General features: G+C 34.1%; 1 protein-coding gene and 1 non-coding gene across 2 annotated transcripts; both read right to left on the reverse strand.

The window, feature by feature from the left end:
- Window positions 1–9074: 9074 nt before the first annotated feature.
- LOC112753629 (small nucleolar RNA R71) lies at window positions 9075–9182 on the reverse strand. The gene has a single exon (XR_003178005.1). It is a non-coding gene; the product is annotated as a small nucleolar RNA R71 (small nucleolar RNA).
- A 32247-nt stretch (window positions 9183–41429) lies between these two features.
- On the reverse strand, window positions 41430–49842 carry LOC112751019 (uncharacterized). Its single transcript, XM_025799996.3, has 4 exons — window positions 49102–49842; window positions 48035–49015; window positions 42324–42392; window positions 41430–42115 (listed from the first exon to the last, which is right to left on the reverse strand). Exons 1-4 carry the CDS (start codon window positions 49267–49269, stop codon window positions 41744–41746), a joined length of 1590 nt encoding a protein of 529 aa, XP_025655781.1. The 5' UTR covers window positions 49270–49842; the 3' UTR covers window positions 41430–41743.
- Window positions 49843–72089: the final 22247 nt, after the last annotated feature.

Consider the following 72089-nt stretch of genomic DNA (forward strand, 5'->3'; position numbering starts at 1 on the left):
CCTTGCCGATTTCTTGTTGGTACTGGCTTTCTTTTTTGAGTTGCTTTAGGCGATCTTGAAGTGCTTCTATTACTCCCGGATGTGATGAGTTTTTGTCTCCGTTAGATTCTGGAGTGTCTTTTGGTGTGGCACCCGTGTTTTTGTGTGGCATTCTGTCCTCTAAATCTGAGTTGTGGTCGTTATCCTGTTCGTTCGCCATGGTGATGGGATGACTTCCAGGTTCCCCGGCAACGGCGCCAATGTTCTGAAGATTACCTGAAACTGTAGGTCGATCTCGGATGAGATCTTCTGTACTGGTCGGAGATGATGTGTCCGGCTGGCTGGTGGCGGCCGGAGCTGTTGTGCCCGACTTGTTAGATTGGCTGCACTTCCGATCCTTGGTCACCGGAAGGTGGGGGGTACCTGCAAGAGACTCTGATGCTTAAGTTAGCACGGGTATTAAGTAGGTTTATTGTAGAATCAGAGTATGAGTTATACCTAGGTGCTCCAGTGTATTTATAATAGTGTGGGCTGACCTTTCTGATAAGATAAGTTAGTTATCTTATCTTATCTTATCTTATTTTGAGTGAAGTCAGCTTATCTTCAAGGGAACCGCCTTTATCTCTATAAGCTTGGACTGCCTTTGGATTTGGGTCGTATTCCTCTATTTGGACCCTTTATTGGGCTTTCCTGTCGATTTGGCTGACCTCTTTGAGAAGAGGTCGGGTAGCCTGACCTGAAGAGGTCGGTCGTTTTGTCGCCAATCATCCCAGGTCGGATAGCTCGACCCAGGACGTGAACATGTACCGACTTCCAATACAAAAGAAGATTTAGAAGTACACAGTGGCATCTGTGGCAACCACCTCGGAGCACAGGCACTCACCAAGAAAGTACTCCGAGCTGGATTTTATTGGCCGACCTTACAAAAAGAAGCAACAGAATTCGTGAAGACATGTCCACCATGTCAGAAACATGCCAACTTTCATATCGCCCCGCCAGAGGAGCTCATCAGCGTAACCTCACCCTGGCCATTCGCAAAATGGGGACTCGATCTTCTCGGACCCTTCCCTCAAGGATCAGGACAAGTCAAATTCCTCATAGTGGGGGTAGACTATTTCACAAAATGGATCGAGGCAGAACCCCTAGCTAACGCCACGGCTCAAAGAAGTCAAAAATTCTCATATAGAAATATTGTCACAAGGTTTGGGGTTCCATACTCTATAACCACAGACAATGGCACTCAATTTACAGATGTAGGCTTCAGAAAGTTGGTGGCCGATCTAAACATAAAATACCAATTCACATCCGTAGAACACCCCCAAGCCAATGGACAAGCGAAAGCTACTAACAAAGTCATATTAGCTGGACTAAAATGGAGATTACAGGATGCAAAGGGAGCCTGGGCCGAAGAGCTCCCACAAGTCCTATGGGCATATCGGACGACGCCACACTCCACCACAAATGAATCATCCTTCCAATTAGCTTACAGAATGGAGGCAATGATCCCAGTAAAGGTCGAAGAAGGGTCGCTTAGAGTGATCCACTACAATGAAGAGGCCAACTCCCAACTTCAAAGGGAAGACCTCGACCTACTTCCAGAAATCCGAGAAAGAGCTCGGATCAGAGAAGAGGCATTAAAACGACGAATGGCTTCAAGATACAATCAAAAGGTAGTGCCACGAGGTTTTGCCGAGAACAACCTCATCCTAATCCGAAATGATATCGGAACAACTCGACCTGGAGAAGGAAAGCTGGCAGCAAACTGGAAAGGACCCTACCGAGTCATAGAAGTACTTGGAAAGAGCTACTACAGACTGTCCGAACTAGAAGGGCGAGAGCTTCCCAGGTCATGGCACGCTTGCAACCTACGAAGGTATTATAGTTAGAGGTAATAAGAATCTTACGATAAGGTGCACTCTTTTTCCTGAAAAGGTTTTTTAATAAGGCACCGAGCCAAGATTCGTAAGATACCTAACTTAGAGGAGTAAAACTCCCACACGTAAATATTTTCATATTTTCTATTTTGAATAAAGTTTTTCAAATTTTCTATAAATCCTTTATCAAGACGCATTAATCTAAAACGCAAAAAATTCATCGCCCGATTATAAAGCTACAGATCGGCAGAAAGTGAAAATCAAATTCACTGCACGATCACAATGAAGACCAACAAAGATGAAAACAAAATTCATCAAAAGGTCGACCAACGGGGATCAAACCTAATTTCTACAAAATCAGCAAAGATGAAAAGGCGACAAAAACAGAATAATGCAAGAAGTTATCGAAAGTGATCCATAGAAAGGACCTGACGAGGTCTTAATAAAAATGGGTTGCTAAAAACAACTTAAAGACCGGCTGACATAGAAGAAGTCGGACCAGTCGACCACAAAAACCAAAAGTTATAAAAAGTAAATCCCTGGAAAGAGTCCTTGCCAGCCCTAAAAAAGAGGATTGCTAGAAATAACTTAGAAGGGCCCGACATGATGAAGTTGGCCCAGAACAAAAAGTTATAAGAAGTAATCCCTAAAAGAGACCTGACAAAGGTCCCAAAAAAAAAGATTACTAAAATAACTTAGAAGGGCCCGACATGATGAAGTCGGCCAAGAACATAAAGTTATAAAAGTAATCCCTAAAAGAGACCTGACAAAGGTACAAAAAGAGAATTGCTAGAAATAACTTAGAAGGGACCGACATGATGAAGTCACCCCAACAAAGCCATAAAGTTATAAAATTAATCCATAAAAAGAGATCTGACAAAAGATCCAAAAATGGATTGCTAGAAATAACTCAGAAGAGGCCGACGCAACAAAGTTGACTCGATAAGCTACCAAAAGTTATAATCCATAAGAAAAGACCTACCGAGGTCCAAGCAGAAGCAAAAACACGACCAAGTCTAAGAAGTCAGACAACTGAAAGCAGGCACTATAAGGGACCCAAGTCGGACCCAGAAAGCCATGACTTCACAAAAATCAAATTACTGGCATTATACCAGAGAGCGCAAAGAAGACTAGTTGCACAAAGCTAGCTTCAACCCAGATGGAAAACAAAACACAAAGGCAATCAAAAGAGATTGGAACAACAAGACTCCAACACTCCATGAAATTAGAGAATTATATTACAATGGTTCGGGGGAAATACTTAGATTTTAGTCCGAAAAATGTGACGTTGGCGTTCAACTTGCCTATGATGCAAGAAGATGCACGCCCCTACACTAGAAGGGTCAACTTTGATCAAAGGTTGGACCAAGTCCTCATGGACATATGTGTAGAAGGAGCTCAATGGAAGATTGACTCAAAAGGCAAACCGGTTCAACTGAGAAGACTGGACCTTAAGCCTGTAGCTAGAGGATGGTTGGAGTTCATCCAACGCTCCATCATCCCCACTAGCAACCGATCTGAACTTACTGTGGATCGGGCCATCATGATCCATAGCATCATGATTGGTGAGGAAGTAGAAGTTCATGAAGTCATCTCCCTTGAACTCTACAAAATAGCCGAAAAGTCCTCACCCTTGGCAAGGCTAGCTTTCCCTCATCTTATTTGCCATCTATGTTACTCAGCTGGAGCTTTCATAGAAGGAGACATTCCCATTGAGGAAGAGAAGCCCATCACTAAGAAAAGGATTGAGCAAATAAGAGAGCCCACTCATGGAGCTCAAGAAACACGTGAGGAAGCTCATCATCAAGAAATCCCTGAGATACCTCAAGGGATGCACTTTCCTCCACAGAATTTTTGGGAGCAAATCAACACCTCCCTAGGAGAATTAAGTTCCAACATGGGATAACTAAGGGTAGAACATCAAGAGCACTCCATCATACTCTATGAAATTAGAGAAGATCAAAGAGCTATGAGGGAGGAGCAACAAAGACAAGGAAGGGACATAGAAGAGCTCAAGGACATCATTGGTTCCTCAAGAAGGAAACATCACCATCACTAAGGTGGACTCACTCCTTGTTCTTAAATTTTCTGTTTTTCGTTTTCTTATGTTAAATGTTTATCTATGTTTGTGTCTTTATTACATGATCATTAGTGTCTAAGTGTCTATGCCTTAAAGTAGTGAATATGAATCCATCACCTCTCTTAAATGAAAAATGTTTTTAATTCAAAAGAACAAGAAGTACATGAGTTTTGAATTTATCCTTGAACTTAGTTTAATTATATTGATGTGGTGACAATACTTTTTGTTTTCTGAATGAATGCTTGAACAGTGCATATGTCTTTTGAAGTTGTTGTTTAAGAATGTTAAATATGTTGGCTCTTGAAAGAATGATGACAAGGAGACATGTTATTTGATAATCTGAAAAATTATAAAAATGATTCTTGAAGCAAGAAAAAGCAGTGAATACAAAAAGCTTGCAGAAAAAAAATGGCGAAAAAAAAAATAGAAAGAAAAAGAAAAAGCAAGCAGAAAAAGCCAAAAGCTCTTAAAACAAAAAGGCAAGAGCAAAAAGCCAATAACCCTTAAAACCAAAAGGCAAGGGTAAATAAAAAGGATCCCAAGGCTTTGAGCATCAGTGGATAGGAGGGCCTAAAGGAATAAAATCCTGGCCTAAGCGGCTAAACCAAGCTGTCCCTAACCATGTGCTTGTGGCGTGAATGTGTCAAGTGAAAACTTGAGACTGGGCGGTTAAAGTCAAGGTCCAAAGCAAAAGAAGAGTGTGCTTAAGAACCCTGGACACCTCTAATTGGGGACTTTAGCAAAGCTGAGTCACAATCTGAAAAGGTTCACCCAATTATGTGTCTGTGGCATTTATGTATCCGGTGGTAATACTGGAAAACAAAGTGCTTAGGGCCACGGCCAAGACTCATAAAGTAGCTGTGTTCAAGAATTAACATACTGAACTAGGAGAATCAATAACACTATCTGAACTCTGAGTTCCTATAGATGCCAATCATTCTGAACTTCAATGGATAAAGTGAGATGCCAAAACTATTCAAGAGGCAAAAAGCTACAAGTCCCGCTCATCTGATTGGAGCAATGTTTCATTGATAGTTTGGAATTTATAGTATATTCTCTTTTTTTATCCTATTTGATTTTCAGTTGCTTGGGGACAAGCAATAATTTAAGTTTGGTGTTGTGATGAGCGGATAATTTATACGCTTTTTGGCATTGTTTTTAGTAGGATCTAGTTACTTTTAGAGATGTTTTTATTAGTTTTTATGTTAAATTCACATTTCTGGACTTTACTATGAGTTTGTGTGTTTTTCTATGATTTCAGGTATTTTCTGGCTTAAATTAAGGGACTTGAGCAAAAATCAGATTCAGAGGTTGAAGAAGGACTGCTGATGTTGTTGGATTCTGACCTCTCTGCACTCAAAGTAGATTTTCTGGAGCTATAGAACTCAAAATGGCGCGCTTCCAATTGCGTTGGAAAGTAGACATCCAGGGCTTTTCAGCAATATATAATAGTTCATACTTTGGCCGAGTTTAGATGACGTAAAAGGGCGTTGAACGCCAGTTCAATGCTGCAGTCTGGAGTTAAACGCCAGAAACACGTCACGAACCAGAGTTGAACGCCAAAAACACGTTACAACTTGGCGTTCAACTCCAAAAGAAGCCTCTGCACGTGTAAACTTCAAGCTCAGCCCAAGCACACACCAAGTGGGCCCCGAAAGTGGATTTATGCATCAATTACTTACTTCTGTAAACCCTAGTAGCTAGTTTAGTATAAATAGGACTTTTTACTATTGTATTAGACATCTTATGATCTTCGGATCATCTTATGATCTTTGGAACATCTTTTGATCTATTGATCACGTTTGGGGGCTGGCCATTCAGCCATGCCTGAACCTTTCACTTATGTATTTTTCAACGGTAGAGTTTCTGCACTCCATAGATTAAGGTGTGGAGCTCTGCTGTTCCTCATTATTTAATGCAAAGTACTACTATTTTTCTATTCAATTCAACTTATTCCGCTTCTAAGATATCCATTCACACCCAAGAACATGATGAAGGTGATGATTATGTGACGCTCATCATCATTCTCACTTGTGAACGCGTGCCTGACAAACACTTCCGTTCTACATGCAAACAAGCTAGAATGAGTATCTCTTAGATATCTAATACAGGGGACCGAGTCCGAGTTATTAGTATCTTTGTGGTATAAGTTAGAACCCATGGATGGCCATTCCTGAGATCCGGAAAGTCTAAACCTTGTCTGTGGTATTCCGAGTAGGATCTGGGAAGGGATGGCTGTGACGAACTTCAAGCTCGCGAGTGCTGGGCGTAGTGACAGACGCAAAAGGATAGTAAATCCTATTCCAGTATGATCGAGAACCTCCAGATGATTAGCCATGCCGTGACAGAGCATTTGGACCATTTTCACAGAGAGGATGGGATGTAGCCATCGACAACGGTGATGCCCTTACAGAAAGCTTGTCATGGAAAGGAGTAAGACTGATTGGATGAAGACAGTGGAAAAGCAGAGATTCAGAGGAACGAAAGCATCTCTATACGCTTATCTGAAATTCTCACCAATGAATTACATAAGTATTTCTATCTTTATTTTCTATTTATTTATTATTATTATTCGAAAACTCCATAACCATTTGATATCCGCCTGACTGAGATTTACAAGGTGACCATAGATTGCTTCATACCAACAATCTCCGTGGGATCGACCCTTACTCACGTAAGGTTTTATTACTTGGACGACCCAGTACACTTGCTGGTTAGTTGTGCGAAGTTGTGAAGTTATGTTTGGACCATGGTATTGTGCACCAGTTATTGGCGCCATTGCCAGGGAGAGAATGAACAACAAATTTTACAATCTCAGAGTAACAATTTCGCATACCAAGTTTTTGGCGCCGTTATCGGGGATTGTTCGAGTTTGGACAACTGACGGTTCATCTTGTTGCTCAGATTAGGTAATTTTCTTTTTGTTTTATTTTCAAAAAATTTTCAAAAATCTTTCAAAAATTTCTCATCTGTTTTCGAAAATTATTCTAAATTTTTAAGAATGAATTCTAGTGTTTCATGAAGCATGTTGAAGCCTGGCTGGCTGTAAAGCCATGTCTAATTCTTTTGGACTGTGGCTTCCAACCATCAGCATAGAGGCAAGTTAATTGGAATATCAGTTGTTGCATGCCTGATTTATATCCTAAAGCTGGCTGGCTATTAAGCCATGCCCAACCCTTGGATTGGAGCTTTAGGCCAACATTGAAAGATTCCTGGGATTCTTATTAAAAATTTTGAATTTCTTATTTTCTTTTTCTATATGTTTTTCAAAAAAAAAGTTAAAAGAAAATACAAAAAAATCATAAAATCATGAAATCAAAAAATATTTTGTGTTTCTTGTTTGAGTCTTGAGTCAATTTCAAGTTTGGTGTCAATTGCATTTTTTCTAAAAATTTATGCATTTTTCGAAAATTCATGCATTCATAATGTTCTTCATGATCTTCAAGTTGTTCTTGGTAAGTCTTCTTGTTTGATCTTTAAATCTTCTTGTTTTGTGTCTTTTCTTGTTTTTCATATGCATTTTTCGTTTGTTAGAGTCCAAGCATTAAAGATTTCTAAGTTTGGTGTCTTGCATGTTTTCTTTGCGTAAAAAATTTTTCAAAAATATGTTCTTGATGTTCATCATGATCTTCAAAGTGTTCTTGGTGTTCATCTTGACATTCATAGTGTTCTTGCATGCATCATGTGTTTTGATTCATAATTTTCATGTTCTGAGTCATTTTTTTTGTTTTTCTCTTTCATCATTAAAAATTCAAAAATAAAAAAAATATCTTTCCTTTTTTCTCTCATAAATTTCGGAAATTTGGATTGACTTTTTCAAACATTTTTAAAATCTAGTTGTTTCTTATTAGTCAAATCAAATTTTCAATTTAAAAATCTTATCTTTTTCAAAATCTTTTTCAAAAATCATATCTTTTTCATTTTTCTTATTTATTTTTGAAAATTTTAAAAATATTTTTCAAAAATCTTTTTCTTAACCTTATCTCATAATTTTTGAAAATATCATCAAAAATTAATGTTTTGATTCAAAAATTTCAAGTTTGTTACTTGCTTGTTAAGAAAGATTCAAACTTTAAGTTCTAGAATCATATCTTGTGATTTCTTGTGAGTCAAGTCATTAATTATGATTTAAAAATAAAATCTTTTTCAAAACTAATTCTAATCATATCTTCCTATCATATCTTTTTTTTTAAATCTTATCTTTTTCAAAAATTTGATTTTCAAATATCTTTTCTAACTTCTTATCTTCTTATCTTTTAAAAATTGATTTTTAAAATTTGTTTCAACTAACTAATTAACTTTTTCTTTGTTTCTTATCTTTTTCAAAACTACCTAACTAACTATCCCTCTCTAATTTTCGAAAATCATTAACTCCTTTTCAAAAATTATTTTCGAAAATCTCTCTCTCATCTCCTTCTATTTATTTATTCATCTACTAACACTTCATCTCACCCAAATTCGAACCCCCTCTTCCATCTGTGTTCGAATTTTCTCTTCTTCTCTTCTTTACATTACATTCTTTTCTTCTTCTACTCACACAGGGGAACCTCTATACCTGGGTAAAAAGGATCCCTATTATTATTATTTTTCTGTTCCCTCTTTTTCATATGAGCAGGAGCAAGGACAAGAACATTCTTGTTGAAGCAGACCCTGAACCTGAAAGGACTCTGAAGAGGAAACTAAGAGAAGCTAAAATACAACAATCCAGAGATAACCTTACAGAAATTTTTGAACAGGAAGAGGAGATGGCAGCCGAAAATAATAATAATACAAGGAGGATTCTTGGTGACTTTACTGCACCTAATTCCAATTTACATGGAAGAAGCATCTCCATCCCTACCATTGGAGCAAACAATTTTGAGCTGAAACCTCAATTAGTTTCTCTGATGCAACAAAACTGCAAGTTTTATGGACTTCCATCTGAAGATCCTTTTCAGTTCTTAACTGAATTCTTGCAGATCTGTGATACTGTTAAGACTAATGGAGTAGATCCTGAAGTCTACAGGCTCAGGCTTTTCCCTTTTGCTGTGAGAGACAGAGCTAGAATATGGTTGGATTCTCAACCTAAAGATAGCCTGAACTCTTGGGATAAGCTGGTCAAGGCTTTCTTAGCCAAGTTCTTTCCTCCTCAAAAGCTGAGTAAGCTTAGAGTGGATGTTCAAACCTTCAGACAGAAAGAAGGTGAATCCCTCTATGAAGCTTGGGAGAGATACAAGGAACTGACCAAAAAGTGTCCTTCTGACATGCTTTCAGAATGGACCATCCTGGACATATTCTATGATGGTCTGTCTGAATTAGCTAAGATGTCATTGGATACTTCTGCAGGTGGATCTATTCACCTAAAGAAAACGCCTGCAGAAGCTCAAGAACTCATTGACATGGTTGCTAATAACCAGTTCATGTACACTTCTGAGAGGAACCCTGTGAGTAATGGGACGCCTCAGAAGAAGGGAGTTCTTGAAATTGATACTCTGAATGCTATATTGGCTCAGAATAAAATATTGACTCAGCAAGTCAATATGATTTCTCAGAGTCTGAATGGAATGCAAGCTGCATCCAACAGTACTCAAGAGGCATCTTCTGAAGAAGAAGCTTATGATCCTGAGAACCCTGCAATTGCAGAGGTAAATTACATGGGTGAACCATATGGAAACACCTATAATCCCTCATGGAGAAATCACCCAAATCTCTCATGGAAGGATCAACAAAAGCATCAACAAGGCTTTAATAATGGTGGAAGAAACAGGTTTAGCAATAGCAAGCCTTTTCCATCATCCACTCAGCAACAGACAGAGCACTCTGAATAAAATACCTCTAATTTAGCAAACTTAGTATCTGATCTATCTAAGGCCACTGTGAGTTTCATGAATGAAACAAGGTCCTCCATTAGAAATTTGGAAGCACAAGTGGGCCAGCTGAGTAAAAGGATCACTGAAATCCCTCCTAGTACTCTCCCAAGCAATACAGAAGAAAATCCAAAAGGAGAGTGCAAGGCCATTGAATTGACCATCATGGCCGAACCCACAAGAGAAGAGAAGGACGTGAATCCCAAGGAGGAAGACCTCCTGGGACGTCCAGTGATCAATAAGGAGTTTCTCTTTGAGGAACCAAAGGACTCTGAGGCTCATTTAGAGACCATAGAGATTCCATTAAACCTCCTTACGCCCTTCATGAGCTCTGATGAGTATTCTTCTTCTGAAGAGAATGAGGATGTTACTGAAGAGCAAGTTGCCAAGTTCCTTGGTGCAATCATGAAGCTGAATGCCAATTTATTTGGTAAAGAGACTTGGGGAGATGAACCTCCCCTGTTCACCAATGAACTAAATGCATTGGATCAACTGAGATTGCCTCAGAAGAAACAGGATCCTGGAAAGTTTCTAATACCTTGTACCATAGGCACCATGACCTTTGAGAAGGCTCTATGTGACCTTGGGTCAGGAATAAACCTCATGCCACTCTCTGTAATGGAGAAACTGGAAATCTTTGAGGTGCAAGCTGCTAGAATCTCATTAGAGATGGCAGACAATTCCAGAAAACAGGCTTATGGACAAGTAGAGGACATGTTAGTAAAGGTTGAAAGCCTTTACATCCCTGCTGATTTCATAATCCTAGATACTGGGAAGGATGAGGATGAATCCATCATCCTTGGAAGACCCTTCCTAGCCACAGCAAGAGCTGTGATAGATGTTAATAGAGGTGAATTAGTCCTTCAATTGAATGGGGACTCCCTTGTGTTTACAACTCAAGGTTATCCTTCTGTAAACATGGAAAAGAGGCACAGTAAGCTTCTCCCACTGCAGAGTCAACCAGAGCCCCACAGTCAAACTCTAAGTTTGGTGTTGGGAGGCCACAACCAAACTCTAAGTTTGGTGTTGAACTCCCATATCCAAACTCTAAGTTTGGTGTTGGAAAGTCTCAACAATGCTCTGAACATCTGTGAGGCTCCATGAGAGCCCACTGTCAAGCTATTGACATTAAAGAAGCGCTTGTTGGGAGGCAACCCAATTTTTATTTATCTAATTTTATTTTTATTTTTATTGTTCTTTCATGTTTTATTAGGTTCATGATCATGTGGAGTCACAAAATAAATATAAAAATTGAAAACGAAATCAAAAACAGCAAAAGAAAAATCACACCCTGGAGGAGGATCTTACTGGCGTTTAAACGCTAGTAAGGAGCATCTGGCTGGCGTTCAACGCCAGAACAGAGCATGGATCTGGCGTCGAACGCCAGAAACAAGCAGCATCCTGGCGTTTAGACGCCAGAAATGCACACTGAGGAAGAGCTGGCGCTGAACGCCAGAAACAAGCATCTGGCTGGCGTTCAACGTCAGAAATATGTTGCATCTAGGCGCTGAACGCCCAGAACAAGCATCAATTTGGCGTTTAAATGCCATAATTGCATGCAAAGGCATTTTACATGCCTAATTGGTGCAGGGATGTAAATCCTTGACACCTCAGGATCTGTGGACCCCACAGGATCCCCACCTACCACCACTCACTCTCTTCCCTCTTCTCAATGTTCATCCTTTCTTCCCAATAAACACTATTTCCCAAAACTCTTCACCAATCACCTCAATCTTTCTTCCCTATCACCACTTCACCACTCACATCCATCCACTCTTACCCATAAACTCCACCTACCTTCAAAATTCAAAATCAATTTCCCACCCAAACCCACCCTATATGGCCGAAACTAACCCCCCCTCCCCTCCCTATATAAAGCCTTCCATTCTTCCTCATTTTCACACAACACAACCTTCTTTTCCCCTTCTTGGCCGAATACACCTCTCCCTCCTCTCCTCCATATTTTCTTCTTCTTCTTCATCTATTCTTTCTTCTCTTGCTCGAAGGCGAGCAATATTCTAAGTTTGGTGTGGTAAAAGCATAAGCTTTTTGTTTTTCCATTACCATTGATGGCACCCAAGACCGGAGTATCCTCTAGAAAAGGGAAGACAAAAGCTTCCACCTCCGAGTCATGGGAGATGGAAAGATTCATCTAGAAAGCCCATCAAGACCACTTCTATGATGTTGTGGCCAAGAAGAAGGTGATCCCCGAGGTCCCTTTCAAGCTCAAGAGAAATGAGTATCCAGAGATTCGACATGAAATCTAAAGAAGAGGTTGGAAAGTTCTAACAAACCCCATCCAACAAGTCGGCATCCTAATGGTCCAAGAGTTCTATGCCAATGCATGGATCACTAGGAACCATGATCAAAGTAAGAACCCGAATCCAAAGAATTATATTACAATGGTTCGGGGGAAATACTTAGATTTTAGTCCGAAAAATGTGAGGTTGGCGTTCAACTTGCCTATGATGCAAGAAGATGCACGCCCCTACACTAGAAGGGTCAACTTTGATCAAAGGTTGGACCAAGTCCTCATGGATATATGTGTGGAAGGAGCTCAAAGGAAGATTGACTCAAAAGACAAACCGGTTCAACTGAGAAGACTGGACCTTAAGCCTGTAGCTAGAGGATGGGATGTAGCCATTGACAACGGTGATGCCCTTACAGAAAGCTTGCCATGGAAAGGAGTAAGACTGATTGGATGAAGACAGCGGGAAAGCAGAGATTCAGAGGAACGAAAGCATCTCTATACGCTTATCTGAAATTCTCACCAATGAATTACATAAGTATTTCTATCTTTATTTTCTATTTATTTATTATTATTATTCGAAAAATCCATAACCATTTGATATCCGCCTGACTGAGATTTACAAGGTGACCATAGCTTGCTTCATACCAACAATCTCCGTGGGATCGACCCTTACTCACGTAAGGTTTTATTACTTGGACGACCCAGTGCACTTGCTGGTTAGTTGTGCGAAGTTGTGAAGTTATGTTTGGATCATGGTATTGTGCACCAGTTATTGGCGCCATTGCCAGGGAGAGAATGAACAACAAATTTTACAACCTCAGAGTAACAATTTCGCATACCAGTGCCATCTTGATGTTGCTTCGGGTAATGAAATCCAAATTACGAAGAAGGAAAACATCGTCAGTAGGAACAACACCATAGGGACCAATCTGCTGGTCGACAAACCCAACAGCGTCAAAGTCAAGAGCATCTAGATTGAAGGGTTCAACATTTCGAGGTCTTTTTGAAGGGGGAACAGCTATAGGAAAGGAGGCAGCGGCAGAAGCCTAGGGTGGATCAAGCACATGGACCCGAGGGGTAGGGATCATCCTTCTCGGGCCAGGAGAGCTCAGTATGGGCTGTTTGGGAGGAACACGAGAAGACCCTTCCCCAGCCACTTTGGCCGAGATATTTTGGGCCGCAGTAGCCTTCTTTGCCTTTTTAAAGGCTTTCATAGAGTCATTATTTTTTGCCATATCTAAAAAACAAAATCAACCATAGAAGCAAGTTACAAGCTGCTAAAAGAAGGAAGCAAAGTAAAAAAGCAAAACATATCAATCAATACCCAACGCAGTTCGGACAAGGGATGGGTCCCCCAAAAATTTCTTAGTGTCAAGATGGGGAGGTTCTCCCCAAATATCCTCCAACACATTTACAAAGGCCTACTTGACTTTGTCAAGAATCTCCCACGTGTATCGAGACACCACTACATTCTGTTGCCAACACAAGGGGAAGGCATGTTCATCATTCGCTTCTAGAAAAAACGGTCGAGCTCCCTCAACCGCTCAGATCTTAAAAAAGTAATTCTTAAAGTCCCTAAAGGACTCATCATACATGGCAAAAACTTTATGTCCCTGGGCAGATCTAAAGAAAATCAAAGAGGCTTTCTTTTTGGAAGAAATCCCGGGCTTAGTTAAAACAAAAAGGTAAAGGAAGAGAGTCTGAGAAGGTGTGACGTCCAACTCTTGACAAAGCAGCTGAAAGATCTTGATAAAAACCCCAGGAGTTCGGATGGAGCTGGGATGGAGCTACGTTACACGACCACAACAAATCGGTCTCTAAGGAAGTGAAAGAAAAAGTAATATTCACCTGGCTGAAAAAATAGTCATAAGCGTAAAAGAAAGGGCGCTCCCCCCGGGTCAGAGCAGGAAAGTAAACCCTCTCCTCAGAATCAGGCGCTACCAATTCATAGTTCTTTTCCTAATCTCTACTCTTACAGAGATGGTGATGTTTCCTAAGCTCCACACAAAACTCAGCATTCACCACGAAAACACACATTAACACAAGGGAGTCCAACCAGTCAGACATCCCCTCAGGAACCTTTGAAGATATCCCAACAATATTTTTGCGAGAAGACATGGCCAACTAGTCCTACAAACAAGAAAAGAAAATGGATTACTAATCAAACACAGCTCGGGCAAAATCAGAATAACTCGGACAAATATGACGCAAGAGCAATACAAACAGCAAAAGGAAAATCCCAAGACACACACCAAGGTCCAGGGGCATCCTTTGGAGGCAGAGACAAAGTAAGAAAGACTCAGGAAAGGGCTATGAAGCTATGAAGCTACACCCCAAAACCTTCAGCGAAGAAAATCCCCTTCCAGACAAACAACTCGAGAAGAAAATCAAAGCTATCCCAACAAGATGAACCTTCTTTCAATCAACACTCTGAAAAGAAAGCTACAAGCCAAATAAGCTACCACTTGAACTACAGTTTCAGTCTATCAGCAAAAGAACTACTAAGCAACAAAACATGCCAAGTGGAAATCATCAAAGACGCAAACCTTTTCTCAGAATCAAAATAAGCCATTATCCCAAAAGCTACAAAATCAATAAATACAGAAGTAAACAACAAACATGCAAATCCCTAAAAAGCTTCAACCATCGGGAGAAATGCCAAGAGTATACATAAGGTCGAAAAGGAAGCCAGGAAAAACACATCACAGAGACAAACAAGCACAAAGAATACAAAAAGGTTCAAGCTTTCCAACATACACTCAAGCAAAATCAAAACTTTACCAAAGAAATAAGAACGACGGAAAGAAGAACCTACCTGAAAAAAGGAGAGAGCTTCGAAGAAATTGAAGACGGAGAATCGCCTTTCGAGCAAAGAAAAGCACCAACAATCACCGAACGGCGTCGCAGAGAGAAATGCAAAAATACAAGTCTTAGGCAAAAACAGAAAGTGAGAAAGAAAAGGGGGAAGTTACAGCAAAGAAATAGAGAAGAGAAACCGTTTTTTTTTTTGTGAAAAGTTCAAAACAAACTAGGGAGGCAAAGAAACGGAGCATTAAAAAAATTAATGAGGTTATTAAACCCTCGCGCATTCCCAAAGCAAGGAGACGCATGTTTTCAAAAGAATGAAAATTCAAAGAAAACGTTCCGCATTCAAAGGAGAACTCTACAAAGAAGAAGTCGACAAAATGCTCGAGTTCGGCTTCACCATAAAAGGATCGAAGTCCTAAAACTGAAGGCTCGACCTCAAAAGAAAGACCGAGCTCGAGCAGGGGCACTGTTCATACCCTGGGTCGAGCTGTCCGACCCGGGATGTTTTAACGACAAGTCGACCGACCTCTTCAGGTAAGACTATTCGACCTCTTCAAGAGCTCAGCCAAATCACTACAAAGGCCCAAGAAGGCCCAAACGAAGGAACACAGCCCAAATCTAAAGGCAGCTAAAGCCTAGAAAGATAAGGGCAGTTCCCTTGAAGATAAGATGACCTCACCTAAAGATAAGATAAGATAAGATAACTATCTTATCCCCAGAAAGGTCACTCCTCACCATTATAAATACACTGGAGTACCCAGGTATAACTCATACTCTGATTCTACAAAAAACCTGCTTAATACCCTTGCTAACTTAAGCATCAGAGTCCCTTGCAGGTACCACCACCCATCGGTGACAAAGGATCAGCAGCATAGCCAGCCCAACAAGTCGGACGCGATAACTCCGGCCGCCACCCACCAGCCGGACACGTCATCTCCGACCGGTACAGAAGATCTCGCCCGAGATCGACCTACAGTTTCAGGTAACCCTCGGAACAGCACCCATTCTGAAAACATTCCAGAGGGGCATTTCCTTAGCATCTCTCTGTACCTCTCCCAGGCATTATAAAGAGATTCATTATCCTCTTGTTTAAAGCCTTGGATGTTCAGCCTTAGCTGTGTCATCCTTTTTGGAAGGAAATATTGATTCAGGAATTTGTCTGATAACTGTTTCCATGTTCTTATGCTTGCTGTGGGTTGTTATTTAACCACCTCTTAGCTTGATCTTTTACAGTAAATAGAAATAGTAATAATCTGTAGAACTGTGCCAGAAACTCAGTAGGTTCTTCTTGTAGAAGACCGAAATACTGACAATTTTGCTGCACCATGATAATGAGCTGAGGGTTTAGCTCAAAATTGCTGGCTCTGATGGGGGGTATACAGATACTAATTCCATATGAAGTAGTAGTGAGGTTAGCATATGACCCCAGAGTCCTTCTGGACTGTTCATTTCCACTTAGATCCATTATGGAGAAAGGGAGATGATGTGGATTGTAAATAAAAAAATCCCCCCCTATTTTTTTTGAAATTAAAGAAATTAAAATAAAGTAAATAAAAAATTGATGCAAGTTTCGAAAATTAAGAAAAAGAAAAAGAAATAAAAGAAATTAGAAAACTACACTAATTAATTAATTAAAAAGATTTGAAAATTTGTGGGTGAGGATTTTCGAAAAATGGAGAGAGAGAAAGTGGTTAGGAAGTTTTGAAAAAGATATGTCTTAAAATTAAAGATACTTGTAAGAAAATATATAAAAGAAAAGATAAGATAAGTTAGGTAAGAGAAGATAAGTTTTTAAATTAAAAAGTTTTGAAATTTAAATTTTGAATTTTGAATTTTGAAAAAGTCAACAATATAAAGATAAAAATTTGAAAAAGATTTAAATTTTGAAAAGGTTTGATTTTTAAAATTTTAAATTTAAATTTTGAAATTTGAATTTTGAATTTTGGAATTTAATTGAAATTTGAAATTTGAAAAAGATATGATTTTTGAAAAAGATTTGACTTTTGAAATTTAAAACTAAGATAAGATAAGATAAAAATTTTAAAATAAAAATCTGAATTTTTTTTAATGTAAATTTTGAAAATTTAATTAAAATAAAGAGAAAAGATAATTTTTTGAATTTAATGAGGAAAGAGAAAAATAATAAAATGACACCAAACTTAGAATTTTTAGATCAAAACAAAAAAAACAAACAAGAAAACCTTGAATGTCAAGATGAATACCAAGAACACTTTGAAGATCAAGATGAACACCAAGAACAAATTTTGAAAATTTTAAGGAAATAAGGACACAAAAAAAATACCAAACTTAAAAGTTTTTATACTTTGGACAATAATAATTCGAAAATGCACAAGAAAAACAAGGAAAGACACAAAACAAGAAAAACTAAAGATCAAATAAGAAAAATTATCAAGAACAATTTGAAGATCAAGAAAGAACTAAGAACATGTAATTAAAAATATGAAGAAATAAAAATATGCAATTGACACCAAACTTAAAACATGAAACTAAACTCAAACAGAAGACTCAAAGGAAAATTAAAGATTAATAAAGAAAAATAAGATTTTTGAAAAGAAAATAAAAGACTCAAATTTAGTGACTCTAAACCAAAAAGATAAAATTTTCCTAATCTAAGCAACAAGATGAATCGTCAGTTGTCCAAACTCGAACAATCCCCGGCAACAGCGCCAAAAACTTGGTGCACGGAATTGCAATCACACCTTTGCAACTCCGCACAACTAACCAGTAAGTGCACTGGGTCGTCCAAGTAATACCTTACGTGAGTAAGGGTCGATCCCACAGAGATTGTCGGCTTGAAGCAAGCTATGGTTATCTTGTAAATCTTAGTCAGGAGATTAGTGATCAAAATGATTTTTGTTTATGAAAAATAAATAACATGAATTGAGTGTTACTTGTGATTCAGTAATGAGGAACAGGATGAGGTTCCGGAGATGCTCTGTCGTCTGAATCTCTGCTTTCTTACTGTCTTTTTCTCCAAACACGCATGGCTTCCTTCAATGGCAAGCTGTATGTTGGTGGATCACCGTTGTCAATGGCTACCATCCGTCCTCTCGGATGAAAAATACCAGGCACGGTTTCTGTACGGCTAATCAACTGTCGGATCTCTCGTCTCGGATGAAAAATACCAGGTACAGCTACCGCACGGCTAATCATCTGTCGGTTCCTACTTGTGTCGGATAGGATTTCTCTATCCTTTTGCACATTGTCACTGCGCCCAACATTCGTGAGTTTGAAGCTCGTCACAGTCATCCCGTCCCAGATCCTACTCGGAATACCACAGACAAGGTTTAGACTTTTCGGATCTCAGGAATGCTGCCAATTGGTTCTAGCCTCTACCACGAAGGTTCTAATCTCATGGATTCAAATGCTCTGTTGTCAGGAGAGGAAAGTCAATTCCGTGGATCAGAGACCCAAGAGATACGCACTCAAGCTGTCACTCAATGACTACGTTGAGCTCAGATAGAACGGGAGTGGTTGTCAAGCACGCGTTCATAAAGTTGAGAATGATGATGAGTGTCACAGATCATCATATTCTTTATATTGAAGTACGAGTGAGTATCTTAGAACAGAATCAAGCGTGATCGAAAAGAAAATAATAGTAATTGCATTAATCCATTGAGACACAGCAGAGCTCCTCACCCCCACCTATGGGGTTTAGAGACTCATGTTGTAGAAGATACAATATGAGATGTAAAAGGTGTCATAGGTTACAAAATAAATCTCTAAAAGTAGTTTTTATACTAAACTAGTAACTTAAGTTTACAGAAAATGAGTAACTAACTGCAGATAGTGCAGAAATCCACTTCCGGGGCCCACTTGGTGAGTGTTTGGACTGAGCTTTGAAAATTTCACGTGCATAGACCATTCTTGGAGTTAAACTCTAGCTTGGGTGCCAATTTGGGCGTTTAACTCCAGTTCTGGTGCCAGTTCTGGCGTTTTACGCCAGAAAATGGTCTCTAGCTGGCGTTAAATGCCAATTTGGGCCATCAAATCTCGAGCAAAGTATGAACTATTATATATTTCTAGAAAGCCCAAGATTTCTATTTTCCAACGCAATTGAGAGCATGCCAATTGGGCTTCTGTAGCTCCGGAAAATCCACTTCGAGTGCAGGAGGTTCAAAATCCAACAGTATCTGCAGTCCTTTCTTAGCCTCTGAATCAGATTTTTGCTCAGGTCCCTTAATTTCAGCCAGAAAATACCTGAAATTACAGAAAAAATACACAAGCTCATAGTAAAGTCCAGAAATATGGTTTTTGCATAAAACTAATAAAAATATAATAAATTAGGTCCCACTTAGCCATGGAAGAGTTATCAGAATAAAAGCTCTCAAAAGAACCAACTCCTCATGCTATCAAAAGGCTATCTGCCCTTCATAGCTCCTAACGCATACCATCGATGAGTGGGTAAACCGAGATGACTTGAATGCAATTTTTCAGATATTTTGTGTGCTACTCTTGAATATTAGGTCCCACTCAACTTCTCCAAAGTAGTGAAGAAATTCGAGAAAAGTGCTAATAACCTCTTCATCTCCCATAACAAAATGTATAAAGTAAAGAAAGAGATGGCAGTCATCGAAACAGAATCCGCAAAGCTTGACACTTTCAATAAGTCAACATAAAAGACTTACAAAGAATATGAAGTTAGTGTTGCTCACGCTGCCCGTACTCGAGCTCGATTAGCTTAGCGCAGAGAAGAACTCAAAAAAGAACTTGCCAATTTCGTGAGAATGAAGCTCAATTAAATTGCCCTTACTTAAAAGTTAAATAGAGAAAACAATATCTTTTTCGAACCCTTGGTGAAATAGAAAACAATCTGGCTTACATCAGGAGAAAGTATGAGAAACTACAACTCGAATATCACAATGAAATCAATATTTACACTTCTTATGACGAAGAAAGAGTGCGTCTTCGATTCGAAATAGAAGAGTTATTAGAACATTATCTTTGAAGACTTGGGATGCCAAGTATTTGTTGTTTTTTTAGACATAGTACTTCTGAAACACTCCTCTTGTTGTTTATATTTCTTTATGTATATTAAATATTATTCTCCCAACATCGATAGAGCTTTAAATACTTCCCATTAACTGATTTGACCTCGACGCCAAAATTGATATTCTTAATTCGATATGCTTTTCCAAAATATAAATCAATTATTTGGAAAGGGCCTTCCCAATTATGGGGCCATTTATCATAGAATCTAGACTTTTTCTCTATTAGTAAAATAACCTTAAGAACTAATTCACCCACTTGGAAACACTTTTCTTTTACTCGTCGATTATAAATGCGGGCAACATTCTCCTTTTGATGAATAAAATTTTCAAGTGCCAAAATACGCTCAATATCTAAATCATTTAATTCATCACACATCACATTCTAATAATCCTCAATCGACAATTCATTCTGTCTCATTAATCTTATGGTGTTAAGATTAATTTCCAAAGGTAAAATTGCATCATGGCCATAAACTAATTATAAGGAGACGTGTTTGTTGATCTTCTTGGTAAATTTCGATAAGCTCATAACAATTGGCTTAAAGTTTCATGCCATGTTTGAGGTCTTTGACCAATTTGTTTCCTAATCAAATTGATTAAAATTTTATTTGTAGCCTCAAATTGGCCATTTTCTTGCGCATAATATGGGGTCGAAGTCACCATAGGTATATTTCTTGATGTTACAAAAAATTTTAATACGGTGGCCAATAAACATGGTACCCTGATCAGTGCTCAAAGTTTGAGGAATTCTAAATCGATTAATTATATGTTCTTCTATGAAATTGAAATTTCATTCTGACCAATCTTGATTAAAGGAATAGCTTCGACCCATTTCATAAAATAATTGATAGCCACCAAAATATATTTGTGATTTTTAGATGATGGGGGATGAATCATTCTAATCAAATCTAAATCCCATCTTCTAAATGGCCAAGGTTTTATAACCGAATGCAACTCAAAAGCAAAAATTTGTTGTATTACTCCATGTTTCTGACACTCTTGACATGCTTTTGTATAATCAATAAAATCTTTTACCATAGAGGCCAATACAGTCTATCACGTCGAAGTACCCATTTCATTCTTTCACCAGCTTGAAGAGCACCACATATACCTCATAGACTTCACCAAGAGCGATAACTAATTCAGACTGACTTAAACACCTCATGAAGCTTCCTTCAATGTATTTTTATACAAAATTTATTGCCTTTAATTTGATCTTTCGATCAGCCTGGACATTAAGATTTTTTAGATATTCTGCAATTGGTTTTCTCCAATCATCATCATCCCACACATCTATGAACAAAATTTCCCTTTCTTCAATAGGCACAAGAATTTGTTGGACTTTTACTAATTTTCCTAAGGTCTCAGGAAAAACCTTATATTTTGATGCAAAATAAGCCAACTCATTAGCAATCTTATTTTAAATTCTTGGAATATGAACCAATGATATTTTTTGAAACGACATTAATAACTCCCATGCTATCGACAAATACTTTTGCAACTTTTCATTATTACGCTTAATTTCTTTCAATAACTGCTTTAAAACCAATTGAGAATCTCCTAAAATTTAGACATCTGATACCTCCTTGTCGATCAAAATTTCTAATCCCAAAATCAAAGCCTCATATTTAGCTATATTGTTTGATCATGGGTATTTTATTTCAACAAAAATTTCGATGGGATACCTTCTAGAGATATAATTAAAATGCCAACACCAAAACCATCTTTGTGTTTCGATCCATCAAAGTATAATTTCTAAAGTCCGGAATTGACCTCAATAATATTTTTCCCCTGGTCATTGAGATTATTCGTTCGATAAACTAGTAAATCTGCAATAACCTGACTTTTAACCGCCTTGATTGGGTTCTGCAAATCAAACTCCATCAAGGCGAGCATCTATTTGCCTATTCGACCTCTTAACATTGAATAAGATAACATGTACTTTATCAAATCCATCTGAGCAATTAGCTTTGTAGTTTTTGCAACCATATAACATCTCAGCTTTGTACAAGCAGAATAGAAAGGCAGACACAATTTCTCAATGAGAGAATATCTTGTCTCAATATCAGATAATACGCGACTTAAATAATAATTGTTCTTTCTTGTCCTTCTTCATCGTTTTGAGCCAGCATACAACCAATACTATTTATTGAAGCTACAACATACAATTTTAAAGGTTCGACAGGGCGGACTGTTGCCATTACATGTTTTTTCGATAAATAGTTTTTAATCGAATCAAATGCATGTTGATGTTCTATCGTCCACAAATATTGGGAATCATCTTTAAGCTTCACCAAATAAGAGAAAAATACGAGTTCGACCAAATAGATTAGAGATGAATCATCTCAAAAAGTTCACTTTCCTTAAGAACGATTGAACCTCTTTTTTTGACAAAAGGGTGGCAAATATGAAATCGCCTTGGCCTTATTTTAATTGATGGAAATTCCTTTCTTTTGTACCACAAACCATAGGAAATTTTCTGCCGAAACTCCAAACGCACATTTCAAAATATTCATTTTTATACCTTTCTTTCACATGGTTTGAAATGCTTGGCTTAAATGATCGAGATGCTAATTTATCGAATTTGATTTCACCATCACATTGTCAATATATATTTCCATAAATTTTCCTATATATTCATGAAAAATAGTATTCATGGCACGCTGGTATGTTGCCCCAACAATTTTTTAAACCAAAAGGCATCATTATCCATTCATAAGTTCCCAAAGCCCCAGGGCATCGAAAGGCAGTTTTCGACATATCATCCTCAACTATGAAGATTTGATTATAGTCAAAATAACTATCCATGTAACTTAAAACTTTATTACTTGTTGCTGAATCAATAAACATGTCTGCTACAGTCATAAAATACTCATCTTTGGGAGTAGCATTATTTAAATCCCAAAAATTAATATAAACACGTAACTTTCCATTCTTTTTCATAACAGACACAATATTCATATCCAGTCAACATAACGAGCTGTTCGAATAAATTTTGCTTTGATTAACCTTTCAATTTCTTCTTTAATTTTGAGATTGATTTTCGGGGCAAAACGTCTAGGTGACTGTTTTACTGGTCGAGAAAATAGCTTTCATGCCAATCTATGTTCTACCAACGAACGATCAAGACCAAGCATTTCATCATAATCCCAAGAGAAACAATCTTTGTATTCAATCAATGGATCAACCAACCTCGTTTGAAATTTCTCATTAAGATTTTTGCAAATATAAGTAGGTCTGTTACCATCATCAGATCCTAAATTAATTTCCTCGAGTGGATCTTGAGATTCAAACCATTTTTCAATATGATCATCATCAACAGTGGTTTTCTTGAAACCCAAAGGTTCTAAATCATAAATACAATCAAAAGAAAAATCAACTGGATTATATGAAGAAAGATAAACTTTATTATCAACCAAATCAGCAATCGATTCCCTTACAAAGCTAGGATTCTAAAATCCATAGACGCAAGATTGGTCAATCACATAACCCCTAGGAACTGAAAAACATGCGGAATCAAAACTATGACCAGATTTGATTTTAGGAATCGAATCTGTACTAGAAATTGAAACAACTGTATTGAAATCCCTATTCGACTCAACTTCATCAGAAGAATCATTTCTAAAACATGAAATACTTTTTGTAGAATCAAAACTACTTAGATAATTGCTTAAAGAGCCTAAATAGTGTGATATATCTTGTTCATTAGCCATGACAAAATGAAATCGAACTCTCATACTGAACCGAATCACTCCCACCCAGTGGGAGTATAATCAAGTATTGGGTGTTCCTTCTGAAGTTAAAAAGCAGCCTTCACAATTATAATAATTGAGCATCTTGTCAACATCAAGAGGTTTTAGCTTATCATTATACACCTTGAAATCATCATGCATTTGCTCAACATAAAGGCTTGAATCTGCCTTTATTACTTCAGACTTTCCTTCATCAGTCCAGAAAATGATACTTTAATGCACAGTCGAAGGTACAGCTTCAACACCATGAATCCAATCTCGACCGAGTAAGGCCACTTGCCTTTGAAGAAACTACCACAAAAACCGTGGTTCGATATAATGATCCTACCGGCAGTTGGAGAGTTACCAAGCCTTTTATCGGTGTCGATATTCCATTATAATCAGTCACTGAAATGTTTGTGGGTAGCAAGTCATCGAAATTTTTTTTCACCTTGATTAGCATCCTTTCTGGCAACAAGCTAATTTCCGCTCCTCCATCGACAAATACTTTATTGATGCATATACCACTCATACAAGCAGTGACGTGTAGAGGTCGAACATGTGAGTTTTGCTTCTCAGTTGACTTTTTAAAGCAACCCAACTCTTTGTCTTCATGTACAAAAGCAAAAGCCTCTTCATCTTCGACATCATAGCCTTCACTCAAGGTTCCTTTAAATTCTCTCAAATACTCAGTTGGTATAATAGAAATAGTGCCCACCATTTTCTCATCTCCTTCATCGAAGTATTCCTCGTCCAAGTCAGCATCTTCTTCTTTTACATCAACAGGGACTACTGCAATAGCCTTGCCCTTCGCCCCTTTTGCTGGAGAAGGAATCCCTTTTGAATAAGTTTCTCCATCAGATGAAAAAATTATCCGAGTAGGAATAGAAGGAGTTGCCCCCTTGTCTATTAAGGTCAATAATCATTTTGAATTTGTTTAGCGCACAAATCTTCCACCTCGATTTCCTCTAGTTCTTCCTCGAGGATATAGGTAATGTCCTCGATTATAACTTCGATGACCCCTTTGAGGATTGCGCCTATATTATGCATCTCAATTGCAAAACTCTTGACAGTTCTTGATCCATTGGACTCCTAAAGCTTGTGAACGATCGAGTGGAGGAACAAAATTTTCTTGAGAGCATTGGGAACTCTGTCCATCTTGTCGTCGAGGAGGATGCCTCTGACAAATATGTTCCTCCTTATGAGCTAGCACCTTTTCATTCTTTCCTTTTCAAATATTGTCGCAGCCTCAGCATCAAATACAGCATTACATCGAGAGCACAAAGACACATTTCGATCCTTTAATTTTTGCTGCATCAGAAATTCCAATAGCCCTTCACCAACACCAGGGTATATTGATCGAAGATTAGTTTCAAAATCTCCCAAAATAATGTCAAATTCATAAGTGAAGCCAGTGGTGCGGATTTTCTAACCACATACTTACCGGCAAGTGCACCGGGTCGTACCAAGTAATACCTTACGTGAGTAAGGGTCGATCCCACGAGGATTGATGGATTAAGCAACAATAGTATTTGATAGGATTAGTTAGACAAACAGAAAATAGCGTTTGAAAGTTCAAAAGCATTAAAAAGTAATTAAGAATTTCAGAAAGCAAGCAGTAAATGAGCTGTAAAATATATATGGGAAAATAGTTAAGGCTTCAGAGTTATCTATTTTTTCAGATTAACTTTTCTTACTAACTATCTTAATTATGTAGGATTTAATTTATGGCAAACTATATGTGACTAGACCCTAATTCCTTAGACCTTTCTAGTCTCCTCTAAAATTCATTAACTGTCAATTCCTTGGTCAATTAATTCCAATCAGAAGCTACATGATCAAATTCCAGTTTATATACCACAAAAATTCTAATTACCCAAAAATAAAAGGATTATATGTCACGTATCCCGTTAAATCCAAATAATTAAAATTTAGGAGAATATGTTTTCAAGCTGTTGTTCAAGTAAAGAGCTTTTCCAAGTTTTACAAGAACTCAAATAGAAAGAGGGTCATACTTCCATTCCACCCAAATTCATAAGATCAAGAGCGAAAAAAATTCTTAAATTATAAATCCAAACATGAATTAAAATAGGAAAAGCAATAAAATCAATCCATACAAATAGACAGAGCTCCTAACCTTAACAATGGAGGATTAGTTGCTCATGGTTCAGAGTAAAAAATAAGGATTCTAATAAAATGTATTTTGGTAGTCTGGGATTGATTAATGTTGAGGTGGTATTCCCCTATTTATATCTAATCCTAATTAATTTAAAATCTATCTTTAAAACTAAAATAATATCTTTTCCTATTTTTAAAATTTGAATTTTAATTAGAATTAATTATAGCAATCAGCAAATCTTCAATTGATGGATGGGGACCACTTGGCTTCATTACGATCCACGCCTAACTTGGGCTTGGCAGCATGAATTGGAGTTTAGTTAAGTGAAGCTGTTCCTAACTTGGGCTTTAGTGCGCCTAACTTGAAGTGGGCAGGACCAATCTCGCGTATTGTTGTTGTGTCTTGCGCCTAACTTGAGAAATCTCAAGTTAGGCGCAGCCTTGGCAGCGAGTTCAGAGAAGAAGTATGAACTATTATATATTGTTGGAAAGCTATGAAAGTTAGCTTTCCAACGCCACTAGAATCACGTCCATTGGATCTCTGTAGCTCGAGTTATTCAGGTTTGAGTGCAGAGAGGTCAGGGTTGACAGCATCATTCGCCTTCATCTCTTCTTCTGCAGAAACTCCATCAAATCCAGATGAATGCTACCTAAAATAAACAGAATTGCACAAGACTCAAAGTAGCATCCATATTGGCTAAAAGATAATTAATTCTTTATTAAACTCAATAATTTAGATGCAAATTCACTAGGAAAAGATAGGAAAGATGCTCACGCATCACAACACCAAACTTGAACTGTTGCTTGTCCTCAAGCAACCATAACTAATATAAGCTTAGGATGTGAATTTGCATGAGAATGAGAGTTCGATTAAGCTCATGTCTCTTCTTATAGTGGGATTTACAACTGCAATCCTGAATAGTTTTGGCATCTCACTTTATCCTTTGAAGTTCAGAATGATTGGCATCTATAGGAACTCAGAATTCAGATAGTGTTATTGATTCTCCTAGTTCAGTATATTGATTTTTGAACACAGCTACTTTATGAGTCTTGGCTATGACCCTAAGCATTTTGTTTTCCAGTATTACCACTGGATACATAAATGCCACAGACACATAGCTGCGTGAACATTTTCAGATTGTGACACAGCTTTGCTAGAGTCCCCAGTTAGAGGTGCCCAGAGCTCTTAAGCACACTCTTTTTGCTTTGGACCACAACTTTAACCGCTCAGTCTCAAGCTTTTCACTTGACACCTTCACGTCACAAGCATATGGTTAGGGACAGCTTATTTTAGCCGCTTAGGCCATGATTTTATTCCTTTGGGCCCTCTTATCCATTAATGTTCAAAGCCTTGGATCCTTTTTACCCTTTGCCTTTTAGTTTGAAGGGTTATTGGCTTTTTCTGCTTTGCTTTTCTTTTCTTTTTTTCTTTATTTTATATAAATTTTTTTTCGCAAGCTTCGTGTTTTTTTCTTTTCGGAATTAAAGCAATTAAGAGAAAACTAAACTAGACCTAGGATTCTAACTAATAAAGAATCATCCAACAAACAAAGCAAAATAGCAGGAAACCGGAACATAACATAATAAAAGCAGGAAGGAATAAAAAATGAAAGGAACTCAACCACCTTAGTTATCCGAGCGGTCGTTTTATTCTTCAGGTTGTGCTCCTTTGTGAAGATGATTCACCTCCCTTAGTGCAATAAAAATAAACAGAAAACCATTAAGCGAAGCGTCAACACCAAACTTAAAGGTTTGCTTATCCTTAAGCAAAGAAGAACTGAAAATAAAAACAAATAGTAAGAGGAATCTCCGGTTCCTGTTCTAAAATAGCTGCATGATCAGAAAAATAATAAAAACTCAATAAAAATCAAATAAGTAAGAAGGCTACTACTACGAAGAATAACTAAGGATACGAAATTATCGGGTTGCCTCCCGACAAGCGCTTATTTAACGTCACTAGCTTGACGGTCAGCTCCTCTAAGGAGGGGGATCATAGGGGCTCAGCTCTTCACCCCTTACTTTGAACTTCTTTTCTGTGTCTCCATAAATTAGCTCAATATGTTCCAGAGAGAGGATTCTGTTTACTGTATAAATCCATACTGGAGTCTTAGTTAACACCACCTTCATTCCTGGGGAGAAACCTTCAGTGGGGATCTTTTTGTTTCTCCATCCCCTGGGTATTTTCTTCTTTTTGGGAACCTCCTCCTTGGTGGATGATGCATTCCCAACACCAAACTTAGGTTTAATGTCAGGAAGAATTTTTCTGATTGTCACCAAAGGAGGTTTGAGTTGCAGACTCTGCTGTGCATCATCAGGGGGTTCTTGAAGGTTTGGATCAATAAGCTCAGCCTGCATGCACCTCTCTTCTTCACCTGTTGAATGTATATCTTTGAAGACATGAAAGACCAGTTGCTCATTATGCACTCTAAGCACTAATTCACCCACTTCTACATCAATTAGAGCTCTTCCAGTGGCTAGGAATGGTCTTCCTAGAATTATAGAGGCATTCTCATCCTCGTCTGTATCAAGAATTACAAAATCTACTGGGAGGAAGAACTTACCCACTTTGACCAAGACATTCTCCACTAATTTGTATGCAGGCTTCATAGATTTGTCTGCCATCTGTAATGCTATCTTTGTGGGTTGTGCCTCTTGGATCTGCAGCTTCTTCATCACAGACAAGGGCATTAAATTGATGCTTGCTCCCAGATCACATAACGCTTTCTCAAAGGTTGTGCTCCCAATGGTGCATGGAATTTAAAAGCTCCCTGGATCTAGCATCTTCTTTGGTAAGTTATTCTGAATGATGGCACTGCATTCTTTAGTCAGGACCACTGTCTCATTTCCCTTTAAAGACTTCTTCTTTGACAACAGCTCCTTCATAAACTTGGCATAGAGAGGCATTTGTTCCAAAACCTCAACAAAAGGAATATTGATTTGCAACTTTCTGAAGACTTCCAAGAACTTTGAAAACTGCTTGTCCTTGGTCTCCTTTTGAAGTCTCTGAGGATATGGCATTTTTGGTTTGTACTCAGGAGCCTTTGGCAATGTAGGATAAGTGTCAAGAGAGTCTGGGAATGGGTTGTCTGCACGCTTTGGAGGGGCGTGCTCTACTTCTTCCTTCTTCTCCTCTGGAACTTCCTTTTCAACTAGCTCTTCATTGGCCTTGGTCTCAGAGCCAGCTACTTTACCACTTCTCAATTGAATAACCTTGCAATCTTCTCCTGGGTTCACCACTGTATTACCTTGACATGTACTTGCAGACATCTCAAGTATTTGCTTGCTCAGTTGGCCCACTAACACCTCTAAGTTTCTAATGGAGGCTCTGGTTTTCTGCATAACTTGTGCTTCTGTACTTACCACTTGTTCACTTATTACGGTGATAGCCTTGCATTCCTCCCTTGGATTTGGAATTGTGTTACCAGGAAGGCTATTAGTGGTCTTCTGATCAATTTCATTAACTTTTGTGGCTAATTGACCCATTTGAATCTCCAGGTTCTTGATGGATGCTCTGGTTTCCTATCTAAAACCTGTCAATATTGCTTCCAAATCATTGTTCTGCTGGAAACCGCCCTGAGAACTATTGTTGAAGTTCTGAGGTCTCTGAGGTTGATCTCTCCATCCAAAATTTGGGTGATTCCTCCACCCCTGATTGTATGTCTTAGAATATGGATCATTGTTGGAATTTCTAGGACCACACCCATGTAATTGACCTGTTCAGAAGAAGATTGAGCATAATCATAATTATCATTTTGCATAAAGTTACCTGCCATGTCATAGGAGACTTTCTGTGGTGGATTTTGGGTGTTGATAGCTGAGACTTGCATGCCAACCATCTGTTGAGTAAGTAGATTTATTTGCTGAGACATCAGCTTGTTCTGAGCAAGAAGAGCATTAACAGCTTCTACTTTCAACACGCCTCTCTTTTGAGGGGTCTCAGAGTTCATAGGATTCCTGTTAGATGAGTATAAATATTGGTTGCTTGCAACTAATTCAATCAGCTCAATAGTCTCATCTGGTGTCTTCTTCTTGTATAGTGAACCACCTGCAGAGGTATCTAAGCTCATCTTGGACATCTCACCCAAGCCTTCATAAAAAATATCTAGTTGGGTCCACTTGGAGAACATATCCGGAGGGCATTGCCTAATCAGCAGCTTATACCTCTCCCAAGCCTCATAAAGAGTTTCACCCTCCTTTTGCCTGAAGGTTTGAACTTCCAACCTAAGCTTAGTCAGCTTCTTTGGTGGGAAAAATTTAGTGAGAAACTCAGTAACAACCTTTTTCTCATGTATTCAAACTCTCCTTTGGTTGGGAATCTAACCACAGCTTTGCTTTATCCCTCAGAGCAAACGGGAAGAGCATGAGTTTGTACATCTCTGGGTTCACTCCATTTGTCTTCACAGTATCACATATCTGTAGAAAATTAGATATAAACTGATTTGGATCTTCATGAGGAAGTCCGTGATACTGGCAGTGTTGTTGCACCAGGGTGACCAGTTGTGGCTTCAACTCAAAGTTGTTCGCATCTATAGGAGGTACCACAATGCTTTTTCCATAAAGATCTGCAGTAGGAGCAGAGTAAGAGCCAAGCACTCTCCTTTGTTGATCATCCCCATTCAGATTTGCCACATTGTCATTAACAGCATTATTATTAGGATCTATAGTTTCTGCAGTCTTGTAAAGTCTTGCTTGTTGTAAACGCCGCCTGAAAGTTCTTTCAGGTTCAGGATCAAAGTCTAAGAGATGTTCTTTGTCTCTGTTCTTGCGCATAAACAAACAGAAAACAAGAAAAGATGGGACTCTCTACGTCAGAGTGCAGAGAAGTCCCCGTGAGGTAACCTGTGTAAAATAATAAAATAACAATACTAAATAAAAAAAATTTGAAATTAATAACTAAAATTAAATAAATAAAAAATGTCGAAAATTAAAAGAAAAAATAAATAGAAAAATTAAAATAAAATCAACTAGGTAACACCAAACTTAATTTCAAAAATTAAGGAAAAAAATATTAATACTAAATTTTTTTTAAAAATTAAAGATAAAAATAAAATAAAACTAATAAAATATAAAAAAATATAACGGAAAGAAACAAACACAAAAATAAAATAAAATAAAAATAACATAAAATAAAATAAAAATAAAAATAAAAATAAAAACAAACATGGATGAAAGAACAAATAAAAAAAAATCGAAATTAAAAAGGAAGTAAAAAAAGAAAGAAGAAAACAGGGGCGGGGGTACTAAAGAAAAAAACCGAAAGAAACGTAAAAGAAAAAAAAAGCTGCGTAAGCGAAAACCAGGAAAAAAAATAAAGGAAAAAAAATAAAATAATTAAAAATAAAAAAATAAAAAATAAAAATTAACAATTCTAAGATAAAACTAAAACGCCTAATCTAAGCAATCAAACAACTAATAGTTATTAATCACTATCAATCCCTGGCAATGCCGCCAAAAACTTGGTGCGGATTTTCTAACCACATACTTACTGGTAAGTGCACCGGGTCGTACCACGTAATACCTTACGTGAGTAAGGGTCGATTCCACGAGGATTGATGGATTAAGCAATAATAGTGTTTGATAGGATTAGTTAGACCATCAGAAAATAGCGTTTGGAAGTTCAAAAGCATTAAAAAGTAATTAATAATTTCAGAAAGCAAACAGTAAATGAGCTGTGAAATATATATGGAGAAATAGTTAAGACTTCAGAGTTATCTATTTTTTCGGATTAACTTTTCTTATTAACTATTTTAATTATGTAGGATTTAATTTATGGCAAATTATATTTGACTAGACCCTAATTCCTTAGACCTTTCTAGTCTCCTCTAAAATTCATTAACTGCCAATTTCTTAGTCAATTAATTCCAATGAGAAGCTACATGATCAAATTCCAGTTTATATACCACAAAAATTCTAATTAACCAAAAATAAAAGGATTATATGTCACGTATCCCGTTAAATCCAAATAATTAAAATTTAGGAGAATATGTTTTCAAGCTGTTGTTCAAGTAAAGAGCTTTTCCAAGTTTTACAAGAACTCAAATAGAAAGAGGGTCATACTTCCGTTCCACCCAAATTCATAAGATCAAGAGCGAAAAAAATTCTTAAATTATAAATCCAAACATGAATTAAAATAGGAAAAGCAATAAAATCAATCCATACAAATAGACAGAGCTCCTAACCTTAACAATGGAGGATTAGTTGCTCATGGTTCAGAGTAGAAAATAAGGATTCTAATAAAATGTATTTTGGTAGTCTGGGATTGATTAATGTTGAGGTGGTATCCCCCTATTTATATCTAATCCTAATTAATTTAAAATCTATCTTTAAAACTAAAATAATATCTTTTCCTATTTTTAAAATTTGAATTTGAATTAGAATTAATTATAGCAATCAACAAATCTTCAATTGATGGATGGGGACCACTTGGCTTCATTATGATCCACCCCTAACTTGGGCTTGGCAGCATGAATTGGAGTTTAGTTAAGTGAAGCTGTGCCTAACTTGGGCTTTAGTGCGCCTAACTTGAAGTGGGCAGGACCAATCTCGCGTATTGTTGTTGTGTCTTGCGCCTAACTTGAGAAATCTCAAGTTAGGCGCAGCCTTGGCAGCGAGTTCAGAGAAGAAGTATGAACTATTATATATTGTTGGAAAGCTCTGAAAGTTAACTTTCCAATGCCACTAGAATCGCGTCCATTGGATCTCTGTAGCTCGAGTTATTCAGGTTTGAGTGCAGAGAGGTCAGGGTTGACAGCATCATTCGCCTTCATCTCTTCTTCTGCAGAAACTCCATCAAATCCAGATGAATCCTACCTAAAATAAACAGAATTGCACAAGACTCAAAGTAGCATCCATATTGGCTAAAAGATAATTAATTCTTTATTAAACTCAATAATTTAGATGCAAATTCACTAGGAAAAGATAGGAAAGATGCTCACGCATCACAACACCAAACTTGAACTGTTGTTTGTCCTCAAGCAACCATAACTAATATAAGCTTAGGATGTGAATTTGCATGAGAATGAGAGTTCGATTAAGCTCATGTCTCTTCTTATAGTGGGATTTACAACTGCAATCCTGAATAGTTTTGGCATCTCACTTTATCCTTTGAAGTTCAGAATGATTGGCATCCATAGGAACTCAGAATTCAGATAGTGTTATTGATTCTCCTAGTTCAGTATATTGATTTTTGAACACAGCTACTTTATGAGTCTTGGCTATGACCCTAAGCATTTTGTTTTCCAGTATTACCACTGGATACATAAATGCCACAGACACATAGCTGGGTGAACATTTTCAGATTGTGACACAGCTTTGCTAGAGTCCCCAGTTAGAGGTGCCCAGAGCTCTTAAGCACACTCTTTTTGCTTTGGACCACAACTTTAACCGCTCAGTCTCAAGCTTTTCACTTGACACCTTCACGCCACAAGCATATGGTTAGGGACAGCTTATTTTAGCCGCTTAGGCCAGGATTTTATTCCTTTGGGCCCTCCTATCCATTAATGTTCAAAGCCTTGGATCCTTTTTACCCTTTGCCTTTTAGTTTGAAGGGTTATTGGCTTTTTCTGCTTTGCTTTTCTTTTCTTTTTTTCTTTATTTTATATAAATTTTTTTTTCGCAAGCTTCGTGTTTTTCACTGCTTTTTCTTGCTTCAAGAATCAATTTTTTGATTTTTCAGATTATCAATAACATTTCTCTTTTTTCATCATTTTTTCAAGAGCCAACAATTTTAACATTCATAAACTTCACTATCAAAAATATGCACTATTCAAGTCATGCATTCAGAATCACAGAAAGTACCACCACATCTAAGTAAATAAGACTATTCTTCAATATAAACTCACTTTCTCATGCAATACATCACTTTTGTATTTTTTTTTATTCGAATTTCAAACTCAGTGAGTAATACATGAGACATCTTTTCGGAATTAAAGCAATTAAGAGAAAACTAAACTAGACCTAGGATTCTAACTAATAAAGGATCATCCAACAAACAAAGCAAAATAGCAGGAAACCGAAACATAACATAATAAAAGCAGGAAGGAATAAAAAATGAAAGGAACTCAACCACCTTAGTTATCCGAGCGGTCGTTTTATTCTTCAGGTTATGCTCCTTTGTGAAGATGATTCACCTCCCTTAGTGCAATAAAAATAAACAGAAAACCATTAAGCGAAGCGTCAACACCAAACTTAAAGGTATGCTTATCCTCAAGCAAAGAAGAACTGAAAATAAAAACAAATAGTAAGAGGAATCTCCGGTTCCTGTTCTAAAATAGCTGCATGATCAGAAAAATAATAAAAACTCAATAAAAATCAAATAAGTAAGAAGGCTACTACTACGAAGAATAACTAAGGATACGAAATTATCGGGTTGCCTCCCGACAAGCGCTTATTTAACGTCACTAGCTTGACGGTCAGCTCCTCTAAGGAGGGGGATCATAGGGGCTCAGCTCTTCACCCCTTACTTTGAACTTCTTTTCTGTGTCTCCATAAATTAGCTCAATATGTTCCAGAGAGAGGATTTTGTTTACTGTATAAATCCATACTGGAGTCTTAGTTAACACCACCTTCATTCCTGGGGAGAAACCTTCAGTGGGGATCTTTTTGTTTCTCCATCCCCTGGGTATTTTCTTCTTTTTGGGAACCTCCTCCTTGGTGGATGATGCATTCCCAACACCAAACTTAGGTTTGATGTCAGGAAGAATTTTTTTGATTGTCACCAAAGGAGGTTTGAGTTGCAGACTCTGCTGTGCATCATCAGGGGGTTCTTGAAGGTTTGGATCAATAAGCTCAGCCTGCATGCACCTCTCTTCTTCACCTGTTGAATGTATATCTTTGAAGACATGAAAGACCAGTTGCTCATTATGCACTCTAAGCACTAATTCACCCACTTCTACATCAATTAGAGCTCTTCCAGTGGCTAGGAATGGTCTTCCTAGAATTATAGAGGCATTCTCATCCTCGTCTGTATCAAGAATTACAAAATCTACTGGGAGGAAGAACTTACCCACTTTGACCAAGACATTCTCCACTAATTTGTATGCAGGCTTCATAGATTTGTCTGCCATCTGTAATGCTATCTTTGTGGGTTGTGCCTCTTGGATCTGCAGCTTCTTCATCACAGACAAGGGCATTAAATTGATGCTTGCTCCCAGATCACATAACGCTTTCTCAAAGGTTGTGCTCCCAATGGTGCATGGAATTTAAAAGCTCCCTGGATCTAGCATCTTCTTTGGTAAGTTATTCTGAATGATGGCACTGCATTCTTTAGTCAGGACCACTGTCTCATTTCCCTTTAAAGACTTCTTCTTTGACAACAGCTCCTTCATAAACTTGGCATAGAGAGGCATTTGTTCCAAAACCTCAACAAAAGGAATATTGATTTGCAACTTTCTGAAGACTTCCAAGAACTTTGAAAACTGCTTGTCCTTGGTCTCCTTTTGAAGTCTCTGAGGATATGGCATTTTTGGTTTGTACTCAGGAGCCTTTGGCAATGTAGGATAAGTGTCAAGAGAGTCTGGGAATGGGTTGTCTGCACGCTTTGGAGGGGCGTGCTCTACTTCTTCCTTCTTCTCCTCTGGAACTTCCTTTTCAACTAGCTCTTCATTGGCCTTGGTCTCAGAGCCAGCTACTTTACCACTTCTCAATTGAATAACCTTGCAATCTTCTCCTGGGTTCACCACTATATTACCTTGACATGTACTTGCAGACATCTCAAGTATTTGCTTGCTCAGTTGGCCCACTAACACCTCTAAGTTTCTAATGGAGGCTCTGGTTTTCTGCATAACTTGTGCTTCTGTACTTACCACTTGTTCACTTATTACGGTGATAGCCTTGCATTCCTCTCTTGGATTTGGAATTGTGTTACCAGGAAGGCTATTAGTGGTCTTCTGATCAATTTCATTAACTTTTGTGGCTAATTGACCCATTTGAATCTCCAGGTTCTTGATGAATGCTCTGGTTTCCTATCTAAAACCTGTCAATATTGCTTCCAAATCATTGTTCTGCTGGAAACCGCCCTGAGAACTATTGTTGAAGTTCTGAGGTCTCTGAGGTTGATCTCTCCATCCAAAATTTGGGTGATTCCTCCACCCCTGATTGTATCTCTTAGAATATGGATCATTGTTGGAATTTCTAGGACCACACCCATGTAATTGACCTGTTCAGAAGAAGATTGAGCATAATCATAATTATCATTTTGCATAAAGTTACCTGCCATGTCATAGGAGACTTTCTGTGGTAGATTTTGGGTGTTGATAGCTGAGACTTGCATGCCACCCATCTGTTGAGTAAGTAGATTTATTTGCTGAGACATCAGCTTGTTCTGAGCAAGAAGAGCATTAACAGCTTCTACTTTCAACACGCCTCTCTTTTGAGGGGTCTCAGAGTTCACAGGATTCCTGTTAGATGAGTATAAATATTGGTTGCTTGCAACTAATTCAATCAGCTCAATAGTCTCATCTGGTGTCTTCTTCTTGTATAGTGAACCACCTGCAGAGGTATCTAAGCTCATCTTGGACATCTCACCCAAGCCTTCATAAAAAATATCTAGTTGGGTCCACTTGGAGAACATATCCGGAGGGCATTGCCTAGTCAGCAGCTTATACCTCTCCCAAGCCTCATAAAGAGTTTCACCCTCCTTTTGCCTGAAGGTTTGAACTTCCAACCTAAGCTTAGTCAGCTTCTTTGGTGGGAAAAATTTAGTGAGAAACTCAGTAACAACCTTTTTCTCATGTATTCAAACTCTCCTTTGGTTGGGAATCTAACCACAGCTTTGCTTTATCCCTCAGAGCAAACGGGAAGAGCATGAGTTTGTACATCTCTGGGTTCACTCCATTTGTCTTCACAGTATCACATATCTGTAGAAAATTAGATATAAACTGATTTGGATCTTCATGAGGAAGTCCGTGATACTGGCAGTGTTGTTGCACCAGGGTGACCAGTTGTGGCTTCAACTCAAAGTTGTTCGCAGCTATAGGAGGTACCACAATGCTTTTTCCATAAAGATCTGCAGTAGGAGCAGAGTAAGAGCCAAGCACTCTCCTTTGTTGATCATCCCCATTCAGATTTGCCACATTGGCATTAACAGCATTATTATTAGGATCTATAGTTTCTGCAGTCTTGTAAAGTCTTGCTTGTTGTAAACGCCGCCTGAAAGTTCTTTCAGGTTCAGGATCAAAATCTAAGAGATGTTCTTTGTCTCTGTTCTTGCGCATAAACAAACAGAAAATAAGAAAAGATGGGACTCTCTACGTCAGAGTGCAGAGAAGTCTCCGTGAGGTAACCTGTGTAAAATAATAAAATAACAATACTAAATAAAAAAAATTTGAAATTAATAACTAAAATTAAATAAATAAAAAATGTCGAAAATTAAAAGAAAAAATAAATAGAAAAATTAAAATAAAATCAACTGGGTAACACCAAACTTAATTTCAAAAATTAAGGAAAAAAATATTAATACTAAATTTTTTTTAAAAATTAAAGATAAAAATAAAATAAAACGAATAAAATATAAAAAAAATATAACGGAAAGAAACAAAAACAAAAATAAAATAAAATAAAAATAACATAAAATAAAATAAAAATAAAAATAAAAATAAAAATAAAAACAAACACGGATGAAAGAACAAATAAAAAAAATCGAAATTAAAAAGGAAGTAAAAAAAGAAAGAAGAAAACAGGGGCGGGGGTACTAAAGAAAAAAACCGAAAGAAACGTAAAAGAAAAAAAAAAGCTGCGTAAGCGAAAAGCAGGAAAAAAAATAAAGGAAAAAAAATAAAATAATTAAAAATAAAAGAAAAAATAAAAATAAAAAAATAAAAAATAAAAATTAACAATTCTAAGATAAAACTAAAACGCCTAATCTAAGCAATCAAACAACTAATAGTTATTAATCACTATCAATCCCTGGCAATGGCGCCAAAAACTTTGTGCGGGTTTTCTAACTACATACTTACTGGCAAGTGCACCGGGTCGTACCAAGTAATACCTTACGTGAGTAAGGGTCGATCCCACGAGGATTGATGGATTAAGCAATAATAGTGTTTGATAGGATTAGTTAGACAATCAGAAAATAACGTTTGGAAGTTCAAAAGCATTAAAAAGTAATTAAGAATTTCAGAAAGCAAGCAGTAAATGAGCTGTGAAATATATATGGAGAAATAGTTAAGACTTTTATCTATTTTTTCGGATTAACTTTTCTTATTAACTATTTTAATTATGTAGGATTTAATTTATGGCAAATTATATGTGACTAGACCCTAATTCCTTAGACCTTTCTAGTCTCCTCTAAAATTCATTAACTGCCAATTTCTTGGTAAATTAATTCCAATGAGAAGCTACATGATCAAATTTCAGTTTATATACCACAAAAATTCTAATTAACCAAAAATAAAAGGATTATATGTCACGTATCCCGTTAAATCCAAATAATTAAAATTTAGGAGAATATGTTTTCAAGCTGTTGTTCAATTAAAGAGCTTTTCCAAGTTTTACAAGAACTCAAATAGAAAGAGGGCCATACTTCCGTTCCACCCAAATTCATAAGATTAAGAGCGAAAAAAATTCTTAAATTATAAATCCAAACATGAATTAAAATAGGAAAAGCAATAAAATCAATCCATACAAATAGACAGAGCTCCTAACCTTAACAATGGAGGATTAGTTGCTCATGGTTCAGAGTAGAAAATAAGGATTCTAATAAAATGTATTTTGGTAGTCTGGGATTGATTAATGTTGAGGTGGTATCCCCTATTTATATCTAATCCTAATTAATTTAAAATCTATCTTTAAAACTAAAATAATATCTTTTCCTATTTTTAAAATTTGAATTTGAGTAAGAATTAATTATAGCAATCAGCAAATCTTCAATTGATGGATGGGGACCACTTGGCTTCACTAGGATCTACGCCTAACTTGGGCTTGGCAGAATTGGAGTTTAGTTGAGTGAAGTTGCGCCTAACTTGGGTTTTAGTGCGCCTAACTTGAAGTGGGCAGGACCAATCTCGCGTATTGTTGTTGTGTCTTGCGCCTAACTTGAGAAATCTCAAGTTAGGCGCAGTCTTGGCAGCGAGTTCAGAGAAGAAGTATGAACTATTATATATCGTTGGAAAGCTCTGAAAGTTAGCTTTCCAACGCCACTAGAATCACATCCATTGGATCTCTGTAGCTCGAGTTATTTAGGTTTGAGTGCAGAGAGGTCATGGTTGACAGCATCATTCGCCTTCATCTCTTCTTCTGCAGAAACTCCATCAAATCCAGCTGAATGCTACCTAAAATAAACAGAATTGCACAAGACTCAAAGTAGCATCCATATTGGCTAAAATATAATTAATTCTTTATTAAACTCAATAATTTAGATGCAAATTCACTAGGAAAAGATAGGAAAGATGCTCACGCATCAGCCAGCCATGATGATCCCTAAGAAAATAGGCTCAGCAAAAGTTGCTCCAGCATCGAAATGATCAGTATTAACTTTCATATCCTTTTTGCCATCATCGAACTTCAATTTTCCTTCCATAATTGCTTCTTAGATCAAGTCCCTAAAACGGACACAATTATTAGTCTAATGGCTAATTGCTTGATAAACTTACAATAAGGTTTCCCGTTTAAATCTTTTATCGAAAGCAATGTCTTGCTTCCGGCAAAGCCAATTGTTTATCTCTAAGTAACACATCAAATATTTTATCTGATTCTGAAATATTGAAACTATACTTTTTTCCACTCTTATATTTCATATCATTAGTTTTATCAACACTTGTGATTTTCTTTAGCAAAGAACAAACATAAGGTGGACCTTTTTTCAACTCAGCCAAATCAACTTTAGGAAATTCAACATTAGATTTCTCACTCGAAAACTCCATTTCAACATACGAAACATTTTCCTTTCGAGCAAAGTTTTAATTTTTAACTTTTTCTCACTTTTAAAGTTTTCTTTTTCTTTTCGAAGAATTTCTACCTCACGAACTTTTTCAGCTAAATGAGCTAAATCATGTATATGCACATTAAGCAACTTTCGACGCATATAAAATCCTAATCCTATAGTTGCTATTTTCATTACTTCACTTTCAGGAAGTGACACATAACATCGACTTCGAGCATTCTTAAAACGAATCATAAAGTCATCAATCGATTCCTCATCATCGCACTTCAAAGCTACTAAATCGGTGATTGTTACATTCAATTTTCCTCTATAAAATTGGGAATGGAAAGCACTCTCCAACTGTTGTAGTCATCTGTTGAGTCAATAAATTTACCAAATCATGGTGACTTTCATCGACATGCTGTTGAAACGCCGCCATCGAACTCATGCCATTCGACGTTGAACCCACCTGATAATCATGGGCAAACTCAGGATGCTACAAAGATAGTTGATTATTAGCTGCCCTAATGTACTTCCAAATCAAATTGGAGGCCCGTAACCACCAATTAGTGAAGTATAACCTGGAGAAAGGTCAAAAGGAGGCCAAACGGGAGCGATCTGCGGGCGTGGATTTCGTCCACTATTCCAAGCAGGGGGATTGCTAACCATCGCATTTTTCCCCAACACACTACCTCCCATATGTGATGTTAATTCTGTAGAAATTTGTACAACTATAGGAACACTATCATTTATGGATGACTCACCATTGGTATTAAAAATTTCGTCCGCCATATGTATTATCCTTCCACTTCTAAGTTGCATAAACTAAATCATTATGAAAAACCTTTGACACACTTTTCAAACTGTCCTACCGGGCGTGCCAATTTGTTATGCATATTTTTAGCAAATCTAGGCTGGTTCAATATCTAATGATCTTGGAGTGAAACCTACTTCTCTTATGAGTACCAGTTTTCGAATGTGCACCAAAGATTCTATCACTTGATCGGAATGACAAAGGAAAAATTTGAAATGTAAAAGGAATTTACTTGAAATCATAATTACAGAAGCAAGGTAAATAACTTGAAATTAAATCAAAGCAATAAAATGCCTTCAACACAGGTCAAAGGACTTTGAATTTGAAAGACAATACGAAAATGTTAAGGAAGAAAAACAAAGACTTTGTAAAGAAAAGTAAATTTGTAGAAAGAAAAAGATTACAAGAAACTTAAAAGAAATTTAAAAAACATGGAAGGAATCTTATAGAAAAGAAAATTCTTTGCAGACTCAAAAAATCGTTGGGATATGAGTGTGCGAGAGTATTTTCTGAAAATGAATTCCAAACCCTTATTCTTTCCATTCTTCAACTATTTATAAGAGTTCTCGACCAATCAAACTTCAACATACTTTCCATGTGTGAAAATTCTGTGATAACTATTCTCACATTTTTGGATGATCCTATAACTATTACCAGCTATCTTCACTTGTTAACCCTCTTCGATGAGTTAATCCGATCGAATCCATCAATCTTGTCAATAAACCCTTCCCAACGAGCTTCAATATTTGAAGGTACCAAGCAAGTCTCAAATTCGATTTTTAGAACTTGTTTAATTTTAACTAACAGTAAGAAAAATAAATCTATTATGACATAATAAACACACTGAATTTTAATAAGGTTCAATGAAATATAGCTTAAGTTTATATTTACCCATGCCATAAAATAAATTGGAATAATTAATTGTTTTCAACTTATATTTTAATTTTGAAACTACGATTATAAAACTATATCATATGAAAGAAATACCACCACTACTACTAAATAATAATAGAAAAGAGCATAGAAAAAGAAGAAAGTGGGAGGGATAGAGATCAGACTAAGAGCTTTAAAATGGTACCCAACATAAGCATGAGAATAATGTAACTCCAGTAAGGTGTCAAAGTCAAACAAATATTACTTGAATAACAGAATCATCAGTACTCTAAAATCTAAAATATTACTTGAAGAGGATGGTCAATCTAGAAAGATGCACAACAACAAACACAAAAATCAGTACTACTAAGTTCCCTACTTGATTTACGAATCTATTACCCTCATAATATGCCTTGTTAAACAAACACTTGTACAAGTTGTTTCACAATCAAATTTAGGTCTAGGATCACGTCATTGTTCCTAGCTTCTGCCGGAATCCCTATGGATGGAACAGTTGCTGCTGGGGTGGGGGCTGGTGTTGGTGCTGATACTGCGGTGGCTGCTGGAACTGCGGCAGGTTAAACTGGTGGAATTGCTGTGGGAACATGAGCTGTGGTTGTGGCAGCTGCTGGTGCTGTTGATGCTGCTGTTGAGGCGGCGGTGGTGATGGCGACGGCTGCATTGGTGGCGGCTGCTGCTGCAGAGGCAGCTGCTGCTGTGGTTGTTGAGGAATAGTTTCATCCCTTAGGGGTGCATTGAGGTCCATAGTTCCCAGTACATCCAATTCTTGGAGTGCTGCAAGTGCAGTCACTGGACTTTCATGGTTGAAGTAAGGCCTAAGCACTGCCAGAGATTCCTTCACTTTTGCTTGCTGCAAAATTATTCAAGGGAGAATGAACCATCATAAATGTGAAAATGTAGTTTTTTTTAAAATAATAAATAAATAAAAGGACAGCCTGCAATACACAAGCATCGTGCGCTAACGCACGCAAGATTCCAGGAAAGGCCACACCCAAAGGATATAATGTACGCAGCCTAAACAATAAATAAATAAAAAGACAAGGAATGCTCAAACTTACGAAGTGTTCAAGCTTCCTCCGGAGATCTTCATTTTGAACATTTTGTGAAGTACCCGCCAATATTATATCCTATCCCACCAAAAGTAATGCAAATGAATATATGCAAATAAGAAAAATATATAGAAACTTAACCCCAAAAAAGGATAAAACAAAAACAAAAAGCAAATAAAATATGTAATTAAGAAAGCATATTTGCAACAAAAATTATCCAGTAAAAAGTATGGAAACAAACAATTTCGTTAACTACAAAAACACCAGAGAGAGAGAGAGAGAGAGAGAGGGGGGGTAAGAGGAAAAAAAAAAAAAAAAAAAAGAGGGGGGGGGACTATATTGGCAATAAAAATGATCCGGGGGTGGAAAGAAAGAAAAAAGTATGGCAGCGTAAGAATAACAAGGTAATTCGGATTTTAACTCATACTTGAATAACTATATTGGCAATAGAAATTAAGGTATAAAAAACTTGCCTGCCAAAACATGATGCACTATGATACATGTACACACAACCTTTAATAAGTACTAACGTGTCTAGTAATCTACTTTTATCGACATCATAATAAACTAATTGTACAAGAAAAAAAAAGTTATCAAAATGATAAGTATTTTAGTCTTTAAATTCAAATTTTAGAAATGGCAAAAACATAAGGCCTAGGCCAGGTAACAATAATAAACTAATTGGACAAGAAAAAAAAGTTTTGGTCTTTTAGCTAATGTTTTTGAGTTAATGTTAAAAGTAACCAAAAATAAAAAAAATAAAAATAAAAAAAAAGCATAGGACACATAACAATAAGTCAATAATAAAGTAATTCAACTATTTCAACTATAGTAATAATTAAAAAGTAAAACTAGAAGCTATTTGGTAATAAAAATGCTGCAACGCATATGAAAGAACCAATCTATACATATGCATCAAAACCCCCCACCCCACCCCCCCCCCCCCAACAACAAAAAAAATAAAATAAAAAATAAAACCAAAAATAACAAAGGTAAAGGCTGGTAAACAGTAAGCAATGGTGCGCTTGTTTCAAAGTTAAAAAAAACATGTTTCGAAAAAGAAAAAGTCCTCGGAACTAATTTTTAATTAGTCAATATTAGTCAATTTTCTATTTTAATTCTAAAAATTCTTATTCTTTTAAGAATTTAGAATTTAGAATTTACTGCCAAAAGTTTATGATTTAGTGTCAGAAATTTAAAATTAGCGAAGTAATTTTTAAAAAAATTAGATGATATTGATTTAAAAAAGTTAATTCCTTAGCATTACTCTTCAAGAAATTATATTCTCTGAAATGTTATACCTAAATATTACACAAAGCTTGCCTATTTAGTACAAAAGATGATTGGAACTTTTTTTAATACACAGTAATAAATTACAAATATGATTTTTTTTTTTTTTATACATATTATTGAGTATAAATTTTTAATTTCTAAAATACCCACAATATCAATTAAAGAAAAATCTATTTGACAAGAAACGTAATAATTGAGAGGATGATAGTAATAATTTTAACACCCACTGAAGTAATTCAAAATTTGCACTTATACAACAGAAATAAAATATTTACCAAAATAAAATATTTACCAAGTATCACACAGAAATAAAAACTGACATAATTGCCCATAAACAACAATAATAAGGTAATTCACGTAGTTCAACTCATCACACAAATAAGTTTTTTGTTGGTAATAAAAATAATGAAAAAGAAGAAAAACGTGATTAGCAACAAGAACAATTTCCATAAATTTAGAAAACGAGAAAAGGTTGGACAGAAAACAATAAAAGTAATCCATACATTTCTACACAGAAATAAAAACTCCAACAAATACAACACAAACATAATTTTAACAACTATATTGTCAATAAAACTAATGCACTGTAATATATAAACAAGAACAATTTCCGTAAATATTAAATAAGGAGGGGGAAGGGGGAAGGGGGAAGGGGGAAGGGGGAAGAAGGAAGAAAGGAAGAGCAGGCAATACCAACAAAATAATTCAAGCATTTCATGTTACAATACAGAAATAATAACTTAAAGAACTTGGCAGTAAGCATATTGCAATGAATATGTCGCAAGAGCAATTTCTACAAACAGAAAAAGGAGAAGAAAAAAAACCTTGGAAGACCAACCATTTCCCAGCCAACAATAAAGCATAAGTATTTCAACGTGAAACAAATAATAACTTTCGAAAGAAAGTATATTGGCTGTAAAATTGATTCTCAACATATGAAAACAAGAAATAATTACTTTATATCACAATGAAATAAGGGGAAACGTAACAATAATATCACAATGAATAAGTATAGAAAATCAACTTTTAGTTAGCAAAACTTAATCAATTTTTTATTGTAAATGTATTTTTTTAGGGTTAAAATTTGATGATTAGCATTTAGGATTTCAATTTAGGATAAAAGGGAAGTTTCAAAAAAAAGTTGGCTTATATATGCAACAACATTTTTTATAAATTTAGAAAACCGAGCAAAATAAATCAAACATTTCAAGTCAAAACACAGTCACTTTGGAAAGTATATTGGCAATAAAAAATTATGCATATACAACAAGAAAAGTTTCTACAAATTCAGAAAACCAGAAAAGAAAGTAGGTCAGATAATAATTAATTCAAATTTGTATTAGTATGGACAGAAATAAAAACTGTAACAAGAAATAAACGCCCAACAAGTATAACAAAGAAACTATTTGATAACTGTATTAGCAATATAACTTATACAATATAATATGAAACATCTAGGACAAGTATCAATAATAAAGTAATTCTAGTATCTCAACTCATAACACAGAAATAATAACTTAAGTATATTGTCAATAAAAAATTATCCAATATAGGTGTATTATGCAGACAAGAACAATTTATAAAAATAAATAAACCTGAGAGAGAGAGAGAGAGAGAGAGAGAGAGGGAGGGAGAGGGAGAGGGGGAGAGAGAGAGAGAGAGAGAGAGAGAGAGAGAGAGAGAGAGAGGGTAATAACAACAAGGCAATTCAAACATTCCAATTCATGACACAGAAGCAATAGAAATAATACTAGCACAAAAAATAATGCAATAGAAATTTTCACAAGGCCAAGATTTACAAAATCAGAAACCCAAAACTAAAAGGACAGCTAACAAAAACAAAGCAAATCAAACATTTCAACTTTATAACACTAAAAACTTAAGTATGTATATTGGCAATAAACTGATACAATAAATACAAAATTAAGAACAATTTCTTTAACTCAAGTATTTCAATTCAACAGAAAAGTAATAACTTTGGAAAGCATAATATGCAAACAAGAATAATCTCCACAACATCCTAATTCCCTCCACCCTAAAAAAAAAAAAAAAAGAAACACAGAAACACAGAAAAGTTAGAACAAGCAAGAATAATTAAGTAAATTGATAATTCACGCATTTCATGTTTTTAACTCATAAATCATAACACAGATATAATAACTCTTAACAATAAAAAGTATATTGGCAATGCAACATAATATGCAAACAAAAACTGAATAAGCATCATAAACCTAAAAATGAAAAGTATAAAAGTAACAATAAGGTAAATTAAACATTTCAGCACATATAACAGAAATTTTTTTTTCCCAATTATATAGAGAATAAAAGTAATTTCAAACATCAACCTTCAACATACTTTTCTATTAACCATTCATTTCTTTTTCCAAACAGCAGAATTTTCTATCAAATTAATGAAATTATGCAGGTCAACAAGCATTTTTTAACAGATATACCTTGCGGTAACGATAACCTTCAAATGAAAGTTTACCAACCAAAAATAAAACTACAGCATGTCTTATATAAAAAGAATGAAAACTGATTTTGGAATGTAATATTAATTTTATCAGTCAACATAATTCAGTGAAAAGAAACAAGAAAGGAAAAAACAAAAAAGTGAGGGAAAAGAGAGCTAAATCCATAAATTGAGAAAGCAATTTTATTTGTTTCAAATTGAGTCTTGAAAAAAAAAAAAATAAGGGGGGGGGGGGAGGGGGGGATTAACCCTCCCTGTCCATTTTGTAATTCTAGGTAATTATTTCTCCAAAAGAAACATTAAAGTCAAATACTAATTAGACTGATTTAGAGAAAAAAACAAATATTACTCACAGAATGAGTCTGATACTGATTTATTTTAAATTATCCAAAACACAAATTCACAAGAAATAAATTCGTTAAATTTAGCATATCTTAGAACAATTGCTTGAACTGAGAAAGAAAAACATTAGCAACTATAAAAAGATTGTTCCCTATCCACGAAAATGATGAAACAGAAAGTGTGAAAAATACGATTACAAACAATTTCCACAAACTCAAAAAGAAAGGAGCAGAGAAAAATGTATAACAAAAATGAATAAATAAAGTAATTAAAACAATTCAACTCAACACAACCAGTAAAACTTATGTATAAAAAAAAGTTCCTTAATTCAAACTGCATAATTCGGTCATGTTAAATTAACTTGACAATAGTTATAGACATTAAACTTGTAAGTTAAAAAAAAATTCAAATCTTTTACACAGACATATTACCACAACACTTTTGGCCAAAATCACCTTCAAAGTGAACATCACCAAAGAATGAAAGAAATAAAGTAAAACTGCAGGAATGCAGGAGTATATTCAAAAATGTATCTTGGTACTAAAACCAGAATGTTTTTAATAACAAAATAGTTGTAAACAATTGACTAAAAGTATAAACACAAAAAACACAAAAAATAGGCAATAAATAAATGACTGGCTTTTACGTTTTCAAAATATTTAACTTTATTTTGAATTAGGATCATGATTATGAGGAAATATCATTCTCTACTTCAATTCCATGCAAGTCCCCCAAAAAGAAAAACAGAATTCAAAACTCATTGAGAATTAATATATCTGATTGACTTGTAGTTCCTTTTGGAATTAGGAAAACAAATGTTTTAGCTTTAATCATTGAGAATTAGGAAATAAGTGCTTATTGTAAAACAAAGTCCGGAACAAATATTTTACTCATCCCTAAAAAACACAAACTTTGCAGCTCATACAGCTGAAGTTTAAAATATAAAATACAGAGAAAAACATATAAATAACCAAAACATTTCAAATCAAAAGATCGAATATAAACCATCTTGGAAAAAAAAAACAATTTTAAATCAACAAAGTTTCATATAGAACTTTTGCGTTCTTTTTAGACTGAAATTATGCATAATTTCATTCCAAATTTCAGACCGCATAATTTCAAAGGAATGAAATTATGCATGTCTTCTAAAAATCATTTACAATTTTCTTTTTTCTAAATAAAGTTCTAATGATAAATAAACGAAATTAAAACAAACAATAGTAAGCTGTACACAATTAATAACAAAATATAACTTGTAACCAAGAAATTTACAAATCTTTATTTTTCTTTTTCTCCAAACTTCACTAGTTAGAAAAACCAGAAAATAAATCATTTTCAATTCCAGGTAAAAATCCCCTCAAAACATCCCCCAAAATTGAAACATAAGACATTTATAAAAGTCAAAGAAGATATTGTACTAAATACTATTTACGCAACCAATCCAGTACAGAATTTAAAGCATAAATATCCTAAAAATCCAAACTTTACTCCAAATATAGCTCATAAATTTAACACAAACACAATGCCTTAACTACTCAAACAATGCAAAAAAACAGAAAAATCACAGAGACTAAAAAGGATTCATGTCAACACAGCAAGAAAAACACATCACCTTCCTCGGGCGGCCAACTGGCCTTCCACGCCCGCGACCACGTCCACGTCCGAAGGTACCGAAGCCGTGACCGCGTCCGCGTCCACGTCCGCGGCCCCTTTCGCGGCCAGTGGCACCGACAGCAACAGGAATTATAGCCCCCGTGACAGCATCACCAAGAATCCTCTTCGGGCGTCCCCTGGCCCTGGGAGACCCAACAGGAACACCACCGGCAGGCACAACCACGGGAGCCGGCGGCAATGCAGTCACAGCGGCGTCTGGATCAGAAACAGCAGCAAACGTAACAGGAGTCGCCACTTGCTGATTCTTGGCCGGTCGGCCCGGACGCCTCTTAGGCCCGCCAGAAGCCGCAGCATCCGCCACAGCAGCAGCAGCTGGACCACCAGCAGGCGAAGCCTTCGGAGGACGACCAGGCTTCCTCTTCGAGTTCTTCGAGCCCGGAGGACGCCCTCTCCGACCCGGCGTAGCAACAGCCAGGCTTGGATTTGGCGTCTCCGCAGCACCTGGTGCAACCTCATTCTTCTTCGGACGACCTGGCCTCTTCTTCAGCTCCGAGCCAGGCTGCACCGCAGGCTCATCTGCAAGCCCTAGCGCGGCCCACACAGGCTCAGCATTCTGCTGCTGCTGAGGGACATTAACATTAACATTCCCAGCCAGCTGTGGCTGAGGCTGTGCCTCAAGCTGGGGGAGCTGTGATTGGGGCTGGGGCTGAATCTGGGCCTTACGAGGGCGGCCCCTGGGCCTGGAGGACCCAGAAGGAGAGGGGTTAGGGTCGGTAGCGTCAGCAGATCTAGGAAGCTTATATGATTTCTTGACCATTTGAAGCATGCCGTTGTTCTTGAGTCGGTTGAGGTGGTGAGTGAGCAAAGTCGAGTGAGTTGGTGGTAACTGCTCCTTGTACACTTGCTCTATGTACTTCGCTATCGCTCTCTTGCTCGAACCCTCTTTCTCCTTCAGCGCTTCGATTGCCGTGTATATCATCTGCAACAACAACAATAACAATATCAAAACCGTTAGAGGACCGGACCCAGGGTTTTGCTTTGAGGAATTAGCGAAATTCAGCTGACCTCGGCGTAGGGAGGGTGGCTGGGAGCAGCGTTCGTTCCGGTGGTGGCCGGCGGCGGAGGAGAGTGGTTGTTCGGCTCCTGGAGGAAGGGCACGGTGGCGGGGATGGTTGGCATGGGGAGGGTGTTGGTGGCCGGACCTGCTGGTGGAGGGATCGAGGATGGGTCCATGGAGAGAGAAAGGGAGGGGTAGATTCGAAAATTGGAGATGGAAGGGGTGGATTTACGGCAGAGAGAGAAAAAAGAAAGAAAAAAATTGTAGAGAGAGAAAGAGAGAGAAAATGAGATTTTTATTACAGAGAGAGAGTGAAGGGTAGGTGGTTTTGTTGTAAAATGGAGTGTGTGTGGGGGTGGAAATTGGGAATTGAGAAATGGAGAAGATGGAGAAGGAGGCTGAAGAAGAAAGTAACAAAAACAAATTAGGGAGCAAAATCAAGGGTTTTTATTTTAAGTTTATTTCGATCTGTGTAATTTGGACGGTTCTGATTTATTGCCGATGATTTATTATTTCCATTGGGAACTCATCCTACCCGTTGATTACTATCCTAAACGCTTATCTCTTTTCCCCCCTCTTTGCTTAGGATTAGATACCTGACGTGGGCCAAATCTGTCGTTTTCCTCATCTCATCTCATCTCATCATATTTTCTCTCTCTTTTTTTATTTTTCTTCCAAATTTCAATTATTTCCCCCATCGATTGCTCTGTTCTCCGGATTTGCAGTCCGGGGTTTGCACTTTCGCCCCTTTCTTTTCAATTTGGCTTCTTCTTCTTCTTCTTCTTTTTCCTTTGTTGTGTCTTTGCATTTTCAACTTTCGGCATTTATGGGTAGACACTTGTTTCTACTTAATTGCTTCCTGCATCTTAATGAGAAGATGAGACTTCAAGCTCTTTTTCCTAGTGTAGCACTAGCATGATTACCTGAATGTTTTTGGCTTTCAATGATTTAAATTTTCATTAAGTGGTTGATCACAGTGATAAATCATAAAATTTGCATTGAGAAAATAAACCGATTTTGGGAAAAATTAGGTAACATATGAATTTAGGAAAATAATAATGTGATTCCCATTTTTATAATGTATTTACTCCAATATTCATTCCGATTTATTTAAGTAGTATTTGTTAAAAATACTAAAAATAATAGTTTTTTTATGTTTCTTCATCTATTTAATATTTAAAAATGTATTAAAAATATAAAACATAAATTTTTAATAAAAAACTTTTCTTTTTTCTTCCTCAACATATATTTTTAATCAAATTTATAAAAGAAATTACATTCATATGTGACCAATAAGTTTGTTGTTAAATAAATAAATTTGGTCAAAACACTTGTTAAGGCACTCTTAGAAGATATTATAAAAAGTTAAATAAAAATTTAAATTTTAATATTTTCAAAAGCACACCTTAGCTAAGTCTGGTTTGCAATTTGCATTGAGAAAATATTTTCAAAATATATATATATATATATATATATATATATATATATATATATATATATATATATATATATATATATCATACAAGATAAGTTTGACAAATTCGACACTAAAATTATAGACACTGTAAAATTTGCCATATGTATATATAAGGGTAACCTAAATTTTTAAAATAAAACTTTAGATGTTTTGATATAAACTTAGATAATACTATTGTTTAACCAAATCAAAGGTAACCGTCTAAAATTTAGGGAATAGCCATTGTTTAAGAGTTGTTTATGCAGTTGGGGGATGTAAATTTTAAAATGCTTGAATAAAAAAAATGTGATTACTAAGTACTAAGTAGTCATTACTCATTAGTCCAAAGGGGTAACGTGAGACAAGAAACCTGAACCTCACAATCCCTATCACCTGAAATATTGAAACTGTTTGGTTCGCCAAAATAAAAATTATTCAAATTTTGAGATCCCGCCATTTTGAAAAACATAAGAGCGTTCAATATTTGTTCACTAGTAACTAGTAAGACTGTTAGTGTAGTACTACAAATAGAATGGACCACACAAGGTAAACATGTTTTAGCATCTATTTTAGTTTTTGAAATATATTATGAAATTATTAAATTTTGGGTTTTGGTAAATTACAAAAAATACATTAGAATAATTTTGTCGTGGCGTTAATGACAATTATTATCTTTATTTCAAAAATACAGAAGTATATAGGAATAAGTTATATTTAATCAGGATTTTTTTAATTATAAATTAAAAAAATTACTATTCTTAAAAAAAAATACAACTTATTAATATGTACTCTTATGTACTCTAAAGACTATGATAATGGTTGTCATTGTTAATTTGTTAACTATTTTTTCTTCACCCAATCTAATATTTATGAAAAAGAATATTGAAATTTGTCGAAGATAAGGCGAATTCTATTAAAACATAGAAATTTGACGGAGTTGCAGCGAATTTGCCTTAAATATCAAAAAAATAAAAACTCATATTATAAAATTAAAGTGAAAAAAGTGAATTTAAAGAAATAATTTATTTTATTTCAATAAAAAATCTTATATATCAAGATAGATCCATTGTGACTATAGAGTTAAATACTTAAAAATATAGCCAATAATAATAATAGGCTCATTCATATTAAATTTTGTAGATAATGTTTTTTTATTTTCTTATTATTTTCAGCTTTTCATCTAGTGATAATAATAAAGTGGACACATGTCTCTACATTATTCAATTAATGAAGTTTACTATCTTTAAAAAAAAGATAATAATAACAGGCCAAAATTTTGGTCTCAACAGCCTAATGCATAAATAGTACCCCTATATGAATAATACAATATTACAACTTCTAAACTAATTGTAAATCAATATAATGTCTAATTAGAAATAATACATGTAGCTAGTGCAATTGAAAAAAAAAAAATTAAAGGACAATTAATAGTAATAAATAGGACAAATTACTTAATTAATTTTTTTACAAACTAAGGGTGTCTTTGGGTTTACGTTGGGGAATAGAAAAGCCCATTTGAGCGTCTTAAACGCTAGGAAGCACCGATACGACACGCGATACGGACAGGACACGACACGGATACGTCGAGACTTTCTTTTTATAAAATATTGGATACGACACGTTTAGGATACGTTGTGAATTAAAATTTAAATAATATATTAAATTAATAAAATATCATATTGTAAATATAAGAAGAAATATAGTTGCATAAAAAAGTCTAAAAATTATGCAATTATTAAAAAAATAAAAAATTTTAATCTACTCTTGCCATCTCGCTAACAGAAAATGTATCAATTTCTTCTCCTCCAAGTCCATCATCCGCAAATACCACAGCTTCTATGTTTGGTTCATCTAAAGATAAATATGAAACCTCACTCAGATCTGGACTATTGTCATCAACTCTGTTTCTATTAATTATTTTATTTTTAAATTTAAATTTTGATTTGTTTTTATTTTAAAATATTTTAAAATTAAAAAAAATCGGTTAATTGGGCCATAAAACCACAAAATCAGGTCGTACTCGTTCGGATTCGTGACAACTTCACCAAAATTCTGCACCGCAAGAAGACACGCCACCGATACGCTCGTTTGAAGTATCCGTCGAGTGTCGGTGTCGGATTCGTGTCCGACACGGATATGCCGGCACCATAGGAGAATCCGTGTTTCATAGCTTAAACGTCTCATTGTCATGTTTGGCAACTTTTTGGAATCCCTAACCTAAAAGTATTTTTACCTCTGAACGTACGTTCACGTGAAGCTAAAATTTCAAGCTTCTGCGTTTACGTTGGGAAGATTAATTATAGTTGGAGGAAGGAATTAAGTAAAAAATTTATTCCATATCTACCAACTGTACCTTTCATCTCTTCTATAAAAAAGATACACATAACTACATAATTTCACAGTAGTTATGTGTATATTCTTTTCTATATGTATGTTCTTGGTTACAATTTTTTTTTCAGATTTATTTTCATCACTATCAAGGTAAAGATGTTAATTTTTTTATTATTTTTAGTTCTTTCTTTTATATTTTAATTTTTATGTTTTTTACTGTATTTTTTATTTATATGATAAATATTTTTCATATCAATTTTTTAGTATTCTGATGTTATTTTTTTAATTTTCTATTGTTATATTTTTATTATATTTTTTTATTTATATGACAACTATTATCGATATAAATTTTTTTTATTAATTTTTATGAAATTTTTATTATTTTTTGTTTATATAAATTATTTTTTTATATCCTTTATTGTATTATATTTATGTTGTGTATAAAATTTTTTATTTTTTATTTGATTTTATTTATATAAATTTTATTTATTTTTTATTATAATTTTTTTATTCATATAATATATGTTATATCTTGTTGGTTGTGATTATTATATACTATGTTTGTATGAATTTTTTTTTATTTTTATTGCACTCCTTACTGTACTTTATTTTTGTTTTTATTATATACTAATTATAAGTAACAAAAGAGTAATAAATAATAAAAATTTATAGTCCAAAATGATACTAAATTAAAAAGTACTAATGACACTAAAATAAATTATAAAATATTTTTTTGTTTAATATTATAAAATGTATAGTACTCCCTTTTATATTTTTATTTCTTATTTTTTTTAGTTCATATGAAATGTTTTATTATTTACTATTCTTTATGTTTAATATGTAAAATGTCTTTTTTATTTTTATTTGACTTTGTTCTTTTTTATTTTTTATTTATTTTTATCATTGACTTTTTTTTTATATTTTTTTTAGTGTTCTAATCTCTCAGGTATGTTATTAATTTTTTATGATATTCTTATTATTTCTTGTTCACATGAATTCTATTTTTTTCTTTTTTATGCACTATATTTATATCTTATACGAAGTTTATTTTATTTTTTTTATTTGATATAGTTCATATAATTTTTTTTTATCTTTTATTATATTTCTGTTATTCATATCACATATATTATTGGTTTTATAAAATTTTTATCATTTTTTATTTACGTGAGTTCTCGTTTTATATTTTATTATCCTTTATATTTTATTATACTTTATCAAATTATTAATCACATATTCACGTGTAGTAGAAATAATAGTGTTCTTATGTACTAATTTTGTATAAGATATTATTTTTTATGTATTTTATTAGTGTTTTATCTTTTAATTTAATATTTATTAGTGTTTTTATGTATTAAAATATATTTTATCAATTTTTATATGTTACTTTAATTTAGTAAGTAAATATTAACTTTATTATAAAATGAATTAATAAGATTTATTCAAATATCTAAAGTAAAATAATAGAATAATATTCAAAATTATTTTAATTGATGTCTCTTTTAGTAATTTTTCATCTAAAAGTGATTTTGAATAGTATAATCCAAACATTTATTTTACTATAATCCATTTTGACATAAAGATTGCCAAACATAAATTACGTTAGCACAAACTTACTTTTCATCAAAATCAAGTTTGCAAAATCAATTCTATACAAACTTCTATTTACAAACTGTAATCCAAACACACTTAAATTATCCAACTTTTCTAATTGAAAAAATGTTACATTTCAATCCTAAATAAATTCTATGTAATCGGTTGGAAGTTAAAACGAATTACATAAATACACATAGTTTATTAGAGGTTAAAGTTTGGGGCTATTTAAAAAAAAAAAAAAAAGACATCTTTCTTAAATGATATTCTTTTAAAGAGTAATATTATTTGTATATTAAAATTGGCTACTAAAATTAGTCATCAATATATTTGTGTATAAATACATGTATAGTTTAATTTATTTTCAAGTGTATTTATATTCTAACATATATTTTATATTTGTGGCTGACTTTGGTGGCTGATTTTATTGTACTCGTAGCATAACTCTTTTTTAAAAGATCTTTTACAAAAGTAAAAATGATTTTATATTTGGATATCTCATATAAAAAAAATTATTTATCTATCAATTATATTTAGATAAAATAAGATAACAATACTTTTTTTGGTTATTTATTATGTAAAAAATATTTTTTTTAAAAAAAAAATTTTAAAAAGATATAAATTGTATCTTCTCAAAAAAAATATTTTTTTTAGTCTTTTTATTTTTATTATTATAAATTTATCAAACATACTAAAAAATAAAAAAAATTATTAAAAAATATTTTTTTATTGATTTAATGACGTCCATGTAAACACAATCTATTGGAGGGTACAACAAATTATGAAGACAATGTGGCTCATGGTAATCTATTGGAAGCAGCAGTAATTTATTGAGAAGAATAATTCCCAGTCCCAGGCCTCCACAACAAATTATGAAAGAAAAAAAAAGGTCGTTAGTAGTGAACTGTGAAAAAATATTAGTGTATAAATACAATTTAAATTTGAATATGTTGTAGACTAGTGAAGATATATTAGTGCATAAATACAATTTGAATTTGAGTATGTTGTAGACTAGCTAAATATAATGTCTAATGATAAAGATTTTTTTAGTTCTTGTGATAAAATCGTGATCTGGATCTAATTTTATTGAAAAAATAAGATTGAAGTGGAAGAAGAAGACTCAAAGAAAGTGAATTTATCATATGAACAAATACAAAATTTAAAATTGAAAGAAAAATTAGAATACATCAGAGTACATATTGTTATCCATTATTTATAGCTATTAGAAAATTAACCTTACTAAAATCTAACTCAATATATGGTAAATAAATTAATTATGGTTATAAAGTAATTACTATTGCTAGCTTTACTCTTTAATCAAAACAAATTTTTCTATCATTCTAACTAAAGTTACAAAAACAAATACTATCAAAAAATTATTCAACCATAATCAGTTACTTGCTTTTGTGAGCTATTAGATACTAGTTTAATATCATCTCTAACATCCTGCCTCAAGTTAAAACTGGTTGAATTAGTTGCAAGTTCAGCAACATTATTATCATCCTCCCTTGAATTAAGACTTGTTAAAACCTTTAACCTTTTATCATCCACAGAATATCCTCTCTCAAGTGGGACGTGTAAGTCAAGCATGCCCAACTTGAAAAGTAAAGGTTCAAAGACACCCGATGATAATACTTTAATAGGTAAGTAAATCAGCCGTTTGATGAGCCGATTTAATAGGTAGCAATTTCAGCACCCTTGTTTGAAACTTTTCACGAACAATGTGACAATCTACTTCAATGTGCTTGGTTCTTTTGTGAAAAATCGGATTAGCTGCAATATACAGCGCAGATTGATTGTCACAATAGAGATTGATTGGGTGAGGATGAGATACATGACAGTCATTAAGAAGATAAAGAAGCCATTGACCTTTCCGAGTTGCTTGTGCCATGGCACGATATTCAGCTTCTGAGGAAGAACATGCTACAGTTGTTTGCTTCTTACTCTTTCAAGACACTAATGAAAAACCTAGGAAAAAACAATACCTAGTTATTGATTGACGAGTATTGGAACAAGTTGCCCAATCCGAATCAACATAACCAGCCAATTTGAGATCATTATTTAAAGAGAAGAAAATGCCCTTAGAAGGAGATTTCTTGATGTATCGAAGAACATGTAGTGCTGCCTTGTAATGGTTATCAGTTGCACAATCCAAAAATTGGCTGAGCTTCCCAACTGCAAAAGCAATGTCCGAACGAGTATTGGTGAGATATAGGAGTCGTCCGAGCAGTCTTCTATATTATAATTAATGGATCTCGTAATCTTGTGCCACTCTCCTTAGAAAGTTTCCTATTATATAGCATAGGAACTGAAGCAGGTTTAGCTTTCAACATACCATATTCCTCAAACAAATCAAGAGTGTACTTACGTTGATACAAAGCAATTCCTTTGGAACTACGAGCGACTTCCATTTCAAGAAAGTATTTCAACTGGCCTAAGTCTTTAATACTAAATTCAGCATCAAGAGCCCTTTTAATAGCTTCGATTTCAAATAGATCATCTCCAAATAAAATAAGATCATCAACATAAACAATAATAATAGCCAAGCCAAGCTTAGTGTGCTTGATGAACAGAAAATGATCATGAGGAGACTTGATAAAACCATGTTGTTGAAGAAAACCACTTGACCTTAAATTCTATTGACGGCCTGCCTGTTTCAAGCCATATAAAGAACGATTCAACTTACAAACAGCACCATTTGAAACATCGAGACTTTGGGGAGGTTTCATATGAACCTCTTATTGCAACTCACCATGCAAGAATGTTGTATTAACGTCTAATTGGTAAAGTTTTCAGCCATGGACAGCAGCAAGAGTAAGAATTAGTCGTAAAGTGGTGATTTTTACAACTGGACTGAATGTATCAAAGTAATCGTAGCCAACTCGTTGACGAAAATCTTGAGCCACCAGATGTGCTTTGTGGTGTTCAACACTACCATCTGGATTAAACTTCACTTTAAAAACCCACTTGCGCCCAATGATGTGCTTTCCAATAGGAAAAGAAGTAATAGACCAAATCTTATTCTTCTCAAGAGTGAACAATTCCGCACTAATTGCATTTCTCCAGCATTCGTGTCGCACAGCTTGTTCATAAGTCTTTGGCTCAACTATTGTGGTTATTGCTAGGAAAAAGGCTCTATGGACAGGGGACAGTTTCCCATAATCCACCATATGAGATAGACTGTACCACTTGGAACATGATTGGTTACTAGAGCTTTCTGTTCTAAGTAACATACAATGATAATCTTGAAGATAAGAAGGTGGTTTATGTGTACGAATTGATCGTCTAAGATCTTGATTATGCATGTTATCATTTGAATGAGAATTAGATGATGCACTATTTGGTGGACTAGTAGAAGCTACATGTGAATCAGTGAGTGATGTATGGTCACTAGGCTCATGAAAAGAATCAATAGTTGCATGAGATGGATGAAATGCATTTAAGGAATCATAAGTAAAAAGATCAAATCCATTAAAATTAGAATCAGCAATAGGTAGAGAAGAGGCATTTATGGATTTTGTGAGCATGTCATTATGAAAAGATTTATAAGAAAAATAGTGTTCATAAAAATCCACATTTTGAGACAAAAATAGTTCTCTAGTGTGAATATCAAATAGAATATATCCTTTTGTGCCTGCTGGGTAGCCAAGAAAAATACTCTTTCTTTCTCGTTTATCAAATTTTTTTCTTCTATGAGTTAACGTTGAAGCAAAAAGCCAAGCATCCAAACACTTTAAGGTAACTAATGTCCGCATCCTTACCAAATAAGGTAGTATAAGGGGTTTTATTTTTTAAAACTGGAGTTGGAAGTCTATTAATTAAATGAACAGCTAAACCAATAGCGAAATTCCAAAAAGTTTTTGGCAAGCACGATTGAAACATTAATGCTCTTACAATGTTAAGAATATGTTGGTGTTTTCGCTCAATAATACCATTTTGTTGAGGTGTCTCAACACATGATATTTGATGCACTATATACCCTGTGAATTATAAAAAATATCAAGTTTAAACTCAGGACCATTATCAGTTCGAATAATTTTTACTTGAGAATTAAAATGTGTTTTCACATAGGCAACAAAATTCTGGACCAAACTACTGGCTTCTGACTTTAATTTCATGCAATAAATTCATACAAATCTGGTTTTATCATCTACTGTAGTTAAAAAATATTTATAACCTTGTAGAGAAATGAGTGACATTGGTCCTATATATATTAAATCAAAACTGTTTAAACTTGTTGTTTCACTAAGGGTATATGGTAACCGTTTTTGCTTCGCATAATGGCAAAAGTCACATGGTTTAGAGCAAGTAAATGCAGAAAACTGCACACAAGGATATATTCGTTTGATAATATCAAATTTACTTTGGGGTACATGACCCAATCTAAAATGCCATAAATTTTTAATAGAAAAAATTGAAGTTTGTGTAACCAAATTTGCTGTCCTAAGATTAGAAGAAAGTAAAATCTTGTCATTATGACCTTGCATGTCTAGAATCCTAGTACTCCTATTATATGTTGTATTTTCTATGTTATCTTTATGTGCTAACTCTAATGCAGGAAAATCTAGCATGTATAATCCATGTTTTGCTCTAGCTGTGCCAATCATTTTCAAAGAGGTCCGATTCTGTCTCTCACAAAGTTTGTCAGTAAAAACACATTTGTAATGCAGGCCTTCTGTAAGTTTGAAAATAGATAAAAGATTGAAGTTAAAACTTGGTATGTACAGCACATCCGTGAGATAGAATGTAGCTGAAAATATCACAGTTCCACTTATAGTTGCAGTTGTGTGTGTTTCATCTGGTAATTTTACCAGAATTGGTCAAATATGTCTAAAATTTGTAAAAAAAATCCAATGAGTGTGATACATGATCAGTAGTTCCTATATCAAGCACCCAAAAATTTGAGAAAAATTTTTTTTACGGATAAAAATCGTGCAATATGAGAGCTTATGCAAAGTTTATAAGTCTCTAAAGGTATACCTCCACTCCCTGCATTTGATTAATTGACATCTTTCACGTTGCTCCTTGTAAAAACTGTGCACACTCCTACCGAAGAAAGGTAAGCAGTGCATCTCTCAAACTCTGATTAAATTGGGATTGACCATCAGCGACATTGTGGGTGCTGCTCTCTTCAATTCCAGCAGCAATATGATTAGCCATAACTCCGTTGCTAGTCTCTTGTAGCCATTTCTGCCTTTGTAGATGAAGTGAAAATCCATGTTTGTGGTAACAAGTATCCACAAGATGCCCTGTCTTGTGATAATAAGAACAGGTCTTAGGTGCTGAATTCCTTCCACCTTTACTTCCACTAGTTCCTCGTCCTCTTTCTCTAGAAACACTACTTGGATTATTGTTGAAATTATGAACTAAATTGCCCAAAGCTGAGTGTAGGAAGTAAACACTTGCTGGATCTGCAAGTAAATTGGTACTTGATTGTGATTGCGAGCTAGATTTCGAAGCTGAAAGCTCTCATGTGAGCCGTCCCTCGACATTAGGTCAGAAGGAGTATTGGCCATTGATGCTAATTCAATGCTCTATTTGTATCCAAAAGCTTCACCTCTTTCACGATCATCCACGCTCACCGCACCATGATAAAATCGTGATCTGGATCTAATTTTATTGAAGAAAATAAGATTGAAGTGGAGGAAGAAGACTCAGAGAAAGTGAATTTGTCATATGAACAAATACAAAACCTACAATTGAAAGAAAAACCACAGAGTACATCGGAGTACATATTGTTATCCACTATTTATAGCTATTAGAAAATTAACCTTACTAAAACCTAACTCAATATGGTAAATAAATTAACTATGGTTATGAGGTAATTACTATTGCTAGCTTTAACCTCTAATCAAAACAAACTTTTCTACCATTCTAACTAAAGTTACAAAAATAAATACTATCAAAAAATTATTTAACCATAATTAGTTACAGCTTGTTTTTGTGAGCCATTAGATACCAGCTTAATATCATCTCCAACATCTTGTGCATTAAAAGAGAAGATTCAGACAAATAAAACAGAAAGAATAAAGTTTACTGATAAAAATCTGGCAAGTGTCTGTCAATCAAGTGTTTTTGTTAATCTGCAAACTAATATATTATAGAAATTTAAAGTGTTTAGAATTAGGCGGGAGGAGAAATTAATTTATAAGATCCCGATTTATGTGGTGTCAAATTCAATGAAGTATTATTCATTTTTTATAAGATACGATGAAGATATGCAAGTTCTATTTCTTTGTCAGAGAAATTTTTTGGAGGTGAGAAACATTGAGTTGTATGTGAAGTTTGAGGGATATCTAGTTCTGGAAGATTAACTCCGAATCCACGATCAATTGGTTTGGGTGGAGCTTTAAAGATGCGTGTAGTTGCACCGCGTCTAACTTTGATGGCATTTCCATCTTTTGCGACTAATTTAAATCATGACGATGGTGCTTGTATTATTAGAGATAATTGTTTCTTCAATAAGCTTGCGATTACAATAGCAGACTCTCCTCATATGATTACTACTTCTGTAGAAGATAGAGAACCAGGTCCGATCGAAGAGGTAATGCGAGATGATGAGTCAAACGAAGAGCTTACCGTGATAGGTGAGAACAGTAATGATGACACAAGGAGTAACCCAACCATGTAGCAGAGTTCATCATGTTTCGAAACACAACAATATCTGCCACATTTTTTCACCTTAAAACTTGTTACCGATGATGCAACAACGGGATTTTGAATATGGATTTGGAGGTTAGGATTCACATGATACAAAGAATCCAACAAAGTTTTAAACTGGGCAATCCTTCCAGGATAACTGTGCTTAGTGCGAAGAGTTATAGCATCCGTCATGGAGTTGAAGACAGAATATTGGAGTCCGATCACATCAAGTACCATGAAAAATGCAAGAAATTCGAAAACAATAGTGCTAGAAGGCTAACATATTTTATTATTTTTAACTATCAATTAGCCATCATTAGTATTTTTTAACACAAATTCAAGAAAATTTCAAATGTAACAAAATATTGAAGGCTTAATGCTTACCAAATGTTAAATAACATTTGTTAAAATTGTTGGTCACGGAGACGTTTCTATTTGGAAATGGGCTTGGCAGCAGTACCTAAACCTACGTGTGTCTGCCCTATCCCTACTCAGTCGGAGCGGGTAATAGCCTGACCTGGGGCGGGCGGGTTTTCTTCGAGGCGGGGGTAGGTTTGGGGTGAACCCACCCGTGACCCTGCCCCAAGGTATATATTATATAATAATATAATATAATATAAATATATAAAATTAATAAATTTAAAAAATATATAAAGTGAATATTATGTTTTTATTTGAGTTAAATCTTAAAGTAGTCCCTGAATTTACACTCGAGTCTCAAAGTAATCCTTGAAGTTAATAATTACGCAAATTCATCCCTGAAATTGTTCTCCGAAACTCATAGTAATCCCTAAAATAATTTTTTTCATCCCAAAATTGTTCTTCGGGACTCATAGTAGTCCCTAAAATAATTTCCGTCCATCTTTGCTATAAGAAAGGACTAAAACGACGTCGTTTTATATTTTAAAAAAAATACACCCTCCCCCCTTTCCCCAGTTTCTTTTTTCCTTTTCTCTTCCCCAACCCTTTTTCACTTCTCCTTTCCTTTCCTCTTCTACGCTCCCCTTCCCCATTCCCAGTTCCCTTCTCCCTTTCCCTTTCACACTCCCTTTCTCTTTCTCCAACCCTTTCTCTCCCTTTCCCTTTCACACTCCCTTTCTCTTTCTCCAACCCTTTCTCAGTTCTCCTTCCCCTTCCCTACCCCTTCCACACTCCCTTTCCCTTCCCCTTCCCCATTTCTAGTTTCCCTTTTCCTTTTCTTTTCACAGTCCTTTTTTTCTTCCCCACATTTTCTCTCCCTTTTCCTTCCACACTCCCTTTCTCCTTTTCCAATTCTTTTCCAGTTCTCCTTTTTCTTTTTCTTTTTTTTTTCTAAATCACTGTCAATAAAAATAGTATTTTGTAACTGTTTAAGTAACTCAGAAAAAATAAAATAATAATTTGTTAATTCACAGAGAGAGATAATGGAAGATGGAAAAAATTACATAAGGCAAACCTCCTGCGGGCGTTACCTCTCTTGCCGTCGTCGCCCCCTTTCGTTAATTTGTTTTTGGGCCACCGTGCGCCTCCTCTCGTACATGTGCTTCTGCTTTTCTCTGCTCCGATGGCCTGCTTCTTCCTTCTGCTCCGCCGATCTGCTCTGCCTCTTCTTCCCCCATTTATTCTTTTTTGGCTGCTTATGTTTTAATTTTTGTTGTTGATAGATGTGATGTTGTTGTATATTTATTGTTGCAACTGCTATGATTTATAAAAGTTTTTGTTATTTAAATCAAATTATTGACTTGAGCATGATTATCGGATGTCTACATAAACTAATATGAATTTGATAGTTTAATTATTGTTTGCAATGATATTGTTGTTGTTGTTACTGTGAATTTGAAGAAGAAGAAGAACAGGGTGAAGAAGAGAATTGGTGAAGATAATTGGGGATTATGTTTTTTTTATATAAATACAAAACAACGTCGTTACAGTCCTTCCGATGGTAAGGATTGACAAAAATTATTTTAGGGACTACTATGAGTCTCGAAGTATAAGTTTGGGGACGAATTTGAGTAATTATTAACTTCAGAGATCACTTTGAGGCTCGAGTACAAGTTCAGGGACTACTTTGAGATTTAACTCTTTTTATTTTAATTTATGTATGAATATTAAGCTTTTATTTTAATTTATGTATGAATATATAAATTTTAGAATGTTATTTAATTGTTATAGGGACGGATTGGGACGGGACGGTACAGTAGTTTAGAACTCCGCGAATAAAAGTGGAGCGAGTTGTATCTAAGTTAAGGAAGGGCAAGACTGAATCGGGTAGGATAAAAAAAATTTATGTAAAAAAATATTTTATAATATTAAAAAATTTTATAATATTAAAAAATTATATTAAAATAATATTTTAAACTATAACATAAAAATATAAAATAATTAAAATTTTATTTTATATTATTTGACAAATAATTAGATTATTATATTTAAAATTTATTAACTAACTATTTTTGTTAAAGATATTATTATATAATATAATTTTTCATCAAAATATTTTGAAAATATAATTTATTTAAAATATTATATATAATGCATGAAAATATTAAATTTTTCATTTTTTTATTTTTTTTAGAAAAAACAAAATAAATTATATAATTCTAAATACATGCCTATCACATTATATATTTACTTATATTAGTAAGACCTAAATTAATCAATTTTACGTAATTAAAAATAAGGGTAAGTATTGTTTTAGTTCCTAACGTTTAGGGTTGGAATCAAATTCGTCCCCAACGTTATTTTGGATTTAAAATCGTCCCCAACGTTTTATTTAATATTAAAATAATCCTTTTGGACCATTTTACCCTTGGGTATATCACAAGACATAGAGAGAGTCTTCGTTCTTCACTTCTTCTCATTCACATTCAGAGAAGAGAGAAGCAGAAACTCAGAGCAGAGACTCAGAGAGAGAGAGAAGGAGAGAAGAAAGTCTCGCCGTCGTTGTTGTGGTCGCAGACGCCCTCTCCCTCGACCTCGCCTCGCCGCACCTCGTCTTCCCCCTCGCCCTCGCCCTCGCCTCGCCTTGCCTCACTGCACCTAGCCCTCGCCCTTGCCTCTTGTTCCTCGTCGTCGTCAGGGAGGTGGTGGTAGTGGTGGTCGTGTTCCTCGTGTTTCCAGCATCACCGTCGCACCTCCCTTCCCCTTCCCTCCCTACTTTTCGCTATTCAGATTCACTGCCATCACAGGTAAGTTAAGATTCAAGTTCCTATTTCCTGTTCTTATTCATCACAATCCCTAATTTTCAAATTCAATACAATCCCTAATTTTTAAATTCATCACAAACCCTACAGTGGTTTTCGTCGAGGCTGAAAGAGGTCGTCACCGAGCTGTTCCCCTCCCTACGTCGTTGCTGCTACTACAACCACCTTCTCTAATCTTTGTTTTTGTTTTTGTTATGTTCTTGTTTTTGTATTGCTGTTACTTTTTTCATTTTCTGTTTCTTTTTTTTTTTAATCTGAATCTGTTGTTGTTGTTGTGGTTGGATTTGAAGAATAATTTTTGTTCTTATTTTGTTCTGTTGTTGTTTTTGGATTGCTTTTAGATGCTGTTGTTTTTTTCATTCTTTTTTTTTTTAAATTTGAATCTGTTGTTGTTGTCGTTGTTGTTGTTAGATTTGAGAATTTGATTTTGTTCATCACAATCTCTAATTTCTAATTTTTGTTCTTGTTTTTGTTCATCACAATCTTGAGTTTTGTTAATTGTATTTAAGGATTTGTAATTTTAAATTTTGTTAATGGAAGAAGAGGAGTAGTGCACAGGTGGAAAAGGAGCATTTTTGTCATTTAGAAAATAATTTTATTATAAAGAACGATTTTAATACGTTTTAAAATGTTGGAGACGATTTTAAATCCAAAATAATGTTGGAGACGAATTTGATTCCGACTCTAAACGTTAGGTACCAAAATAATACTTACCCCTTAAAAATATAAAATATATAAATACAGAAAATATAAATATTTTTTATTCATTAAAATTAATTATTATGAAAATTTTCTATAATATTAAAAAATTATATTAAAATAATATTTTAAACTATAACATAAAAATATAAAATAATTAAATTTTATATTATATTACTTGATAAATAATTAAATTATTATATTCAATACTTATTAACTAACTATTTTTGTTAAAAATACGATTATATTAACTAACTACTTTTGTTAAAAATATTATTATATAATATAATTTTTTATCAAATATTTGCCAAAATATAGTTTATTTAAAATATTATATATAATATATGAAAATATTATTTTTTTTCAATTTGTTTTAGAAAAAACGGAATAAATAATAGGAAAAAATGTATATACAAACTAATTGGAGGTCAATATTATACATATCTACCAAAACGAAAAACGTTACAAGAATCTACCAAGCGAATTTTTTTTATGTAATTTGAATGAGACACATTCGAATTATAAAAATAACATATAAAAATATATTCATATTTATTAAATTTTAATAACTTATAAAAATTTAACAACTTTGTAAATATTCTTTTTATAATAAAAATTAATATTTATTTATATAAAAAATAACATATTTTAGTACTCTTAGTAAGTTTAATGTGAGATGACATTTATAATGAGATTTTTTAATAATTTATAGAAAATATTTATAATTAATATTTTTTAATTTATTATTGAATGTACTTTTTATTGTATTATTATGTGTATTTAATAAAGATTAGTAGACTATGGGCAAAATTTGGTGTAATTCAAATTGGTGCAATTCGAATTAGTGAGGTATTCACGTGCATGCATAGTTCGATTCAGCCTCATCCGAATTAGTAGTACATTTCGTCCATGCATAATTCGAATGACCTCCCTTCTATTTACAATTTCTCTAGTAATTCGAATGGCACTGCTTTGAATTAGTATTGGATTTTATAAGTCTCATTCGAATTACATAAAAAAGTTCACTTGGTAGATCCTTATAACATTTTTTATTTTGGGTGAATTGCGTAATTTTGGTTTCACTTTGATTTAAATATGCATTTTACCCTAAATAATATATATCAACTATGTATATGTATTATATGTGTATATGTAACAGTAATTGATATAAAATTGGTATATATTCTTTTATTCTTTAAACTTTTTAATATATATACCACCTCATAGCTTCTTTTCTCTAGTCTTACTTATTCATATTTATTCTGTGATAATATTAAGTAGATAATAATTTAAATTTTTTTTTAATTTAACATTTATAGTTTCACATATATAATATTTATAATTATATTAATAAGATCATTTTTTTATATTTGATTATTCCTAAATATTTTTTATGTGTTTAATTAAATTTTTTATTCTCTAATTCGACGAGACTTTTATATATATATATATGAGATTGGTATATAAATATCTTTCACAAGATATTTTTTATCATATATAATTTATTAAAATATATTTTGTTAAATTCAAGAGTAAAATATATATTTTTTAGTTTTAATGTAACAAATTTAATATGTTATCTGATTTTAATGTTATTATATTATTATCATTATTTAATATATAAAAAAATTAATAGATATTTTACATATATATATATATATATATATATTAAGAAGATTATTTTATTATATAAAGGTGAAAGCTTTTTATTCCAAAAAATATAAAATAGATAAATACAAAAAATATAAGTAATTTTATTCATTAGGATTAATTATTATGCAAGAAAAATTTTATAATATTAAAAAATTATATTAAAATGATATTTTAAACTACAACATAAAAATATAAAATAATTAAATTTTATTTTATATTATTTGACAACTAATAGATTATTATATTTAAAATTTACTAACTAATTACTTTGTTAAATATATCATTATATAATATAATTTTTTATCAAACTATTTGTAAGAATATAATTTATTTAAAAAAATAATATATAATACATAGAAATATTAATTATTTTTTTTTTGTTTCTTCAAATTTTTTTGGAAAAACTAAATAAATAATATAATTTTTTTTCAATTTTTTAGACAAATTCATATATATAGGTATAATTACATATAATAATTTATTTGTATTTTTATTTGGATAGCCTGACTTTGTATACGTTTTTAATATTTTTAATTGTGTAAATTTTATTAGTTTAGGTCTTACTAATATAAGTAAATATATAATGTGATAGGCATGTATTTAGAATTATATTATTTATTTTATTTTAAAAAAATAAAAAATATGAAAAAGTTAATATCATGTATTAAATATAATATTTTGAATAAATTATATTTTTAAAATATTTAACGAAAAGTTATATTATATAATAATATTTTTAACAAAAGTAGTTAGTTAATAAATTTTAAATATAATAATCTAATTATTTTTCAAGTAATATAAAATAAAATTTTAATTATTTATATTTTTTATTATAATTTAAATATTATTTTAATATAATTTTTTAATATTATAAATTTTTTTTATAATAATTAATCTTAATAAATAAAAAATATTCATATTTTTTGTATTTTTATGTTTTATATTTAATTATTTAAGAATAAAAGATTTTGTTGCCATTTAAAGTATTATATATTAAAGTATTATCATTTAAAATATTTATTTATGTACTAAGATATTTTGTATTTATTAAAGTCCATCAATGTCCTTCTTTTGTATTAGCCTTTGACCGCATCAAACCCGTGCGGGTCCACGGTACACATGCGTGCCAGTGAACCACAGTAGGAGCTCCCGTCCACATCAATTTCCAAAAAACGCAACATGAAAGATTCAAACTTGGAGTAATGAGTATGCAGACCCCGCTCCTCCCGCTACGCCATCAAGCATCTTTATAATTCTTATCACAAAAATTAAATATATAATAATCATAAATGAATTTTTATTTTTTTTATTCTTTTAAACATGAATTGACATGGATACCAAACAAATAACAATACCTATTATACAAACATATTGATATATTAATATTGATTTTGTTATCTTTTATTTTCTCTCGTTCATTTAAATTGAGAAAATATTTTATACTAGTGACTAATTTATTATCTATTTTTTTACCATAAATATTATCTAAGAATTGATATTTGATTAATGATAAATATATTTTTTGAAAAATGCATTTAATTTTTTAGTTTTATTTTTATTTTTATAATTTTATATTTTTATTTAATTATGATCGGGTCAACTGGGTAAATCAGTGACCCACCGGTTAAACCAGTGACCCAGTGACCCAGACATATGATCGGGTCAATTACCGGTTCGGTTCTGATAGCTATGCATACAAGCGTTTTCCCATACAAGTCATTTATATTCACGCGCTTTTACGTTTTTCTCTGTGCCTCTTCTTCTTCTTTCTCCGTGCCTCTTCTTCTTCTTTGTAATTTTTTCTCTCGTTATCGTTGTCATCAACACCACCTCTTTCTCCTCCTCCTCCTCCTCTTCCTCCTTCTTTTTTCATTGGAATTTCTTCTCCTCTTTTTTTTTTCCTTTTTTCTCCATCGTCAGTTATCTCATTGTTGAAGATAATAAATAATTCAGGTTCAAATTGTCAATTGAACCAGAACAAAATTGATTATTATTTTGAATCCAATCAAGTGGCTAAAGTATTGTTCAATTCATAAGAAAAAATATAACATTAGAGGAAACATTTTTCTGCAGTAAATTTGGGTGTAGCACGAAGATATTTGAGTGTAACACGAAGATATTTGGGTGTTTTTTAAGAATTTTTGGGTGTATTTTTATTCTGATAAGTTCTGCATAATTCAAAACTCTTCCTTTTCCTGCTCCTCATCTTCTACTACTTCCTTTTTTTTATTATCATCGCCATCTTCTTCTTCTTTTTTTAGAGAAAATGACAAATAGGTCCCTGACCTTTTGTCCCGCGGACATTTTCGTCCCTGGCCATTGAAAAATACTTTTAAGTTCATGACCTTCACAAAACTCGGATGGATCAGTCCCTCGGTAAACGGAAAATGCATGTCACGCATATGCGTCGCCTGGAAAACTTTCCTCTCATGCGTACACGTGTGTCACGTGTATGCGTTGTGTGGAAAACTTCCTTCTCACGCGTACGCGTCGCCATGAATTTAACAATACCTCATTCTTCATGAATTCTCTACTTTGCATGTTTTTTTTTCATTTCTTTCAAGTCATTCTTGCCTTCAAAACTTTAAATCACTCAAACAAACATATCAAGGCATCGAATGGGAGAAAAGTAAGAATAATACAGCCTCTACATGATTAAAGAAAGTTACAATGATGAAACTGTTAGTAACATTTTTCGTCGATTTTTTTTTTAATTTTCTTTTTTATTTTTTGCATCATCATAGCCTTGCATTATACATCAAAATGTTAATTTAGTATTCTTTTACATCGTATTCTTATTCCAGTACTCTCAATAATTTTATTCTTAATATTATTTTGGAATTCAAAGTTTATGATTATATTATTACCTATTATTAATTTTTTATTTAATTTGTATTTTTAATGAGATCATAATTTATATTATAAAAAATTACACTAAAATATAGTACACGAGAATTACAATTATAAAAGAGAGTACTAAAAATATTTATCTTGACAATGATGGAAATAAATCCAAAATTTTTTATGATATTTTTATATAGATATTTTTAATACTCTTAATATTCTTTTTTAGTACGCTATAATTTTACTATTATTATTCTATACAAAAAAATAATAGGTAAAAAATGTATATAAACAAAAAAAAAAACTAAACCTACGTTTGATGCTTCAAACGCTAAGCTAAACACATCCTAAATTGCTAAATTTAATTTACTTTTCTATCATTCGATGCCTTGATATGTTTGTTTGAATGATTTAAAGTTTTGAAGGCAAGAATGGTTTGAAAGAAATGAAAAAAAAAAAAAACATACAAAATTGAGAATTCATGAAGAAATGAGGTATTGTTAAATTCATGGCGACGCGTACGTGTGAGAGGGAAGTTTTCCACATGATGCGTACGCGTGAGAGGAAAGTTTTCCAGGCGACGCGTACGCGTGACACACGCGTATGCGTGACAAGCCTTTTTCATTGACCAAGGAACTGATCCGTCCGAGTTTTGTGAAGGTCAGGGACTTAAAAGTATTTTTCAATGGTCAAGGACGAAAATGTCCGCAAGGTAAAAGGTCAAGGACCTATTTGTCCTTTTCTCTTTTTTCTATTGTCATCACCATCTTCTTCTTTTTTTTTTCTTATTCATCTTTTCCTTTTTATTTTATATTCTTAAGTTTTTTCTTGTTTTACTCTCTTAACAAGAATAAAAACAAAAAAATCAAACAAAGAAGAAGAAAAAACATATAATGCTGCAAAATTACTTGGAAAAGGATGAAATTACATTCATTTAACTAAAAGAAAGAAAGAAATAAGGAGAAAAAGAAGAAGAAAAAAATGCAGCATTAAAGAAAATATTTTTTTTTATTTGCAGCAAATTTGGGTGTAACACGAATATTTGGGTGTATTTTAGAAATTTTTGGGTGTATTTTTATTCTGATAAGTTCTACATAATTCAAAACTCTTTTTCTTTCTCCTCCTCATCTTCTATTGCTTCTTCTTCTTCATTTTCTTATTTCGTTTTCTTATAATTTTTCTTAGAAAAAAAATTCAAACAAAAAAATACATAATATTACAAAATTAATAAAAAGAGGAGGAGGAAAAAATGTAGCAATAACAACCGTAATAAAAAAAATAACGATGAAGATGAAACACGCAATAAAAAAGGAGGAGAAACGCAAAGAAGAAGGAGAAGAAGAAGGAAGAGGAGGAGGAGAAGAAGGAAGGTGAAGAAGAAGCATCTTCCATAATGGTGAGTGAGAGCGCGCTTTGGAAACGATTGAGTGAATATAGTTTTTATTAGACTTGGCGCAACTTGTAAGACTTGTATGTGTAGCATAACTCTAAAATCTAATAATCTATATAAATATAGCACATCCAATAAACATATAATTATTGTATTCATTTTAAATATACCCATTTACATAGCATTTAAATTATTCAATTTTAGATCTTATATAAATATATATTAGAGTCATAAAATCCTAATTTTTCATAGTCAATTACAATGCGCTTTCTTGAAGGACATCCCTAAGATTAAAACTCTTGGTTGGTTTGATTTAGTTACAATATTCTAAATTCGATCGAGGGAGTTTCAGTTTGGAAATATTACTACAACGAGCTTTTCAATCTTATTTTTTCGCAAAATGATTTTATGGCCATATTTTTGCAGTCATGTGCTATTATTCCCCCATTTGGTGGACAGTTCTGCATGGTAGGGAGTTACTCTTCCTTCATGCATGGGATCTGACTGACTCTGCGACTGTGCTTCACTGTTTCCTCAGTCTCTGCAGATTTAGAGAATGGTGGGCTCTTCGTAGGGCACAAGTTCACTGCATGCATGGTAGATGGAATCGGATAATGTCTGCAAAGAGATGTTAATAAGGAACGTAGACTGAATACTTGGCAATCTTTTTACTATAGGGAATTTGGACGTCTAGAAGTGTCCTTGCATTGTGTTTGAGTAGAAGCACTCACCAACTCAATTTATCATCTTTGCAGCTTTGTCTTCTATACAAGAGTATTCTAACATTTTTATGAATGGGATGCTTAAGTAAATAATGACTATTTTGAATAAACTAATTCATTTTTGTGATTTTCTTTAACTCTATTTTCTTCTTTAGACATTTGCCTCTTTTATATTATAAATTATCCTCTCTATCTCTTTCTTTCTTTTTTTTTTTCTAGATTTTGCTGGGGAATTCCAATGATAAACTGCTATTATCTTTAGAAACGCTAGTTTTGTAATTCAATTCACATAAATAAATCTTTGAAGAAAAAAATTATATTTATTATCGGTAATACTAAAAAAATAAAAAAATTGTCAAAATTTGTCTTATTTAGTATTTATTAATTGTCTGTAAAAAAAGATAAATTATGATTGTTTTGACTAATTTTCTTTAATTACCAAATATTTTTATTTATTATTAGGTGATTACTCCAATATAAAGATTTA

Source organism: Arachis hypogaea, chromosome 15 (genome assembly GCF_003086295.3).
Source record: "Arachis hypogaea cultivar Tifrunner chromosome 15, arahy.Tifrunner.gnm2.J5K5, whole genome shotgun sequence".
NCBI lineage: Eukaryota > Viridiplantae > Streptophyta > Magnoliopsida > Fabales > Fabaceae > Arachis > Arachis hypogaea.

Coding starts and splice junctions, on each gene's coding strand:
- LOC112751019 (XM_025799996.3), bottom strand. CDS start 49,269: ATGGACCCATCCTCGATCCCTCCACCAGCAGGTCCGGCCACCAACACC. Junction 42,393..48,034: donor CAGTTGGCCGCCCGAGGAAG/GTGATGTGTTTT, acceptor TTGGTGGGATAG/GATATAATATTGGCGGGTAC. Junction 42,116..42,323: donor GGAGGAAGCTTGAACACTTC/GTAAGTTTGAGC, acceptor ATAATTTTGCAG/CAAGCAAAAGTGAAGGAATC.